Here is a 70,870-nt window from a genome sequence, read left to right as displayed (position 1 = left end):
CTCTTTATCACATTCTCCCCAGATAACGCTCTTCCTGCCAAGACAAGATGGGCCCTCAACATCCTTCTCAGCGTAACACTGCAGCCATGGAAATTATCATGAGACGTGAATCCTCTTTGCTTCAACAATTGTCCAGCTCTGACAATTCTATGAAAGTAGCGCAGGCAGTGACTGCCTGCTCACCAATGGTTGTTCCAGCAGCCTCCAGGGAGCAATGGTTTGACTTGAAATCTGGGATCCTGGGCACAAGATTTCACCAGGGACCCTCCCTTGGCCCTTGGCCCTTGATTACACAATCAATAGCCCTCCCAGCCTCCAGCCAGACAGGAGCTGCATGGTTGTGTTTTTACCTGTCAAAGAGATCCAAGCAGCTTGCAGGCAGGCAGGGACTGTGCAAGCTGAGTGACAGACACTGCAACTCCCTTGTAGTGGAGTGTCAGCAGATGTAGAATATCATGGGGCCCGCAGACTTTCTGGTCCTCTTAGTTTAGGGAAAGTAGGGGATTGAGAAGGTTTCTTTGCTAACTGGGTAGAAACTTCCAGAAGTTGCCCTAAGTTTCTGATTCTTTCGGTTCAAAATGACTGTGCTAAAGAGCCGAAAAATGAGTCCTGAATGGTGGGAGTCCTGAAAGCCGTAAGAGGTGCAGGGAGGTGTGGTTGTGTCCACCACACCAAACCACGTGGAACAAAGGAGCTTTGCTCAGGTAAAGGAGCTCTCCCTGAGAGCCCAGGACTCCCTTATTTCCCAGGAAGCCAGGCCCTTACAAGCTGTGAGCTGAGGAACTTCATTCCTTCACAATTGCCTAGTTGTGCCCTGCTTATTAATTATTAGTCAAATCCCAGAACAATGTACCTAGCACACCAGGCATTTCACTGAATCACAGAAGGCAGCTTGGTGACCAGGGGACCGCAGACAGATGGGGAGGACCACATGAGGGTCAGTTACATTCACCCAGTGCCCTGTGATGACACAGACATTCTTGGTTCTGTACTAAGTAGATGAGAAAGTCTCTGGCTAGTGACAATTTCTCCCTACCTGTTCTTCCTGCTCGAAATGATATTGACTGTTTGATGTGATTGAGTAAAAGATGAAAGATAAGTACAAATGATTGCTAATTAAATGTGGAACGCAGGAAGGATATCTCAGCAGAGCTAGCTAATGCCCACCTTACACAGCAAGTATAACTGTGCCAGTCTCCGGGGTACTGGCCTCTTTTCCCCCCTCTCAAAAGGCTCTTTCTTCTGCCTGCTTTTGTCTCCCTTGTACTTCATATGGCATCACAGGTGTACAGCTTTGGCCTCAAAGGAGCCATTGTGACCTTATCCAGGCTGGGATCTGTTGATTGAGGACAGTGGCATCCCCTCAAGTTGCATGGCGCCATTACACTTACAGAGGGAGGACGCGAACGGTATGGGGGAAGCAATTTGAGATCTAGCCAGGCTGGGTTGGGTGCCTCATTTGTACTCCAAAACATAGCCACTGTTTCCTTTAGTGAGTTTTTTTTTTAAGAACGGGGAAGAAATTGCTGTCATTACACTAGAGGTTTAACTCTTGGAATTCAGACTTGGTCCCTGTTTTCCCTCCTGTCTCAGCAGAATGGTATCCTTGACGACGTGGTTAGCACTGTCTGCGGGAACAGCAGTGCGTGTGGTATTGATGGCATTCCCTGGGGCAGGCCAAGGCTGGCCTCCCTGGTGAGACGCATCTGGACCCCTTGACCCCCAGGCTTGCAGCAAGCGTGGGGCCAGCCCCCGCCACCATCCACCTGTGTTTGTAGCTTCAACTTAACTTCCCATCTCCTAGACCCTCACCCCTGCTTGGCCCTCTTCACTCTCCTTCCTCCCACTTCGGTGACTCTCAAATGACAGAGCTGCTGGGCTTCCCAGAAGACAAAGAAGAGAACCAGGGGCCCAGATCATGGTTTCTCAAACTGCTGTTTGGGGCAGGCTGCGCTGTGAAAATATTGTAGTGTTCCCAGCCCGCGTTAAATCTGGAAAACTCTGGATGACACAGGCCACATGGGTTTCTTTATTCGGGGACTTCTCAGAGCCTTTATGACTAACGTGTAGTCAGAATCTTAGAAAAGGGGCTTAGTAGGCAGCATTTCCCAAACCAATTGGATCCCAGGAAATACCTAACAGCCAGGCGTGGTGGCTCACGCCTGTAATCCCGGCACTTTGGGAGGCCAAGGCAGGTGGATCACGAGGTCAGGAGTTTGAGACCAGCCTGACCAACATGGTGAAACCCTGTCTCTACTAAAAATAAAAAATAAAAATAAAATTAGCTGAGCATGGTGGCATGCACCTGTAATCCCAGCTACTCAGGAGGCTGAGGCAGGAGAATTCCTTGAACCTGGGAGGCAGAGCTTGCAGTGAGCCCAGATTGCACCACACCACTCCAGTCCGGGTGACAAAGCGAGACTCTGTCTCAAAAAAAAAAAAGAAAAGGCCGGGTGCCATGGCTCACGCCTGTAATCCCAGCACTTTGGGAGGCCAAGGCAGGCAGATCACAAGGTCAGGAGATCGAGACCATCCTGGCTAACACAGTGAAACCCCGTCTCTACTAAAAATACAAAAAATTTAGCCAGGCGTGGCGGTTTGCGCCTGTAATCCCAGCTGCTGGGGAGGCTGAGGCAGGAGAATGGCATGAACCTGAGAGGCGGAGCTTGCAGTGAGCTGAGATCGCGCCACTACACTCCAGCCTGGGTGACAGAGCAAGACTCTGTCTCAAAAAAAAAAAAAAAAGAAAAAGAAATACCTAACAGCATCTCCAAGGAAAATTCAGCACACACGGTGTAGTAAATGCTGGCGTAGTGTTCAACAGCCTGCATTTTGGAGTCTAGCTTAAGATCAAGACTCTTGAGCAAATTATTTCTCTGAGCCTCAGTTTCCTCTGCTTTAAATTTGGGTGATACCACCCTCCACATAGGCATTTTGAGGACTGAACGGCATCATGTACATAAAATGTTAAGCATACTTGGAGCTCAGTAAGCCATCGACATAAGTTGTCATTTCATTGTTGAGTGAAATTACCCAGAATAGGTTTTTCGACTCTCCTAGACTCCACCCACCCAGCCAACTCACAGTTCTATATGTCTAGCCCTGAGCACTCTCTGCTCTGTATCTATACTGCGGGTCACCTGTGTCCCCTCTCCAAATCTACTCTTCCTTCCTCCCTAGCTCAGCATTCAGTTGTCCAAGCCAAAGGCCTAGGAGCCATCAAAGACTTCCCTTCCCTCCCGCCACATGGAACTGGTCACCAAGTGACATTAGTGTGCTTATTTAAAAGATTTTACGTTACTGAATCCTTCTCTCCATTCTCATGGCTCTTATGCATATTACACCTGTTGCCTGGTCTACTCCTGGGTCAGATTCTTTGTCATTCCCTCCGGCAGGAAAACCTTTTGTCTTTTCTCCATCCACCCTGTAAATGCCTATTTATCCTTCAAATTATGGTATCCTTTCTTCCAAAAACCCTTTTCGAATCTTCTGTTTTCTTCCTCCCACCAGGCTGGACACTGTCAGCCAACTTTAGCACCACAAGCCTCCTTCTGTTACAGCGCTTCTCCCAGTGTTTCCATGGATGCGTTCCCAGTCCATCAAGGCCCTGAGAAGGGGATTTGTTTTATTTATTTATTTTTTCCTGAGACAGGGTCTCCTGTTGCCAAGGCTAGAGTGCAGTGGTCATTCACAGGTGTGATGATGGTACATACTAGCCTTGAACTCCTGAGCACAAGCAACTCTCCTTCCTCAGCCTCCCAAGCAGCTGGGACTACAGATGCTTGCTACCATGCCCACCTTTATTCATCATGAAGCCCCTTGGCACAGTATCTGGCACTTTCACTGTCAGTAAATATTTGTTGAATTACATTTACTTGAATTTTCCAAAAAGTTGCTGTCTTCCTTTCAGTGACTCAGTGATTCTTTTCAGAGGTATAACCAGGGAATTGTTTCAAAGGTTTGCTTGGATATTCCCACAACTGATAACAGCTGCCATTTCTTCAGCATCTACTGTGTAGGTACTACCATAAATGCTTTACATACATTAACTCATGTAATCCTGTGAACTGAGTTCTCGTGTTATCCCATTTTACAAGGGAATATTCTGAGGTTTATCTAGCTGATAAATGACCAAGGTAGGATTCAAACCCAGGGCTGCCTGCTTCACTCCAGATCCGTGCTCTACCCATCATCTGTGAACTGAGATCTACCTGTATTCTCATCTTGACCACAGGCATCTAGATTTTTAAGAAGTGTAGTCTCGCTGCACATGTAATGTATATGCCTAGACTGAATGCCCTTAAGGATAATCTCCATCTTTATTTGAGCCCATCTTTCAGGAGTATTTTCATAAACAGCCTAGAAGGAGGAAGAGCAAGTACAAACAGCTAAGACCCTTTGGTTTGGGCCCTGCCCCTGATTTCCTTAATGACTGGCACTTTTTCTTCTTTTGAAACGGAGTCTCACTTTGTCGCTCAGGTTGGAGTACAGTGGCGTGATCTCCACTTGTTTCAACCTCTGCCTCCCGGGTTCAAGCAGTTCTCCTGCCTCAGCCTCCCAAGTAGCTGGAACTATAGGAACACACCACCACGCCCGGCTAATTTTTGTATTTTTTTTTTTTTAGTAGAGACGGGGTTTCGCCATATTGGCCCCACTGCCCACTGGTCTCCAACTCCTGACCTCAATTAATCCACCCACCTCGGCCTCCCAAAATGCTGAGATTACAGGCGTGAGCCACCACGCCTGGCCATGACTGGCACTTATGCCACATTTTCTCACTAGTGAGAAATTTATTCAACAGTGTGTTGAGACTAAAAGTTCTCTGCCCTCTGGGAGCTCACAGTCTAACAAGGAGACAGCACATACACACACATTCTGGCTAACAAAACTAGGTGATAAGTAAAAAGACCTGAATCCAAGTCTGCATTTGCATCTGCGGTTCCAAAATCCTGAAAGCTCTGGAAACTGACAGTTTTTTTCTATAACTTATTTGAAGGAAACCTGATCTAACATGAGGTTTTTATGTGGTCTTTATTCATCTCACTTAGCATGAGTATTCCTACATTTTGCTGCAGAAACATTCATGTGTCTGATCACAGGGTGCTGCAGCAGCCCCCAGTGGGTATGTAGATAACACATGGCCCCAAGAGTTTCAGAAAAGGGATTGTGAACCTATGTCTTCTCCTGATCAATTGACAAAAATGTATGAAATGGCTTCACAAACTAAACATTAGTAAACTCATATGAGATAGTCATAAATAGCATGATGTATAATTCTGTACAATGGGAGCATCGAGCAAGTGATTTTTTTTTTTTTTTTCTGGACTAGGAGGAGGGTTGAAAGATGTCTTAAGGGAAGTAAACTTTGAACTGGGCCTTGAAGGGTGAGTTGAATTCCTCACTTCATAGAGAAGCTGTGGAAGAAACATTCTGGGCTGTAGGAAGAACGTATAGAAAATGTGTAGAAAAAAATATCTTTAAACAGCTTGAGCACATGAACTTTGTCAGCTTACAGAAAACCTCTGATGATCTGTGAAAATGGAGGAGAGAAGCGCTGTGGATAATATAAAGGGGCAGCTAGTCCAAAATCCATTTGCTCTGGGCAGGATTTTTCTTTTGAATGCAGACTTAATACACACATTGAGAGTGAAACATCACTATCTGGGCTGATGCCTCCTTGCTTCGCGCCCACCTGTTAGCGCTCCCTCCCTCTCCCCATAAGGCAACTACAGCCGGTCCAGCCTGTGCTCATTTCACTGCCCTCTGCTTGGTGTGGGGTCAGCACCTTACCTGCTGGCTTCTCTAGATCACACTGCCAGGTTCAAATCAGGTCAGCCACTTGCTACTTTGTAGTGGCCGTGAGCAAGTTATTTACCTCTTAGAGCCTTTGTTCCTCAGCTGTAAAAGCAGAACAATAGTATGAGAGCTGTTGTAATAGGAGAGCTGGCAGGTAAAGCACTTAGCAGTGTGCCTGACTGGTAAGCACTGAATAAACAGTAGTTATTACTATTGCAAGGACTCCCCATCCTCCAGCTATGTGTAAATACATACATTCCTTAATTGAGTAGCTGGGACTACAGGCACACACCACTACACCTGGCTAATTTTTGTATTTTTAGTAGAGATGGGGTTTCACTAGGTTGACCAGGCTGGTCTCGACCTCCTGACCTCGTGATGCATCCACCTCAGCCTCCCAAAGTGCTGGGATTACAGGCGTGAGCCCCCGCGCCCAGCTATTATTAAACATTTCTAGAAAATCACACTTTTACCACAAGATCAAACCTGCGGTGTAATTAAAAGGTCAGATTTCTGCAGGAAGTAGGTGGAATTACATCAGCTTAGTTTGGTGATACTGTTGCCTAATGCTAAGAACCTCTTGTTGGCAGTTTTATGTGTCTTGGGTAAGTAAAAATGAATTATTACTTAATAAATGCATTTGGGCAGAGAGAAACATTGCAAACATGAAATCTTAGGGGTGTGGAGAAAGAAAGAAAGCAGTCACTGGTGATTAAAAAGTCACAGGCCCCTTGGGTCTAGTACACTGACCAGTACTATCTGGTTGGCAGATCTCCTTTTTAAAAAAACTTTTTTGAAATAACAAAAGTAACACATGTACATTGCAACTTGGCCTCCCTCAAAAGCTTTCTTGCAGGTTTTGCCCATTAAGCAAAGTTTCAGTGGGATAAAGATGTTGCCACCGTGGTGTCCAAGACCCACCACAAGCAGAGGGACTTACCACTGACTTAACATGGAAAAGGCTCCCAGAGGGGATCAGGTTCAAACCACTACTGCAACTCTGTTTTACAAATGGAGAAACAGAGGCCTAGAGCAGAGAAGAAACTTGCCCATGGTGACCCAGGCATCCTGTGGTTGAGCTTTACGCCCAGGACCCTCAGCCCTCCACCCAGGGTCCTTTCTGCCAGACAAGAATCCTCCTCCAGAAGGGACATCACTCAGAGTGAATCACGGCCACCCATAGAGGTCTTTGTGAACTACATAAGCCATCTCCCCATTACCCCCACACTCCGCAACTAACAGAAATATCTCCTCTCCCCTGTATATGTTACGACCAAGAATAAAATCAAACAGGTGGAGGACATGTCAGCTAGCCTGGGATTTCCCAGGTATGCCTGTTGGTAAGAACTACTTGGGGTGCCCTCATCTGGAGATTCTGGCTCAGTAATTGAGAGGTAGGCCTGATGATTTATATCCATGAACATACCAGGTAATTCTTATAACCAAGCGAGTTTTGGGAAACACAGGGCTCATCTAGGCCAGCAGAGGTTTCCTGTCCCAGAGAGGGCAGTGGGGTTGAAAGGCCAGGTGCAGTGGCTCACACCTGTAATCCCAACACTTTAGGAGGCCGAGGAAGGCGGATCACAAGGTCAGGAGTTCACGACCAGCCTGGCCAACATAGTGAAACCCCATCTACTAAAAATTTAAAAAAAAAAATTAGCTGGGCATGGTGGCAAGCACCTACAGTCCCAGCTTCTTGGGAGGCTGAGGCAGGAGAATCACTTGAACCCGGGAGGCAGAGGTTGCAGTGAGCCGAGATTGCGCCATTGTACTCCAGCCTGGGCGACACAGTGAGACTCTGTCTTTAACAAAAAAAAAAAAGAAAAACACTGTAGATTTTCCACTTGTGGTTAATGAGAGTCAACCTGTATCCTATGTTGATTTCTTTTTTTTTTTTTTTTTTGAGACAAAGTTTTGCTTTGTTACCCAGGATGGATGGCACAATCTCACCTCACTACAATCTCTGCCTCCTACATTCAAGCAATTATTCTGCCTCAACCGCCCGAGTAGCTGAGATTACAGGCACCCACCACCATGCCCGGCTAATTTTTTTATTTTAGTAGAGACAGGTTTTCGCCATGTTGGCCAGGCTGGTCTTGAACTCCTGACCTCAGGTGATCCGCCTGTCTCAGCCTTCCAAAGTGCTGGGATTACAGGCATAAGCCACCACGCCCAGCCTTCTGTACTGATTTCTTATGGTACCTCTCTTTTATAACAGAACTATAATTCCTGGGCACACATGGCAGCTCAGAAATGTTGCCTGACCTACTTTGGGGAGATGAGTTGAGCGAAACACCCAATCTAGCCTGGATGACATGAACATCTCCGTTTGGCTTTGTGCTTAGACTCAAGAACCTGGAGCTAGCTGCTGTGGGAGGATCAGATGTCCATGTGAAGATGCTGGCGGCCCCTATCAATCCATCTGACATAAATATGATCCAAGGTAACCTTGGTTTCTGTGGCTTATGTTAATTGGCTTTTTTGTTCAGCTGCCACCTCGTTTTCATTCCTCCTCAGGTGTGGGTGTGAAATGCCTGTGATTAGCAGCAGCTGTTCTCCAGATGAGCCGTCTACAGGCTGTGTCAGCCCTGTCTGGCCTCCCTTTTCTGGCATGTGAGGATTTTTGAGAAGATTGCAGTGGGGAGTAAACTAAACCTTGTGAAGTGCCTACGACATTCTGGTTTTATTTCGTATGTTATCTGATCTTCATAATAACCATGAACACTAAAGAATACAGTCCCCCTATACAGACAGGTAAGCTAAGGCTCAGAGGTTGGTTAGGCAGACAGTCCAAAGCAGAGCCCAGATCAGGCCTAGGGTGGCATGTACTCAAGTCCATGCTCTTTCACTGCCCAAACATCACTGGTTGACCCTTTAATGCTCTTCTTCCTCAGGAAACTACGGCCTCCTTCCCGAACTGCCAGCTGTTGGAGGGAACGAAGGTGTTGCACAGGTGGTAGCAGTGGGCAGCAATGTGACCGGGCTGAAGCCAGGAGACTGGGTGATTCCAGCAAATGCTGGTTTGGGTGAGTTTCTCCAGGTGTCAGCTGCCTTTTCGTTCTTCCAGATCCTATTTCACCCACTCTGTAGACGTCCACTGATTGGCTCAGTGTACCTGGGTAATGCAGGGTTTTTTTTGTTGTTGTTGTTTATTTATTTATTGAGACAGAGTTTTGCTCTTATTGCCCAGGCTGGAGTGCAATGGTGCGATCTCGGCTCACCACAGCCTCCGCCTCCCGGGTTCAAGTGATTCTCCTGCCTCAGCCTCCCAAGTAGCTGGGATTACAGGCGCCCACCACCACACCCAGCTAATTTTTGTATTTTTAGTAGAGATGGGGTTTCACCATGTTGGCCAGGCTGGGTCTCAAACTCCTGACCTCAGGGATCCGCCCGCCTCGGCCTCCCAAAATGCTGGGATTATAGGCATGAGCCACCACACTTGGCCTTGTTTTATTTTATTTTTTTTGAGACAGAGTCTCACTTTGTCACCCACGCTGGCATGCAGTGGCACGATCTCGGCTCACTGCAACCTCCGCCTCCCAGGTTCAAGCAATTCTCCTGCCTTGGACGCCTGAGTAGCTGGGATTACAGGTGCCCACCACCACGCCCGACAAATTTTTGTATTTTTGGTAGGGAGGGGTTTTTATCATGTTGACCAGGCTGGTCTCGAACTCCTGACCTCAGGTGACCCACCACCTCAGCCTCCCAAAGTGCTGGGATTACAGGCATGAGCCACTGTGCCCAGCCTGAATTTTGTTTATACATGGAGATGAGCCAAAAGGCATTTCATGTAGAGGACGTAAAATGAGCAGAGACACAAAGGTGAGTTTGGGAAATGGTGGAAAATCCACTGTAGCCTTAGCAGAGGGTTTGCACATAGTAGAGGATTGCACAAGTGAGAAAGAAGGCCAGAAAGGCAGGTTCAATCACTTGAGCCCAGGAGTTCCAGGCTACGGTGGGCTATGATTGCACCATTGCACTCCAGCATGGGCAACAGAGTGAGACCCTGTCTCTATTTTTTTAAAAAGGTAGCTTGGGTCCACATGGGGTAAGGCCCTTCCCAAGCCAAGGTAATGAGCAGGATTTTCTTTGATATATTATAAGGAGTCATAGGTGAGTTTTATTTTTTAGCACTTAACAGTTTTCAAGGCACATCTGTTATACACATCGATCCTCACAGCAGCTACAAGAGGGAAGCAGGACATGTATTATCCACCCATCAGACACAAACTGAAGCTTGAGAAGTAAAGCCCTGGCCCAAACTCAAACAGCAAAATGACAGTGCTCACTGGATTCTTTCTCCTGGGTTCCCACTACACACCAGTGTTATGATCTTCTGGGTTGTAACTTACAGCGACCCAGCTCAAACTTGCTGTAAAAAAAGAAGTTGGGGCTGGGCATGGTGGCTCATGCCTGTAATCCCAGCACTTTGGGAGGCCAAGGTGGGTGGATCACCTGAGGTCAGGAGTTCGAGACTAGCCTGGCCAACATGGTGAAACCCCATCTCTAATAAAAATACAAAAAATTAGCCAGGTGTGGTGGCACGCATCTGTAGTCCTGGCTACTCGGGAGACTGAGGCAGGAGAATCTCTTAAACTCAGTAGGCGGAGGCTGCTGTGAGCCGAGATCACGCTACTGCACTCCAGCCTGGGCAACAGAGCGAGACTCCATCTCCAAAAAAAAAAAAAATAAGTTAAGGGCAGGTGCAGTAGCTCATGCCTGTAATCCCAGCACTTTGGGAGACTGGGGCGGGCAGATCACCTGAGGTCAGGAGTTCAAGACCAGCCTGGCCAACATGGTAAAACCCCATCTCTACTAAAAATACAAAAATTAACCAGGCATGGTGGCATGCCTGTAGTCCCAGCTACTCGGGAAGCTGAGACAGGGGAATCACTTGATCCCAGGAAGCAGAGGTTACAGTGAGCCGAGATCGTGCCACTGCACTCCAACCTGGGCGACAGAGTGAGATTCCATCTCAAAAAAAAAAAAAAAAAAAAGTTAATTGATCTGGGGAACTGGGAAGTGTAACAGGTTGAAAGCTTTGGGTTCAGCTGGATCTAAGAGCCCCAGTAGTATCAGAGTTGTGTCTCTCACTTGTTCTCAGATGGGCTGTCCCCACATATTGATATAATCAAACCAACAAATACTTATTGGCCACTCTCTTTGTGCCAGGCACTACTCTAAGCACTTCATGTATATTAACTCAATTGTTCCCACAACATGAGGTGGTTATTTCCTTCCCATTTTGCAGGCAATACAACAGTAAATGCAATGGAAAACTGTAAACTATTGAGCAGTTTGTCCAAGGTCACCCAGCCAAAAGTGATGGAGTTAGAATTCAGATCCACTCTGATACACCCCTCTCGTAGATGGCCACCAGCAGCCTGAGGTTCATATCACCCTAAAAACAAACAAATGAGCACATCCTCCACAATCATGTCCAGCACATCCTCCAGAAGGGCCCTGAATGGGCCTTGCCCATCCCGGAACCAGTCCCCTGGGGTGGGGTAGGGCCACTCCGGTTGCTCTGATTGAGTCTCTCACCTTCCTCCATGGTACAGAAGGTGGGGCCTTGTGGTTGACAGCCCCAGAGATTAGGAAGGAGCACTTGTAGAAAGAAAAAAAAATACTAGGGGGAAAAAAAAACAGTAATAAGAGTCTACTACAAGCTCTTTGCTTCTCTAAGATCATGGAGGCTGCCAAGAATGGCTGCACCATCTCCTACACCCACCTGGCGGTGAAGGAACTCAGCCATTTGAGCAAATTGAGAGCTGCGAGGATTCACTGGATCCTGATGCCAGTGCTTCGGGCCAGCCCCTGTGCTGAGTGAAGGTCCTATCAAGGTGAGCAGACAGTTCCTGCCCTCAGAGTGCTCTTGGCTGGCAGTAGGAGGCCCAGGAATGGAAACACAACACTTAATACAATACAGTATTACAAGCACTATAATCACAGGATTGACACAAAGACAAGAGTCCTCTATCTTGGAAAGCCTTAAAAAAGGCTTCCCGGAGAAGTGATGCTTGAACTCAGTCTGGAAGAGCTGCTGGAAGTGCAGCCAGTGGGCTAGGTGAGGAGGGGCTTCCCAGGCAGGGAGTGCAGCGTGTGTGAACGTAAGTGATAAGAGAAGGCACAGCACTGGTGGGGAGCCGCAGGTAGCTCAGGATGGCTGGCTCATGGGTGGGAGTGGAAGAGAAGTGAGGTGGAGCTGGAAAGGTGGGCTGGAGCTGGGTCCTGGTGGGCCGGCATCCACAGTGCAAGGGGTACCAACGGAGAGTTAAGTAGAGGAATGATTTGTTAGGATTTGTGCAATGCAGAGAATGGTCTGCAAACCATTGGTCTGGAAAGGCAGAGGGTGGAGGCAGAAAGCCTGTGAGGAGGTGGGCAAACAAGTCAGGCTTCAGATGATGAAGGGTGAGGGTCTGAATAAGACAGGGCCGTAGGGCTGGAGAAGAGGGTGTGGAGTCAAGAGCTAAAGTAACAAGATTTGGCAATACTTTCAGTTTGGAAATGAGAATAAAGGACGTCTGCCAGGTGTCTGGGTAATTGTACGTGTGGTGGTGGGGGTACCCAGAACAGGGATTCTTCCCTGGAGAAAAGGTGATTCTTTTTTTGTCTTGTTTTTCTTTTGAGACAGAGTCTCTCTCTGTTGCCCAGGCTGGCGCAGTCTCAGCTTACTGCAACCTACACCTCCTGGGTTCAAGCAATTCTCCTGCCTCAGCCTCCCGAGTACCTGGGACTACAGGCGCCCACCACCACGCCCAGCTAATTTTTGTACTTTTAGTAGAGATGGGGTTTTGTCTTGTTTGTCTTGTTGGTCAGGCTGGTCTTGAACTCCTGACCTCAGGTGATCTGCCCCCCTCAGCCTCCCAAAGTGTTGGGATTACAGGCACTGAGCCACCGCGCCCGGCCAAAAGGTGAGTCTTTTAAGCAAGGTGCCAGCCAGAGAGGATGAGGATTTTATAATTGTGAGTACTGCAATTAACTCAGTGTATTCAGTAAACATTTTGTAAGCATCTGCAGCGTGCTGGACTCGAGGACACAGCAGTGAACGGACATGGTCTTTCTTCTCATGAAGACTGCCATTTAGTAAGAGTGGCAACTATTAAACATATAAGTTCTCAGCTGGCCACAGCTTGGTCATTTTCCATGGTTCTGAGCTGCCCAGCTGTTGCTGAGCCCATAGCCGGCCTTTTCCCACGTGCAGCCAATCCCAGGGGAGACTAGACCAGATGGTGTACATAGATCTTTGCCAACTGACTTTCTCCTTGGGAAATACGCAAAACCTTCCTGAGGAAGCACAGAGCCATAGAAAGAGCACTGGCTCTGGAATCAGGGGCAAGTTCTCTTTCCAGCTCCACTGTATGACCTGATTTAAGTCACAGCTACTTTGTGCCTCAGTTTTTTCATCTCGAAAATGGGACTAATAGTCACTGCCTACTATGTCTCAGTAGACTCTTAATAAAACTCAACTGAGCGAATATATGCAATGATCTTTGCAAATGCCAAATTTCTCTATGAATTAGATCAGGAGTTGGCAAACTTTTATCTTAAAGGGCCAAATAATAAATATTTTAGACTTTGTAGGCTATACCATCTTTGTGACTACCCAATTCTACTATCGTAAACATACAGACAATATATAAACAATTGAGTGAGCATGGCTGTGTTCCAGTAAAACTTTATTTGCAGGACCGGGCGTGGTGGCTCATGCCTGTAATCCCAGCATGGGAGGCTGAGGCGGGCAGATCGCTTGAGTCCAAGAGTTCAAGGATGGCCTGGACAACTTGGGGAAAGTCCATTTCTACAAAAAATTAGCCAAGTGTGGCAGCGTACACCTGTAGTCCCAGCCACTGGGGAGGCTGACATAGAAGGATAGCTCAAGGCCCGGAAGCAGAGGTTGCGGTAAGCCACACTCCAACCTGGGCAACAGAGCAAGACCCTTGTCTCAAAACAAAAAAACACTTTATTTACAAAAACAAGTGGTGAGCCAGATTTGGCCCACAGGTCACAATTTGCTGACCCCCAAGTTAGATAATGGAGATGGTTAAGGGTCAGTTGCATATGAGTGAGGAATTGGGAATCCTCAGAGCTAAGGTCTGGGAATTAGCATCATTAAAGGAAAACAATGTGTGTTATACACCCACTGTATGCTAGGCATAGTGATAGTCTCTGTACAAATGTCTTTAGTTTAATCTTCCCACTATGACATAAGTGTTATTTTCTGCATTTCACAGATTAGGGAAATGGAAACTCAAAAAAGGTAAAGTGATCATTCAAAGTCACACACTAGTGAGTGGCAGAGCCAGGGTTTTTAAGCAGGTCTCTCCAACTTCAAGCCTAAGAGTTCTACTTGAAATCCTGAAAGCCCTTGTCTCTGACCATGGATGCTGCCTCCCTCCCACCCAGCGTCTCTTGAGAAGAGGATTAGGGACTGCTAAGCCCCAGAAATTCATATCAAGGGCTGGATTTCCATTGTCGTGCCATAAGAGGAATTAGAAAATGCCCTGGATTTCATACATAGAAAGCCCTGCACTAAGCATTTGGCACAGGGTAGAGTGCATTAAGTGTTAGCTGAGATGAGTGGGAACAATGATTTGAAGGCCAGTCTGGGGAAAGCCCACAGGATGCTGGGGCACTTCCTGGATTCCAGAGGAATCCTTGCCTTTTCAGTCTCTTATTTTCTCAGCCATAGACCTACTCTAGGATTGACACAGCCTTCAATAAAAAGTGTTCCCAGGCCGGGCTTGGTGGCTCACGCCTGTAATCCCAGCACTTTGGGAGGCCGAGACAGGCGGATCACGAGGTCAGGAGATGGAGACCATCCTGGCTAACATGGTGAAACCCTGTCTCTAACAAAAAATACAAAAAATTAGCCAGGCGTGGTGGCAGGCATCTGTGGTCCCAGCTACTCGGGAGGGTGAGGCAGGAGAATGGCGTGAACCTGGGAGGCGGAGCTTGCAGTGAGCCAAGATCGTGCCACTGCACTCCAGCCTGGGTGACAAAGCAAGACTCCGTATCCAAAAAAAAAAAAAAAAGTGTTCCTGCCTCCCATCCCCAGTTCCTGGTCCCTAAAGCCCACATTGACATCCCCATTTCCTACAGCACGGTTAGTGATTACCCAGGCTGCCCCCTGCTTCCCACAGCTGACCCACATAGGACCAGGATACCATTAGAATCCCAGCAACTAAATAGTGAGCAGGCATGCCCAAGAGCTTTGGAAGCACAGGCCAAGGGCCCCGAGCTGCCACAGTGACCAGATGCTGAGCCAACAAGGCTCCAAGCAATTTCCCTAAGGTGACACAGTGAAGACACAGTGGAATCAAGGCTGGAGTCTCTCTGACTCCAAAGCCTACACTCTTCACCCCTTCTTCATACAAGATCCTGCCCATGTGATGCAGACCCCTTACCCAGTCCTCACCAAATCCTATTGATTCTATCTTTAAAACAGAACTCGAATCCATCTTCTCTTCCTCATCCCCACTGCCAAAGTCCCAGTCTAGGCAGCCATCATCTCATACCTCAACCCCCGCAAAGACCTCTCGCTTCCACACTGCCCCTCCCTGCTCCACAGTCTTCACCCAGCAATAAAGTGATCTTAAAGCACATATCAGATCATCTCAGTCTCCTCTCAAAGCTTGTTAGAGGCTTCCCACTCACTCATTCACTAAAACAAGATCAGCTCTCCATACCATGGTGCTGAGGTCATGCTTTCATACCGCAGATTGTGACCCGTTTGGGAAGTCAATCTAGTGAGTTGCAAATAGCACTTTTTAAAATTAAAGTTGAGCAGAAAAGAATAAAAAATAGAGTATCTCTTACATAGTAAGGGTAAGTATTCTGTGAAACACAGGCTTGTGTTACATGTATATTCATGTATGTATATGTACGAATTCACAGTGGAATTCATGGTTACTGTGGGTCAGAATTCTGAAAGTGTCACATCACCTGCCCAGCCCCCGCTGTATCAGCCAGGCCAGCTGCGTCTCAAACCACTCTTCCCATCAGTCTCCACCCTGCAGTGCAGCATCATCCCATCCCAGTCCTGTGTCTGTCCTGCTGCAGCATCTCTGCATCTGCTGCATCCCCTGCCGAAGATGTTCTTTGTGTGCTCTGAGTCACTCTTAGCCTGTCACCTCCTCAGAGAAGTATCCTTGACTCGCATCTAAAGTAATTCCCTTGCTGTTACTGTCTCTTTATAATTTATCATTATCATATCTGCTTTTTTTCACCTGTTCAACTCCACTAGAATGAAAGCAGGGAATGTGTCTGTGTTGTTCAAGTGCCTGGGTACAAGATAAATATCTGTAGATGGAAGGAAGGCAGCCCAGATACCCAGGTTCCAGCTCCAACTCTGCCTAGATAAGCCAGGGGGCTTTGGGCAAGTGACTTCCTCATTTCCTCCCCTGTTGCATGAGGGGTTCAAAGTCGATGCTCGATAAGGGCCTTCTCAGTACTGACATTCTGGAATTCTTTTGTCTGGAACTGGAATGTGGGCTGGGAGTTGATGCTCATTTCTTTCCAGCTTATAGAATTTTTCATTTCCTTATCTCATTTGATTTCTACAGTAGCTCCTGGAGGAGGCGAGTCAGGCTGTTCTTGCCTGTGCCATTTACACATTAGAGTAACTGAAACTCAGTGACAGGAATTTTCTCAAACCAGCAGAACAGCAAAACCAGGTTTGGCATCTGTGCTCTTGACTTCTACTTTTATGCTTTGTTCCCTAAAACCACCTGAGTCAGGCCGGGTGCAATAGGTCACGCCTGTAATCCCAGCACTCTGGGAGGCTGAGGTGGGTGGATCAGCTGTGGTCAGGAGTTTGAGACCAGCCTGGGCAACATGGTGAAACCCCACCTCTACTAAAAATACAAAAATTAGCCGGGTATGGTGGCAGGTGCCTGTAGTCCCAGCGACTCGGGAGGCTAAGGCAGGAGAATCACTTGAACCCAGGGGGCAGAGGTTGCAGTGAGCTGAGATTGCACCATTGCACTCCAGCCTGGGGAACAAGAGCGAGACTTCGTCTCAAAAAAAAAAACCCCCACCTGAGTCAGCTTGCTCTGGATGAGAAGAATGAGGACTGTGTAGGAAAAAGGGGGCTTTCTCCGCTTCTCCTGCCCTAGTGGTAATATTACTACTGTCTTACCCTTAGATTGCAGCAGTTTGAGGTCATTAACTCCCTGCATGGTGACATTAGCTAAATCTGATGGTAAGTCAGAAAAGCAACCTCTCTGAGTTGCCCTTACAACAGTATTTGGCATTTTTTGTTTTGGTTTGTTTTTTGGTTTTTGGGTTTTTTTGAGACAGGGTCTTGCTGTGTCACCCAGGCTGGAGTGCAGTCACACAATCATAGCTCACTGTGTCCTTAAATTACTGGGCCCAAGCAATCCTCCCACCTCAGCCTCATGAGAAGCCAGGACTGCAGGGCATTATACCCAGCTAATTTTTTTTTTTTTTTTTTTGGTAGAGACAAGGTCTCACTATGTTGCCCCAGCTGGTCTTGAGCTCCTGGCCTCAAGCAGTCCTCCCACCTTGCCTCCCAAAGTGCTGAGATTATAGGCATGAGCCACCACACCCCATTTTTACTACATGTTTAAGATCAGAATAACTATCTAATTTGGGCCGGGCACAGTGGCTCATGTGTATAATCCCAGCACTTAGGGAAGCTGATGCAGGCGAATCACCTGAGACCAGGAGTTCAAGACTAGCCTGAGCAACAAGGCAAAACCTTGTCTCTACTACAAATAAATAAATTAGCCATGTATGGTAGTGCACGCCTGTAATCCCAGTGACTCAGGGGGCTGCAGTGTGAGAATCACTTGAACTCAGGAGGCGGAAGTTACAGTGAGCCGAGATCTCGCCACTGTACTCCAGCCTGGGCTACAGACAGAGACTCTGTCTCTAAAAGAAAAAAAAAAAAAAATTTAAAAAAATAACAATCTATTTTGCATAATTATCATGAGGATTCAGACATTCAGAGGAACATCCAGATTTTCTTCTTTTTCTAAACATCCTGGATGCTATCCTGGATGCTTCCAGTGGATACTATCCATTATCCTGGCTGCTCATTGGCCAAGGAGAGTGAGCTGGGGTTGAATGTGCTCAGGGCTCCTTCCTTATGATCCTGGTCTCATCCTCTGACTCAGGAACCTGGCGGACCGAGGCTGTGTTCAGCGAGGAAGCACTGATCCAAGTTCCGAGTGACATCCCTCTTCAGAGCGCTGCCACCCTGGGCGTCAATCCCTGCACAGCCTACAGGATGTTGATGGACTTCGAGCAGCTGCAGCCAGGTAGGAACCCGGAGTTAGGGGAGCAGGTCAGGGTCTCCCAACTAGGGTGCCACTCACATCCTGACCCCAAGGCCAGGAGAACTTGCAAGGTGGAGGTTTTGACGGGGTGATGGACCTCTCACCCGGGTGAATGTTGTTGCTTTCACGTAGAAAGATGTTAGCTTGGTTCCTAGGAAACATGCCGAAACCTCACGAGGAGTACACTCTCGAAAACTGCTGCAGGGTCACATTCCCTAGAGCTTGGGATTGAATTCTGTCATTCAGCAAAAATGTGTTGAGCTGTGTTAAGCTCTGGGATACAAAGCCAGACAAGATAGACACAGTCCCTGTGTTTTCAGTAAAACGCTGAACTTAGTGTTAATAATTCCACTCAGCGTTTACATAGCACTTTCCAGTTCACAGAAGTGCCTTGACAGGCATTATCCCCATTGAGTGCATTAAATCTTCAAAGCGTTGCAGTGAGGTTGGTACCATCATTGGTTAAGAGCTCAAGCTTTGGGCAGATAACCTGGATCTGACCCCAGGCTTCACCTTTCCCTGACTGTGAATTTGCCTCTCAAATCATCAGATTTTTCTTCTGTAAAATGGAGAATAAAGAACATGGAGGGTGAAACACTACAGCATAACACTTCACACAGTGCTGGGCATGCAGTGCAGAGACTGTCCACTGCTTTTATTCGTCTTCCCTTTCATAAATGGGAAAACTGAGGTCCAGAGAGGTAAACTATTTGCATGAGATCAGCCAGCAGGTAAATGACAAAGCCAAGTGTTTCATTTGGGTTTCCCTGAAAGTGGAGCCTAAGACCAGGACTGGGTGCAGACAGTTTGTTTCGGAAGCAGAAATGAGGGGGAGTGGGGAGAGTGAGACAGAGATGGAGGCAAAGCCCATGAAGCCCGGTTACTGCTATGGGCAACTACTGCTCAGGCTGTTTTTTTTGAGACGGAGTCTCACTCTGTCGCCCAGGCTGGAGTGCAGTGGCATGGGCTCACTGCAACCTCCGCCTCCTGGTCTCAAGGGACTATAGCTTGGGATTGCCACCACATCCAGCTAATTTTTGAATTTTTAGTAGAAACAGGGTTTCACCATATTGGCCAGGCTCGTCTTAAGCTCCTGACCTTGTGATCCGCCCACCTCAGTCTCTCAAAGTGCTGGGGTTACAGACATGAGCCACCCCCGCACTGGCCTGCTCAGTCTTGCTGGGGGCCCTCTGAAGACTCTCATAGAACCCACCACAGAATTAACCCTTAAGGCTGGGCATGGTGGCGGCACCTGTGATTCCAGCTACTCAGGAGGCTGAGGCAGGAGAATCGCTTGAACCCGGGAGGCAGAGGTTGCAGTGAGCCGAGATTGTGCCACTGCACTCCAGCCTGGGCGACAGAACAAGACCCATCTCAAAAAAGAAAAACTAACCCTTGAATGATGAGTTTTCCACTAATTCTCACACCCCATTGTTTAAGGGTCACCCTAAGGGCATTAACTTTCTGGGCTGCCTCTGCACACCGTGCACATCCGTGAGGCGCAGTGGCTGTAGAACTCACCCAAGCCACCTCTCATGCCAGTGAGGAAACTGAGGCCCAGAGCTGTTGGAGTGTGATGAAACATGGTGCCCAGCCACTGTCCAAGGCCTGGCTGAAAGCCGATGCCAGTTCCCACAAAGAGAAATATAGGTTTCTCACAACTATGACAGAGGAGTCCTGGGAGCATTTGGTAGAGAAAGACAGTGGCTGTGACCAGGGACCTTTGCTGGAGTCCTAGTGCAGCAGATGCTTTGTTTGCCTGCGTCCCATGCCCTAAAGCCACCTCCCATTTGGGCTGCAGCTGTGGTAACAGATCTAGGCATTTCAACGCTGCCCACCCTAAGTACCCACTGTGCACCTCTCCACTTTCCTGCCTCAAGGCTGATGTGGCCAGAACTGTTGAGTCAACTTAGGATCTTGACAAATGGTGAGAATTACATTTTACATTGTGATCAGTTTATACAAATAGGGACATATATATATATATATAAAATGGAAACCAAAGTTTCGTGAAATACCCTTACTATGTGTGACATACTCTGTTATTTTTTATTCTCCTCTCAATTTTAACTTTTAAAAAATGCTGCTTGCAGCCAACTACATTGATTCATAATCCACTAGTGGGTGACAACCTGTACGTTGACCCCTGGTGAAGGAGAGTGGGCATTCTTCTTCCAGGAAGTCCTCGATCTCTAGTTTCAGCCCATTGTGTGACAGATCCCTGCTGTCTCTCAAAAACCAGAAAGCATTTCAAAGTCAACAAAGCACTTTCCCGGACATGATGCATTTGACTCTAATCAGGGGCACCTTTTTTTTTTTTTTCATAGAGAGAGTCTTGCTCTGTCACCCAGGCTGGAGTACAGTGGCGTGATCTCGGCTCACGGCAACCTCCACCTCCCGGGTTCAAGCGATTCTCCTGCCTCAGCCTCCCTAGTAGCTGGGATTACATTTTAAGGGAAGGAAACTGAAGTTCACAGAGGTCATAACTTGCCCTGTCTGTTTAGTTACAATCATTGGTGAAACTGAGACTTATGCCCAGGTCCATCTCATTCCAGAGCCCAGGTTTTTCCCAGCATGTCACCCTGCCTTCCCCAATGGCCAGGTCCAAAGCTAAACCTGGGCTTTGCCACAAAACTGTAGGACCCTGTTTCAGGGGCTGCCAATTTCTCCAGCACAGCTCTAATCCCATTTCAAGGCAGTGCGCCTTATTAAACACCGCGGAGGGGAATAGGGCACGGTCCTTCCCTCTCAAGAAGCTACAAGCTCTTCATAGAAATGGACCTATATACAACAAAGTATAAGACTAAGACGGGGCAGACCATGGTATGTGCATTAATACAGAGGCCCACGGAGCACTTTGGGAGCACATAGAGGGGAATATCCAGGAAGGCTTCATGAAGGCTACACTTGAGCTGCACTTCAAAGGATCTACAGGATTTCAATAGGAAGGAAGAGAGGAGGGAAACATTGCAAACCAAGGAAATAACCTAAGCAAAGACCTGAGGACATAAAAGTTGGGAGGGTTATGAAGGCTATAAAATCTTTTCCATAGCAGGGCAGGGTCCAGTGTAGATGCTGAGTTAAATTATGTCCAGTGTAGATGCTGAGTTACCAAGTCCTGGGAGGCATCGTGAGTGTTGTGGAAGTTTAAGAGGCATTAGGGGAACAGTGAGAAACAATGTAAGCTCTGAGAAGACTCAGCAGCCAGGTCCTGGGTCCCTGTTGAGCCTGAGGACTCCCTTGCCTACAGTAGGATCCCTGGCTGGAAGCCTTTGATCTATTGCAGATCTATACAGGGCTTGATTTGGTTCTCTTCCTGGCTCCACAGGGGATTCTGTCATCCAGAATGCATCCAACAGCGGAGTGGGGCAAGCAGTCATCCAGATCGCCGCAGCCCTGGGCCTGAGAACCATCAATGTGGTCCGAGACAGGTGTGTGGGGAGCAGGCTTCATCCCAGACCACGACTTCGGCCTTTCCCACCTCCCATCACTGCGGTGCCCACTTGTACACCAGAGGGCGCCCTTGCATAAGCATAAACTGGCCTTAGGTGTCACTAACAGAGTTGGTGGCTGAAACAGATGAGTCAGCCCTAAGAAATGAAGTCCAGCTGGCTTTTGGTGATAGGATGAGTGAATCTGAAATGTAAAGAGAGGGCAGGAAGGAGGTGGAGACTGCTCTTACTGAACAGCTAAGACTTTCTGAGACTCTTGGCTTGTGATAACCTCATGTTTTCAAAACCCCAGTTCATATTTGGGAATGTTTTGAGCTGTATTATTCTTTCTGTGAACCGTCTAACCCAAGGCCCCTTTACCCTTGCTTTTGTGTGGTACTTGGAAGTGCACTAAATACATACAGGAAGGAGACAGAGGCAGGTTTATCATCTGTCTTTTACAGATGAGGAAACTGAAGTTTCAGAGAGCAGCTTGCCCTGGAAGACACAGCAAGTCAGTAACAGACTCGGTTTCCTCACTCTCCATCGTATCATCCAGTTTCTCTAAGCCTCACTGTTCATGAATGTGGCTGTGGCTGTCATGGAAGCCCAGTCTTAGTATAATTGACACCAGCTTCAGTTCCTCACTTGTACTAACAAAAATCATTCTGTTTGCCTTAACCAAAGAGACCCAGGACCACTCCCGGGCTAGAGTGTGTGTGCACAACACTCTGAAGAGCCCTTGAAAAGAGGGGGAAGTGGAGTTTGTCTTTTCAGAGGAAGAAATCAGGAAGTTAAGTGACTTCTCCCTGGGCACAGATGGCTTCTAGCACTATTGAGCTGTCAGGGCCTGTGGAAGCCACCCAGTCTCACTCTGTTTCCAGTGAGGAGACAGCCAAGAGCTATTGAAGCCGAATGAAATTAGGTGGCTGGTCCCTGCTCAAGCCTGGCTTAAACCTAACCCCAGCTTCCTGCAAAAAGAAGCATGGGTTCTCCCAGCTGTGGTAGAGGGGTCCTGGGAGACTTTGGTGGAAAAAGCCGGCAGATGTGACCAGGGAACTATATTTGGTTTCCAGACCTGATATCCAGAAGCTGAGTGACAGACTGAAGAGTCTGGGAGCTGAGCATGTCATCACAGAAGAGGAGCTAAGAAGGCCCGAAATGAAAAACTTCTTTAAGGTACCTAGTAAGAGGGACATTGCCCCTCCAGTCCATGCACATCTCCCTGAAGAAAGTTGACATGCATTAGAGAAGCTGGGGACTGGCACCATTGTTCCTCTCTGGAAACCTCCCTTTGCCTCTTCTTGGTTGGTTAAAGCCCGTTCCCCCAGCCAGGCGGCAAGCAGCATGCATTAAGTGCCCAGATGCTGGGAGGGAGGCACGAGAAACAAACAGAGTTTAGGAAACCCAGTGTGACTTGCAGTTTTAAACATTTGTGGTGGGCCATGTCAGCCCACATGTGTGACTCTAAGAACTGGCAGGAGAGGACCTGAGGAAACAGAGACACAGAAAGAGAAAGGAAAGAAGTAACCTTTCCCAACTACCTGCCTTAATTTTATCTGATAATTTCCACAAAAGCTATTCAAAGGAATTGCTATCTGTTTTACTTAGAAAAGAGGAAGTGCTTAACCAAAATCATATAGTTTATAAGGGGGAGAGTCAGAGCTGGCCTCAGTCTCTCTGAACTGAAAGCCTCTTAACCTTCAAGAACCTCCACCCTACAACATGCCTAGTAAGGGACCAGACCCTCAGCCCCTTTTTACTGAACCATCAGGAGGAACCAAAGACACACACTCAAGAGCGTGCACTTCTTGCAAACATTTCTGAAGCAGTAGATCAGCATATATAATATTAGCCAAGTCACAAGGACTGAAAAGGGGAGCACACAGGGAACCGAAGCCACCAAACTGCATGCAGATGCCCTTTGCCTATTCTTTCCCAGAGAAGATGAGTTCTGCCAGATCCTAAAATGGACAACAGGATTAAGTTGCTACAGAAAAGGCCCTTCTTGGCCAGATGAGGTGGCTCATGCCTGTAATCCCAACACTTTGGGAGGCCAAGGCAGGCGGATTACTTGAGTCTGAGAGTTTGAGGCTAGCCTGAGCAACATAGTGAGACCTCTGTCTCTACAAAAAAATTTTTAACTATCTGGGCATCATGATACACATCTGCAGTCCCAGCTACTCGGGAGGCTGAGGTGGGAGGATTGCTTGAGCCTGGGAGGGTGAGGTAGCAGTGAGCCATGATTGCACCACTGCACTCCAGCCTGGGTAACAGAGTGAGACCCTGTCTTAGGAAGAAAAAGAAAAAAGAAAGAAAAGACCCTTCCTAAGCAGAGAAAAAGGTGAGTTCAAAGGCATAAACACATACACGCGTGCATGCACGCAAACAAAGGCATAAACATCTCATTTTATTTACTCCCTCCTTCTAACACAGCACTTGGGCAAGCTTCAGACCCCACATGTAGAGGGGGGTCGCTCCCTCACTGCACTTTTGTTGCTTTCCAGGACATGCCCCAGCCACGGCTTGCTCTCAACTGTGTCGGTGGGAAAAGCTCCACAGAGCTGCTGCGGCAGTTAGCGTAAGTCCCTTGGGCCTGCAGGTCCAGCTCGCCGGAACTCTCCAGGTCTTTAGCTGGGATGACCATCAAGTGACCGAGTCCCAGTGGCCAGTTCAAGCCAAGACCAGGTCAGCACAATGTTAAGTGGAAACTAGGACCAAAGTCATCCAGCTATCTGGGCACTGCTTTCTCAGCCTCCTCCTTTGTAGATGACCAAAAGGCCTATCCAGCTTTATTTTTCCAAGGGACCCCAGAAGTAGACTGCTAAGCTGTCTGCCATAGAGGAATAGTCAAGGATTTATAACCTAGGGATGTCTGAAAAAGTCACTTAGTCCTAGCTTATTTAACCTTCCAAATTTGTACTAGCTTTTAAAATAGATTCTAATTTTAAAGGGAACATTATGCTTATTACAAAACATTTTGAAAACATGGGAAATTGCAAAGGAAAACTTAAGCATAAAAGTTTCCTGTTGGCTGGGACTGTGGCTCATGCCTATTATCCCAGTACTTTGGGAGGCCAAGGAGAAAGCATCACTTGAGGCCAGGAGTTCGACACCAGCCTGGGTAACACAGTGAGACCCGATCACTACAAAAAAAATTTTGATTTTTTTTTTTTAAGTTACCTGGCTAGGCATGGTGGTTCATGCTTATAAAATCCCAACAAGACGAGCAGATCACTTGAGGTCAGGAGTTTAAGACCAGCCTGGCCAACATGGCGAAACTCCATCTCTACTAAAAATACAAAAAAACTAGCTGGGTGTGGTGGCAGGCATCTGTAATCCCAGCTACTCGGGAGGCTGAGGCACAAGAATCATTTGAATCCAGGAGGTGGAGGTTGCAGTGAGCTGAGATCACACCATTCTACTTCAGCCTGGGTGATAGAGGGAGATTCCATCTCAAAAAAGAAATAAAAGTTACCTATCACCCCACCACCAAGGGGGATAAGCCTTGTTGACAATATTAATGCATGTCCTTCATTCTTCTTTCCTTTAATATAAGCTTCTAGGCCAGGCATGATGGCTCACGCCTATAATCCCAGCACTTTGGGAGGCTGAGGCGGGCGGATCATGAGGTCAGGAGATTGAGACCATCCTGGCTAACACAGAGAAACCCCGTCTCTGCTAAAAATACAAAAAATTAGCTGGGTGTGGTGGCGGGCGCCGTAGTCCCAGCTGCTGGGGACACTGAGGCAGGAGAATGGCATGAACCCAGGAGGTGGAGCTTGCAGTGGGCTGAGATCGCACCACTGCACTCCAGCCTGGGCGACAGAGGGAGACTCCGTCTCAAAAATAAATAAATAAATAAATAAAATAACCTTCTTGAGCTAGAGTGTGCGTAAAAAGACACTTCCTAACTAAGGCAGGAACCCCCTCAGTAGCACGGATTCAGCTAGCACATACTTGCTGAGCACTTACTAGCTACCAGGCACAGAGAGGGCCGTGGCACTGATGCGCCCTCTGAGATCTCACAGGCTAGATGAGCAGGCGAGTCACGTGGCCAGAGCGCTGTGGTGAATATTCATCATGCACCAGACTGTGCAGTGCTTGACTTACCCCTCCCACAACCACCTAGACAGGGGGTGCAGTTCTAATCTCTGTTTTATACTTTTCAAAAATGAGGCCCAGGCCGGGTGCAGTGGCTCATGCATGTAAACCTAGCACTTTGGAAGGCCGAGGCAAGTGGATCACCTGAGGTCAAGAATTCGAAACCAGCCTGGCCAACATGGTGAAACCTCGTCTCTACTAAAAATACAAAAATTAGCCAGGCATGGTGGTAGACACCTGTAATCCCAGCTACTTGGGAGGCTAAGGCAGGAGAATCGCTTGAACCCAGGAGGTGAAGGTTGCAGTGAGCCAAGATCGTGCCATTGCATTCCAGCCTGGGCTTCAGAGACAGACTGTGTCTCAAAAAAAAAAAAAAAAAAAAAAACGAGGCTCAAAGAGGTCAGGTACCTGGCCCAAAGTCTAGTCAGCAGGAGAGCCAGGCTTGACCCCACATTTGAGCACACCGCTTCAGCCCTATACCTGACAGCCCCGGTGGCAGACCTCAATCCCAATGTCATTGCAGGAGGAAGCGTTGTGCAGTAGTTATGAGTGTAGGCACTGGAGTCAGAATGACTGGGTTCAAGCCCCAGCTCTGTCTGTGACTTACTAGCTGTGGGCCTATGGAAAGTTAGGCAATACGTGAAAAGCAATCCAGGCCTCCGTCTCTTCATCTTTAAAATGGGGGTTTTATAAACCCTCTGCCTCTGAAGGGTAATCTAACACAGGGGCCCCCACGCCTCAGACCAGTGCCAGTTCGTGGCCTGTTAGGAACCAGGTCACGCAGCAGGAGGTGAGCGGTGGGTGAGCGAGCATGGCTCCCTGAGCTCTGCCTCCTGACAGATCAGCAGCAACATTCGATTCTCATAGGCCTGTGAACCCTGTTGTGAACCACGCATGCAAGGGATCCAGGTCCCGTGCTCCTTATGAGAATCTAATGCTTGAGGATCTGAGGTGGAACAGTTTCATCCCAAAACCATCTTCCTTCCTCCAGTCCACGGAAAAATCGTCTTCCATGAAACCGGTCCTGGTGCCAACAAGGTTAGGGACCACTGGTCTAAAGGACACTGGGTGATATACAAATTGCTGTACAAATGATGGATGGGCTTCAGCTTTCTCATCTCTAAAACAAGGTTGTTACGAGGATTCCCTGAGGCAGTACATGCAAAATGCTTAGAACTGTGCCTGGCACCTAGTAGCAGCCTGGTAAGTGTTAGCTACTAGTCTGATTAGACCAAGTGCAGCAGGGATACAGAGGAGAGAGGGCTTGGCTCCCAGGAGCTACTTTCTACAGCAGGTGGCAGTCGAGGGGCACTTAAGACCAAACTACCCAGCAGCCTCAGGGACAGAAGTACCTGCCCTAGGACAGCAGCTCCTTCCATTCGGTAGTTTTCAAAGTCTACCTTGTATTGTCCCCAAATGTGCTTGAAGTCATCCTTGATCAACAGACTCCTAGAAGAGCCAGGGAGTGGGGAGGGGAACACAGGTTAAGTCAAGCATGTGAACTCCAGGCTTATTCACTTAGAAATTATATTAGCTTCACTCCCGTATGTCAGCTGACGTCGGGGTGTGGGTGTCAGACAGCAGGTACTGAGAAGGCACCTCCTGCAGTGAGAGGACGCTTGTCATTGTTCCCTCCACCATCCACATCACTCCTTATCTGTAGATATCTGTAGAGCTGTTTCCTCACATTGATTCTTAGAATGAGCATTGACAGATGAAGAGATGAGGTCTGGGCCATTTTCACTGCATCACCCAAGGTCGGACACCTGTAGTGAAAGCAGAGCCAAGGCTGAACTCAGGCCTCGAGCTCATCTGGGGAGAGCAAGTTTCTTTTCAGCACTTAATCAAAGCCTGACTGGTTGGGTTAGATTAGTGGATTCCCAACCCTGGCTAAACATCCAAGTCATCCAGATGGGGGGTGTGTGTGTGTTTAATATACATTCTTGTATCCTGATTCATTGGGTCTGGGATTGGACCTAGGAATCTGGTTTGTTGTTTTGTTTTATACTGAGACAGTCTCACTGTGTTGCCTAGGTTGGAGTGCAGCAGTGCAATCTCGGCTCACTGCAGCCTCAACCTCCCAGTCTCAAGTGATCCTCCCACCTCAGCCTCCTGAGTGGGACCACAGGCATGTACCACCATGCGCAGCTAATTTTTTTTATTATTATTTGTAGACACAGGGTCTCACTGCGTTGCCCAGGCTGTTCTCAAACTCCTGGGCTCAGGCAATCCTCCCACCTTGGCCTCCCAAAGCACTGGTATTACAGGTGTGAGCTGCCATCCCCAGCATTTATTTATTTATTTATTTTCTGAGATGGGGTCTCACTCTGTTGCCCAGGCTAGGGTGCAGTAGTGTGATCAGGGCTCACTGCAGCCTCACTTTCATGCCCTCAAGTGATTCTCCCACCTCAGCCTCCCAAGAAGCTGAGACTACAGGCATGCCACCTTGCCCGGCTAATTTTTTGTACTTTTTTAATAGAGATGGGGTCTCCTTTTGTTGCCTAAGCTGGTCTTGAACTCCTGGGCTCAAGTGATCCACCTGCCTCAGCCTCCCAAAGTGCTGGAATTATAGGCATGAGCCACTGCACCCAGCCGGAATCTGTATTTTTCAACCTTCCCCAGAGATTCTGAGAGCAGGGTTTAGGAACCAGGGTTGAAGCAGAAGCACCATGGCAGGTTCAGGAAGGGCTCTGTCTCTACTTTGCACCCAGTCTTTGTTCTCTTTGGACTCTTTAGGCGTGGAGGAACCATGGTAACCTATGGGGGGATGGCCAAGCAGCCCGTCATAGCCTCTGTGGTAAGCTGGGTCGGAGGGAGGCATGCCTGGAGCCGGGCCGGACACCTCAGCCAGGCCACATCCCCTGGCACGACAGCGGTCTAAACTTAGGCAATGCCCCGTCCCTGGAGGGGAGTCTGTACCCTTAAGCGATGCCTGAAGTTCTTGCCCTCAGAGCCCAGCATGTCCTTCCTGTGTCCACAGAGCCTGCTCATTTTTAAGGATCTCAAACTTCGGGGCTTTTGGTTGTCCCAGTGGAAGAAGGACCACAGTCCAGGTGAGTGCACGGCCCAGTGCAAGGAGTCACAGATGAGGGCAGTGCCTAAAAATGGCAGCAGAAATGACCAGCTACTGAGCCCTGGAGGGGTGATTGGGTCCCCAGTCCCACAGAAGGATCAAAGAGAATAGCCTTAGGCCAGCTACAGTCAGCAAATAGTTATTGGACTAAACTAGGTTAGTCTTAGGGGCACAGGACAAAACAGACACTGCCCCCATCCTGAAGAGCTGACAGTGGGGAAAGATGGATAGCAAAGTAGAGAGAATAGACTCTGGAGCCAGCCTGCCTGGGTTCAAATCTGCTTCCACACTACTGGGTAGAGGTTCTGCCTAGACAGTGGTGGGACCCTGGGCAAGTTACTTAATCTCTGCCTCAGTTTAAATTCATAAGTTTAAACTCTTGTTAGCCGTGTTTGACAGAGGAGGAAATCGAGGTTCAGAGTGGTTAAGTAGTATGCCCAAAGTCACCTCCCCACGGGGAGGGATGCAGCCAGGATGTGAACAGATCATCTCCTGTTCATCTCCTGGAGGACTGGCTCCCTAGAGTGGGATCTCCAAACTCAGGATGAAGAATAACATGGGATTATCCAAGTGAAGGGGAGGAAGGTGGTAGCGTGAATACAGTGTTTCAGGCAGAAAAAATCAAAAATCGTATGTGCACTGAAGTGCTTCCGAGCGACCTGGAGTGCTAGATCTGAGCTGGGGCTGAGAAATTGGGTGAGTGGGTTGTGACCAGGTTACAAAAGGCCTTATAAACCTGATTAAGGCATTCAGACTCACTGGGGTTTTTGTGCTGTTTTGGGGGGTTATTTGTTTTGAGACAAGGTATCGCTCTGTTGCCCTGGCTGGAGTGCAGTGGTGTGTTCACAGCTCACTACAGCCTCAACCTCCTCGGCTCAGGTGATCCTCCCCTCAGCCTCCCAAGTAGCTAGGACCACAGGCACATGCCACCATGTCCAGCTAGTTTTTGTATTTTTAGTAGAGATGGGGTTTCATCATGTTGCCCAGACTGGTCTCAAACTCCTGGGCTCAAGGGATCCACCCGCCTCAGCCTCCCAGAGTGCTGGGATTATAGGCATGATTTACCGTGCCCAGCCAAGACTCACTCTTAAAGGCAACTGAGGAGCCACTGAAGTGTTTTAACCAGTAGATATGACTAGATTTGAAGGTTGAATGAATTTATGTCTATGGAAAAACACTTCTCAGCTAAGGCCTTCACTTCTCAACTTCCTGTACCATATAGGGTCCTTCAGAGGAGGCAGGCCCAGGGAGGGGATGTTGGTGGCCTCAGGTCGTGGGGTTCTAAGGGAGTCCTGGGCTCTCAGGGAGAGCTCCTTTTCCTGAGCAGAGCTCGACTGTTCCACATCACTTGGCATGCCAGGCACACCCACTCCCTCCCCGTGCCTCCTCTGGCCTCCCGGCCTCCGCCATCCTTCTCCTCCCACCATTCAGTGCTCCTGGCTCCACTGCAGCTAGGTTCTGTGAGTCTGTGCCATCTTAATCACCACTCTGAAGAGTGGTCTTTGCCTGCCTGCCCCTCAGACCGTAGAGCCACTCCTGTGTTCCTCTCTCCCCACCTGGACCTCACTGTCCTAAAGACAGGCAGGGACCAGGCTGCCTCCACAGCCACCCCATCCTTGGCACAGCCAGGACTCAAGGCTTTATTGGAGCTCGGTGCCAGCTCCTGTCCATAGGGCAGCCCCGTGCCACATCTCACCAATCTCCAGCTGCTGTTCCCCTGTCTGATTTCCTCCAACCTCCCGCAGACCAGTTCAAGGAGCTGATCCTCACACTGTGCGATCTCATCCGCCGAGGCCAACTCACAGCCCCTGCCTGCTCCCAGGTCCCGCTGCAGGACTACCAGTCTGCTTTGGAAGCCTCCATGAAGCCCTTCGTGTCTTCAAAGCAGATTCTCACCATGTGATCATCCCAAAAGAGCCGGAGTGACGTGAGAGGGGAAGCAGATCTGAGGGGCTGGGTGCAGGCCCCTCAGTCGGGGTTCCCACCTTCCCCAGACTACTGCTCTCCTCACTGCCTCTTCCTATTAGGAGGATGGTGAAGCCAGCTGTGGTTTTCCCCAGGGCCAGCCTTAAGGTATCTAATAAAGTCTGAACTCTTCCTTCCAAAAAGTAGAAGTCATCCCTGTCAAGGACCGTCACTCTGCACTGGTCAGCTCACAGCACCAAGAGGCCCCCTTCCTGCTTTTCTGTCACGTGTTCCCCCAGTAATCATTTTCTGACCACCCTGAAAGCAAAGCCTGGGTGGACACTGCCAGGGCAAAGACCAGTAGGCCACCATCCCTGGCTTCAAGCTGCACAAGCCCACAGAGGAGGGTCCTGTAGAACGAGCACTTTGCTGTGCTTCTCAGGAGTGTGCGGCCCGGTCCAGGGCTTCGGGAGGATCAGCTGCACGGAAGAGTCAATGCCAGGCTGAGGTCATCAGAGCCCTGAGGAACGAGGACGTGGGGTCTCCACTCTCATGGAACTGCCGTTCTAACTGAAGACAAAGACAGTATACCAGTGGTTCTCAACCAGGGGCAATTTTACCCCCAGGAGACATTTGACAATGTCTGGGAATATTTCTGGCAGTCACAGCTTGGGGAGGAGGTTGCTACTGGCATCTAGCAGGCAGAGTGAGTACTGCTGTTAAACCCCCCACAGGACACGCAACAGCCTCCTACAACAAAGAATTACCCAAGGCCTGGCACGGTGGCTCACACCTGTAATACCAGTACTTTGGGTAGCCAAGGCGAGCGGATCACTTGAGCCCAGGAGTTCAAGGTCAGCCTAGGCAACATGGTGAAACGCCATCTCTACAAAAAATACAAACATCAGCCACCCGTGGTGCTGTGCACCTGTAGTCTCAGCTACTCGGGAGGCTGAGGTGAGAGGATTACCTGAGCCTGGGAGGTCTAGACTGCAGTGAGCCATGATCATGCCACTGCACTCCAGCCTAGGCGACAGAGCAAGACCCTATCTCAAAAAAAAAAAAAATTCAGCTCCCAAATGTTCAATGTTCATGAGGTCATTGATAAACCCTGCATTAAACAGTCTCACAGTAATTACCATAGTGACTAATGCTGTAAAGAAGATCTCTGGGGTGCTGTAAGAGCAGAATGAAGATCTTGCCCTAGGCCCCAGGGTCAGGGGTATGCTTCTGTGAAGTTTGAAGGTGGGCCCTGACAAATGAGTGAGCTTTATTCAGGCCGAGAGAAGAGCTTGACATGTGACATATTGGTATTTGCTTCACGATTCATTTGCTCAAAGCAAAGAACAGAGGCTTCAGGGTGTCTCCCTTATCACCTGGCCCTCTGTACCCAGCACTCAGGAGCCTCATTTAGGACTCATTTATTGAGTGCCTAGTGTGTGCCCAAAGCTAAGGATACCAATGAAAGAAGTGCTGCTGGCCCTCAGGTTGCTTAGCCTAGTGTAAGATTGACCAGTACAGTGTAATGATGAGGTCACTGACATGGAGGTGTTCAGAGGGCCTTGGGAGGACACACAGGGGCCCCAGTTCTGCCTGAGGGTATCAAGGAAGGATTCCTAGAGGAGGTATCTTCTACAGCCAGTCTTGAATACCGAGCAGGAAACTGCATATCAAGCAAAGCCAACAGCACATATGAGAGTTCAGAGGCCTGAGAGCCTGGCACTCAGGGAACTGCAGTCAAGTGTAGCTGCTGTCTTAGACATGGAGGAAATGTGGGAACTGAGGTGGGAGACATGGGCGAGGGTCAGATCACAAAGGACCATGATGTCAGGACTTACCCTGAAGCCCTAGGGAGGCACCAAGGGATTTTAGGAGTGGAGCAATATGGAAAAAACTGGCTCAGAAGGTTTTATTTATTTATGTATTTATTTTATTTATTTATTTATTTATTTTTGAGACAAAGTCTCACCCTGTCGCCTGGGCTGGTGTGCAGTGGGGTGATCTCGGCTCTCTGCAGCCTCCGCCTCCCAGATTCAAGTGATTCTCCTACCTCAGCCTTCCGAGTGGCTGGGACTACAGGCGCATGCCACCACACCCGGCTAATTTTTGTATTTTTAGTAGAGACGGGGTTTCACCATGTTGGCCAGGCTGGTCTTGAACTCCTGACCTCGTGATCCACCCACCTCGGCCTCCCAAAGTGCTGGGATTACAGGCGTGAGCCCCCGCGCCCGGCCGGAAGTTTTAATTGCGTGCCAATTTGCACACAGACTCCCAGCATAATCATCTTTTCTTTGGGAGCATCTTGTGTGTCTGCTGGAAAAAAGGACTCAGCTTCAGCCTGGGGCTGGGAAAGGTCTGCATTGCCCTCTGGGGAAAATTTGCCACCTTCTGGGCTCAAGATCAGCCCCAACTCTTTCCTGTTCCCTGTCCTCTAAGTTAATGGGACAAGTGATTATACAGATGATCAATGCAGGCAAGTGAAAAAAGCCTAAGAAGGAGGGAAGGCTGCCAGAGGCCACAGGAGTAAAATTAAGATTAGGTTCTTTTAGGCCAGGTGAGGTGCCTCACACCTATAATTAGCAGGGCGTGGTGGTGTGTGCCTGTAGTTCCAGCTACTCAGGAGGCTGAGGCAGGAGAATCACTTGAACCAGGGAGGCAGAGGTTGCAGTGAGCTGAGATCGTGCCACTGCACTTCAGCCTGGGCAAGAGAGAGAGACTCTGTCTCAAAAAAAAAAAAGGATTATTCCAGGGGAATCCGTAAGGTTGGGGTTTAGGGAGAGTGGTGAGCCTGAGTCCTGGTGAAGGAGCAGGCCCCTGGTGCCCACTCTAAGAGTAGGCATACAGGAATGTAAGTAATACCATGCTTCAAGATCTGGAGGAACATGCAGAATGTCCTGAGAACAGTGAAGGCAATGATTCCTTGTACCTTTAGGGGTCTGGAGGTGACATTTGGACTGATCTTTAAAGGATGATTATAATTTACTCAGGGAAGGGTGACAAGCATTACAGACTAAGAGACCAGATTAGGCAGTTGTAGAAACAGGGCATTTATGTTAGAACTGTTTCATTTTCCCCATTCTCTTCCTGAGAATTAAAACCTACCACTTTTAGGTGGGTATATAGTAGGCCGGAATAAACACCGTTTCTCTGCATCCCTTGCAGCTAACAAGATCTGCCCCAAGTGATGTAAGCAGAGGTGTTAGGTGTCAGTTTCTTAAGAACCTCTTTTTTTTTTTTTTTTTTTTTTTTTTTATGGAGAAATGGGGTCTTGCTCTGTCACCTAGGTTGGAGTGCAGTGGCACAATCTCGGCTCACTGCAACTTCCACCTCCCAGGTCCAAGCAATTCTCCTGCTTCAGCCTCCCAAGTCGCTGGGATTACAGGTGCCCGCCACCACGCCCAGCTAGTTTTTGTATTTTTAGTAGAAACAGCGTTTCCCCTTGTTGGAAAGGCTGGTCTTGAACTCCTGACCTTAGGTGATGATCCGCTGGCCTCTGCCTCCCAAAGTGCTGGGATTACAGGTGTAAACCACTGTGCCCAGCCCAGGAACCTCTTTAAAATATAGCTGGCCTGCATCCTGCAACCTTTTCTTCCCCTTCCCCTTCCACCTTCCTTATAGCTGGATATGCAGACGTGATTCCTGGAGTTTACCCAGCCATCTTTGACTATGTTAAGAATGGGACAGCAGGTCAGGCGCGGTGGCTTATGCCTGTAATCCCAACACTTTGGGAGACCAAGGCAGGTGGATCACGAGGTCGAGAGATCAAGAATATGCTGGCCAAGATGGTGAAACCCATCTCTATAAAAATACAAAAATTAGCCGGGCATGGTGGCGGGCACCTGTAATTTCAGCTACTCAGGAGGCTGAGGCAGGAGAATCACTTGAACCTGGGAGGTGGAGGTTGCAGGGAGCCAAGATCCCACCACTGCACTCCAGCCTGGTGACAGAGCAAGACTTCCTCTCAAAAAAAAAAAAAAAAAGCTGGGCGCGGTGGCCACGCCTGTAATCCCAGCACTTTGGGAAGCCTAGGCGGGCAGATCACTTGAGCCCAAGAGTTCGAGACCAGCATGGGCAACATGAGGAGACCCCATCTCTACAAAAATACAAAAATTGCCTGGGCATGGTGGCTCACACCTGTAACCCCAGCCCTTTGGGAAACTGAGGCAGGCAGATCACCTGAGGTCAGTTTGAGACCACCCTGGCCAACGTGGTGAAATCCCATCTATACTAAAAATATAAAAATTAGCCAGATGCAGTGGCTCACACCTATAATCCCAGCACTTTGGGAGGCCGAGGCAGGCAGATCACCTGAGGTCACTTCGAGACCACCCTGGCCAACATGGTGAAACCCCGTCTCTACTAAAAATACAAAACTTAGCTGGGAGTGGTGGTGCACACCTATCATCCCAGTTTTTCAGGAGGCTGAGGCAGGAGAATCGCTTGAACTCAGCAGGTGGAGGTTGCAGTGAGTCGAGATCGCGCCATTGCACTCCAACCTGGGCAACAAGAGTGACTCTCCTTCTCATACAAAAAACTTAAAATAAAATAAAAATTAGCCAGGCATGGTGGTGGGTGCCTGTAATCCCAGCTACTAAGGAGGCTGAGGCACAAGAATCGCTTGAACCTGGGAGGCGGAAGTTGCAGTGAGCTGAGATCTCACCACTGCACTCCAGCCTGGGTGACACAGCAAGACTCCATCTCAAAAAAAAAAAAAAAAAATTACCCAGATTTAGTGGCGTGTGCCTGTAATCTCAGCTATTTGGAGGCTGGGGTGGCAGGATCACTTGAGCCCAGGACGTCAAGGTCTCGGTGAGCTGAGATCAAGATCGAGCCACTACACTCCAGCCTGGGCATCAAAGCAAGACTCTGTCTCAAAAAAAATTCAGACTGAATAATCTCTGTGGAGCTGGGACAGCTCTCCTGGCCCACTAAGTAAATACATTCCCTTTTTTTTTTTTTTTTTGAGATGGTGTCTCGCTCTGTCACCCAGGCTGGAGTGCAGTGGCATGATCTTGGCTCACTGCAACCTCCACCTCCTGAGTTCAAGGGATTCTCCTGCCTCAATCTCCCAAGTAACTGGGACTATAGGCGCATGCCACCCTGCCTGGCTAATTTTTCATATATATGTGTGTGTGTATGTATGTGTGTGTGTGTGTGTGTGTGTAGAGACAGGGTTTCACCGTGTTAACCAAGATGGTCTCGATCTGACCTCATGATCCGCCTGCCTCAGCCTCCCAAAGTGCTGGGATTACAGGCATGAGCCACCGTGCTGGGCCAATATATTTCTTTTAAATGGCTAAAGGAGGAATTCCTGGCTCCAGGAGATTAAAAGAAGACAAAAAGGCCGGGCACAGTGGCTCACACCTGTAATCCCAGCACTTTGGAAGGCCGCGGCTGGCAGATCACCTGAGGTTGTGAGTTCGATACCAGTCTGACCAACATGGAGAAACCCTGTCTCTACTAAAAATACAAAATTAGGCCAGGCGCGGTGGCTCACACCTGTAATCCCAGCACTTTGGGAGACCGAGGCGGGCGGATCATGAGGTCAGGAGATCGAGACCATCCTGGCTAACACAGTGAAACCCCGTCTCTACTAAAAAAATAGAAAAAATTAGCCTGATGTGGTGGCGGGTGCCTGTAGTCCCAGCTACTTGGGAGGCTGAGGCAGAATGGCGTGAACCTGGGAGGCGGAGCTTGCAGTGAGCCGAGATTGTGCCACTGCACTCCAGCCTGGGCGACAGAGCGAGACTCCATCTCAAAAAACAAACAAACAAACAAACAAAAAACAAAATTAGCCGGGCATGGTGACTCATGCCTGTAATCCCAGCCACTTGGGAGGCTGAGGCAGGAGAATCACTTGAACCTGGGAGGCGGAGGTCACAGTGAGCCGAGATGGCACCATTGCACTCCAGCCTGGGTAACAAGAATGAAACTGTGTCTCAAAAAAAAAAAAAAAAAAAAAAAAAGACAAATAGGCATTACCTGCTAAAACAAAGCTTGAGCATTATCTGAAGCCCTGTGGCTTCATGACTTCTGGGACCATCCACCCAGTGACTACCTATAGTTGCTGCCATAATATTGGTAAATGGAAGCCAGGCGCAGTGGTTCATGCCTTTAATCCTAACACTTTAGGAGGCCAAGGCGGGCAGATAGCCTCAGGTCAGGAGTTCGAGACCAGCCCGAGCAACATGGAGAAATACTGTCTCTACTAAAAATACAAAATTAGCTGGGTGTGGTGGCGCATGCCTGTAATCCCAGGTACTCGGGAGGCTGAGGCAGGAGAATCACTTGAACCTGGGAGGTGGAGGTTGCGGTGAGCCAAGATCACACCATTGCACTCCAGCAATGAACAAAACTTCGTCTCAAAAAAAAAAAAAAAGAAAAAATGTATATATTGGTAAATGGAGGCCCGGTGTAGTGGTTCACGCCTGTAATCCCAACATTTTGGGAGGCCAAGGCAGGCGGATCATTTGAAGTCAGGAGTTTGAGACCAGCCTGGCTGAAATAGTTAAACTCCGTCTCTACTAAAAATACAAAACTTAGCCGGGCATGGTGGCAGGCACCTGTAATCCCAGCTCCTTGAGATGCTGAGGTAGGAGAATTGCTTGAACCCAGGAGGTGGAGGTTTCAGTGAGCCAAAATTGCACCACTGCATTCCAGCCTGGGCAACAGAGTGAGACTCGGTTTAAAAAAAAAAAAAAAAAGTAAACTCCAAATCCTTCCCATGATCCTTGAGCCCCCTCAAGATCTGGTCTCTCCAGGAGTTCAAGGCTAACGTGGCCAACATGGCGAAACCCCATCTCAACTAAAAATACAAAACTCAGCCAGGCGTGGTGGTGTGCGTCTTTAGTCCCAGCTACTTGGGAGGCTGAAGCAGGAGAATTGCTTGAACCCAAGAGGCAGAAGTTGCAGTGAGCCGAGATCGCACCATTGCACTCCAGCCTGGGCGACTCTGTCTCAAAAAAAAAAAAAAAAAAAAAAAAAAAATTGATAAGTGTGTTCTGTCTTGGGAGATGAGATAATTCCGCCCATTTTCCTTAGGGGAAGACTGAGGCCCAGAAGAATAAAGTTATTTGGGAGAACTTTATTCCTCCCAAATAAACTTTGGGAGGCCGAGGTGCACAGATAAACTGAGGTCAGGAGTTTGAGACCAGCCTGGCCAACATAGTGAAACCCAGTCTCTACTAAAAATACAACAAAAAATTAGCCAGGCGTGGTAGCTCATGCCTGTAGTCCCAGCTACTCAGGAGGCTGAGGCACAAGAATCGCTTGAACCCGGAGGCAGAGGTTGCAGTAAGCCAGGATCTTACCACTGTACTCTAGCCTGGGCAACAGAGTGAGACTCGGTCTCAAAAAAGAAAAGAAAAAAGCTCTTGCGTTAACCTGTGTGTGCCAGGCTGTAGTTGTGCATCAGAACACCCACCAGCCCCACACTTATTGTCAGGCCCCATGCCCTGAGTAGAGCACTAGGCCAAGCCAGAGCAGCTGGAAATGGTGGAGAAGAGAAGGTCCAGTCCTGGTACAACATCTGCTTGCATCTGAAGGCAGGAACATTCCTGGTAAGACAGCAGGGCTAGCTGAAAGGTAAGTGGAAAGGAGACATTGGCACCTTCTGAAAGAGAAAAAAGAGATTCTTACAACTTTCCTATGTCATTGAGATATTAATGTCACCACTTTATGGAAGCAGCAGCCTCGAGAGACGTGAAGTGAGTTGTTCCAGATCACACAGCAGGCAGCAGAGCTGGCACTAGAAGCCAGGTCCGCTGACCATATCTGGTCACTACAGCAGACAGTTCCAATTCTTTTGGCTCCACAGGTGGCCTTGGAGGTCACACTCTTCTCAAGACTCCTTGATTTTGTTCTTGACATGTCAACTGGAAGAGAGTTCAAATTTCCCTGAGTCTGTGTCTCATGGGGAGGCATGAGAAAAAGGCAGAATCAGGAGGCCACTGAAGTAGTCCAGGTAAGAGATTATTTATGTATTCATTCAATAAGTATTTTAAACACTCTTTATGTGAAAGGCACTGTTGTTAGGTGCTAGGGAGAGAGCAGAAAACAAAAAACAGGGCCCCTGAGACCAACGAGCTTACATTCCAGTGGTGGAGAAAGACCATGCACCAGTAAATAAATAAACAAGGTAATTACAGACTGTGTAGTAAGTGTTGTGAAATATGACAGATAGCATTTGAGATAAGGTGGACAAGGAAGGCCTGAGGCCTGAATTACGTAGCCAGCCATATTCCAGGCAGAGGGAGTAGCACATATAAAAGCCCTGACTGTGAACAGTCTTATGAGGCCTGAACTAGTTTAAGAAGTGGGAATGGAAAGAAGGGATGAATTTGTGAATATTTAGAAGGAATAATCAGAAGGACAGACTGAATGCGGTGGTTGAAGGTTGAACTTTGGCACCTTGCTGATGGTGGTGCCACTTGCATTGGGAAAGGAGGAGCAGGTTTTAGGGACAAGCATTTCCCCTCTGGAGGGCTCTCTTTCCCATCTGTACAATAGGTTAACATAACAACCAAGCTTAGTGCTAGGATTTTTGTTTTGGTGGTTTTTGTTGTTTGTGTGTGTGTGTGCATTTGATAGGGTCTCACTCTGACACCCAGGCTTGAGGACAGTGGCATGATCATAGATCACTGCAGCCTCAACCTGCCTGGGCTCAGGAGATCCCCCCACCTCAGCCTCCCAAGTAGCTGGGACTACAGGCATGCACCATCATGCCTGGCTAATTTTTTTGTTGTTTTTTCTGTAGAGACGGGTTTTCGCCATGTTGCCCAGGCCAGATTGCTAGTTGTTAAGAATGTTATGTTCCTCACACCTTACTGAATTCCAAATGAATTAAAGATTATGGCCGCACGTGGTAGCTCACTCACACCTGTAATTCCAGCACTTTGGGAGGCCCAGGCGGGTGACTCACCCGGGGGGTTGGAAGTTCAAGACCAGCCTGACCAACATGGAGAAACCCCGTCTCTACTAAAAATACAAAATTAGCTGGGCGTGGTGGCACATGCCTGTAATCCCAGCTACTCGGGAGGCTGAGGCAGGAGAATCACTTGAACCCAGGAGGTGAAGGTTGCAGTGAGCAGGGATCGTGCCATTGCACTCCAGTCTGGGCAACAAGAGTTAAACTCTGTCTCAAAAATATACATATAAAAATTAGCTTGGCGTGGTGGCACAGGTCTGTAGTCCCAGCTACTCAGGAGGCTGAGGCAGGAGAACCACGTGAACCCAGGAGGCATAGGTTGCAGTGAGCCAAGATCATGCCACTGCATTCCAGCCTGGGTGACAGAGCAAAACTCTGTCTCAAAAAATAAAATTAAATTAAATTTAAAAAATAATATATAGGAGGTCGGGTGCAGTGGCTCACACCTGTAATCTCAACACTGGGAGGTCGAGAAGGGAGGATTGCTTGAGCCCAGTTGCTTGTTTGTTTCTTTTTTGAGACAAAGTTTCACTCTTGTTGCCCAGGCTGGAGTGCAATGGCATGATCTTGGCTCACTACAGCCTCCGCCTCCTGGGTTCAAGCTATTCTCCTGCCTCAGCCTCCCAAGTAGCTGGGATTACAGGCGCCTGCCACCATGTCCGGCTAATTTTTTGTATTTTTAATAGAGACGGGGTTTCACTCTGTTGACCAGGCTGGTCTCGAACTCCTGACCTCAGGTGATCCACCCACCTCGGCCTCCCAAAGTGCTGGGATTATAGGTGTGAGCCACTGTGCCCGGCCTGAGCCCAGCAGTTTAAGACCAGGCAGGAAAACAACGAGATTCCATCTCTAAAAAAGTAGAATAGGCCGGGCGCTGTGGCCTGTTTTTGAGATGGAGTTTTGCTCTTGTCACCCAGGCTAGAGTGTGATGGCATGATCTCAGCTGACTGCAACCTCTGCCGCCTGGGTTCAAGCAATTCTCTGGCCTCAGCCTCTTGAGTAGCTGAACTACAGGCCCACACAATCACACCTGGCTAATTTTTTGTATTTTTAGTAGAGATGGGATTTCCCCATGTTGACCAGGCTGGTCTTGAACTCGTGACCTCAGGTGATCCTCCTGCCTCGACCTCCCAAAGTGCTGGGATTACAGGCGTGAGCCACCGCACCCAGCCACTAATTATTACTTTCAAAATAGATTTCTTGCCGGGAGTGATGGCTCACGCCACCTCACCTGAGGTCAGGAGTTTGAAACCAGCCTGGCCAATATGGTGAAACCCAGTCTCTACTAAAGATACAAAAAAAATTAGCCAGGCGTGGTGGCACATACCTGTAATCCCAGCTACTTGGGAGGCTGATGCAGGAGAATTGCTTGAACCCAGAGGCAGAGACTACAGTGAGCCAAGATTGCACCACTACACACCAGACTGGGCAACAGAGCGAGACTCCATCTCAAAAAAAAAAAAAGCCAGGTGCAGTGGCTCACACCTGCAGTCCCAGCACTCTGGGAGGCCGAGGCAGGCAGATCACGAGGTCAGGAGATCAAGACCAGCCTGGCCAACATAGTCAAACCCCTTCTCTACTAAAAATACAAAAAAATTAGCCGGGCGTGGTAGCAGGTGACTGTAATCCCAGCTACTCTGGAGGCTGAGGAAGGAGAATGCTTGAACCCAGAAGGCAGAGGTTGCAGTGAGCCGAGATCGCGCCACTGCACTGCAGCCTGGGTGACAGTGCGAGACTCAGTCTCGGGAAAAAAAAAAGTAGAATAAATAAAAATTTAAAAATAAAATCCAGAATCAAAGAAAAACAAAGGATGGATAAATTGATCCCATAAATATCTAATGTTTTTGCATGGCTAAAAAACACTCTTGGCAAAGTCAAAAGTCAACAAATGGAAAACATATTTGCAACTCATTTGACAAAGAGCTGATTTTCCTAATATATAGTGAGCACCTATGAGTAAGAAAAATGAGGAAAGGATATACACAGACACAAATAGGAAAATATATCTCAAACATATGAAGAGAGATTCATATCTCTGCAAAATATGGTATTTGCAAATTAAACCACTTGGAGATAACATTTTTCACCTCTCAGATTGGCAAAGATCAAAAAGTTTGATAACATGGTGTTGATGAGGATATGAGGAAACAGCCACTTAAGGGGAATTGAGCAATAACTATTAAAACTCTGACCCAAATATCCTACTTCTAGGAATAGATGCTATATATATATATATATAGAGAGAGAGAGAGAGAGAGAGAGAGAGAGAAATGCAAAGTTACTGCAGCAGTGTAATAACAAAAGGTTGGAACTTATTCCAATGTCCTTCACTGGGGCACTGGCTAAATAAATTACTGTGTATGAAATGGTATGAGCCATAAAACTAGTCCTTTTTTTTTTTTTTCATACGGAGTCTCGCTCTGTCGCCCAGGCTGGAGTGCAGTGGCCGGATCTCAGCTCACTGCAAGCTCCGCCTCCCGGGTTCACGCCATTCTCCTGCCTCAGCCTCCCGAGTAGCTGGGACTACAGGCGCCCGCCACCTCGCCCGGCTAGTTTTTTCTATTTTTTTAGTAGAGACGGGGTTTCACCGTGTCAGCCAGGATGGTCTCGATCTCCTGACCTCGTGATCCGCCCGTCTCGGCCTCCCAAAGTGCTGGGATTACAGGCTTGAGCCACCGCGCCCGGCCAAAACTAGTCCTTTTATACTCTTATGGAATAATTTTCAAAATATGCTTTGTGCAGAACCATATGTATAGTATCCTACTATTTGGTTTATAAGGGTAAATTAACCTCCTAAAGGACATTTCAGAAACTGTTTGCCTCTGGGAAGAGAAACTAAGTGGCTGGTGGACAGCAAACACTTTTCACTGTATATCATTTGAATCTTGAGTTATCCTTTCAAAATATTCAAAAAGCAAAAACAAGCAAAGAAACAAAACCCTTTGTGGTTCTAGATACATGGAGTTAGTGAGAAGGGAACCAATATTTATTGAGCTCTTACCATGTTTCAGACACTGTTCCAAGTACTTTCACATACACTACCCCATTTAATGACCTATGTAATCCTTGAGATGGGTATAAATTATCCTAATTTTACAGGTTAGAAAATTGGATAGGCCAGGCGCAGTGGCTCACACCTGTAATCCCAGCACTTTGGGAGGCCAAAGCGGGCGGATCACCTGAGGTCAGGAGTTCGAGACCAGCCTGGCCAATATGGTGAAACATCGTCTCTACTAAAAATACAAAAATTAGCTGGGCATGGTGGCGGGCGCCTGTAGTCCCAGCTACTCGGGAGGCTGAGGCAAGAGAATCGCTTGAACCTGGGAGGCAGAGGTTGCAGTGAGCTGAGATCGCGCCACTGCACTTCGGCCTGGGCAACAGAGTGAAACTCCTCTTGGGGAAAAAAAAAAATAGGTTGGATTGTGGTCAAGTAATTTGCTCGGTGTCATGCCTAGTCTAGCTCCAAAGCTCCAGCCTTCTCCGCTTCTCACACTGCTTCTATTTAAGCAGTGCCCTCTCTTAAAAATAATACTGGTCTCATTTATTGGGCATTTGACATGACAAAACTACTAAGTGCTTTATATACGTATTCTCTCATAATTCTCAAAACATCTCTGGAAGTAGGAACTACTCCCCCCCTTTTACAGAAAAGATAAAGGAGAGTCCGAGACATCGCGCGTAACGAGCCCAAGGTCACGGGTACACAACCGTTTGGAAGCCAGGTTTGATTCCAAAGCTCCGGCTCCAAAATCCAAACCACACCCGGTTCAAAGGACAAAAGCAGGAACGCTCGCTCGCTGGGCTCTGGGAGGTGCGGGCACTTCCGGGGGAGGGGCAAAGCCAGCTGGCTGCGGAAGGCGGTGCAGGAACCCCTTTGGCGAGCTCGCAGGAGGACGTGCCGCAGCGCCGCCTGTCGATCACCTTGCCCCGCCTCACGTCGGCGCGCCCCCGGGCAAGCTCCTCCCCCAATCCTGGCCGGGCGGGAAGCGAAAGCGCGCTCTCTCCGGTTACCCTCCGCCTAGGGGAAGGGCGGGGGAAGTGGAAGCGCGCGCTCGTGAGCTGCGTGCTCGCGTACGTCGCCGGGGTTCGGCTGCGTCCGTCCCGCCGCCCGTCCGTTGCCGTTGCCGCCGCCGCCGCCGCTGCCGCCGCGCTCTCGCTTTGCCCGCCGCCGCCTGAGGGGGGCTGGGGCCGGGGCCAGCCACCACTGCCGTTGCCGGGATGCCGCGGGTGTACATCGGCCGCCTGAGCTACCAGGCCCGGGAGCGCGATGTGGAGCGCTTCTTTAAGGGCTACGGGAAGATTCTGGAGGTGGATCTGAAGAACGGGTGAGGAGGGCGAAAGAGGGTCCGGCCGGGCGGGGACAGACCCCAGAGACCCCAGCGGTGGTGAGGAGGCCGTGGGGACGGGAGAGGGACGCCTGGTCCGCGCGGAGCGGCTTCTGGCCTGACCAGGCTCCGCCATAGTGGCGGCGCCTCGGGGGCGCGGGTAGGCCCCGGTTCCCACTGCGCCTGCGCGGGTGGGGGTGGTAGAGGCATAATGGGAGCTGTGGTGAGGCCCTGAGTGGGACAGGGAGAAGGAAAGCCCGAGTGGGGCTGGTGCTCCGGGCAGGAGGGCACAGCTCCAGGGCGCCCGGGAGACCTGGGTTTTCCCTTCCTAGGCCCGGGACTGGGGCCTGGTTCGTCCCTGGGTAGAGACCAACCTTTCCCGCTCTGAGGATTACTGGAAATAAACAGGATTTCCTGCTCCCTTTCACCTCTTCCCCAGTCTGTGGATCAGACGGTCACAGCGCGTCTTTCCCGGGGACTGGAGCGTTGGAGGGAGGCCCTTTTTAGCCATGTGCCACGCTCTTTTGGGCGGGAGACTCCAGTTTGAGTAGTCTAGTGACAGTTTCGAAAGTATCGTCTTGCCGTGCTGAAAGCCTTCACCGTTCCCTCTGCAAGAGTAAATTAAAGTCTTAACTCCTTATCTTTAAGACTCCGTGCAGAGTTTCCACGCTGTGGTTTCCGTTCTCCAACTTACCGAAAAATTGTTTTGCCGTTTTAGAATTTGTTAGGAGAATAATGGCCACCCTGGCTAGTATCTGCGTCTCGTTAACGCAGACGGAGACGAAATTGTTAACTTACTGCCTCCCCCAGAGTATGATCTATTACTTGTATTCCTAATCTACTTTTGCAAAATTAGGGCCAGTATGAGCTACAAGTTTCAGGGAAAACTGTTGAGGAATAAGGTCTGGAGAAAATACTCAACGGGGAAAACTGGGAACCAGGAAATGTTAGATAGGGCTTGGAAGGCATGGATATAAAAAGGACTGGGGTAACATTTTAGGGCACTAAACCTTGGGTGTCAGAGAACTCCCGACTTAAAAAAATACCTCTACTTTGCAACAGGTCTAATATAGCTACCGTTTACTCCCGAGGGTTATATAGCAACTGACACCTGAAACATTTTGAAAGTTGCCTAAGTATGTTTCACGTTTGAGACAAGTTGGTAGCTACCATATTCTCAAATGATTGTCTGGGTTTAGAAAGTCATTTCAAATTAATCGTTAGGAAGAATCGTTTTCTGAGGACGTCTTTAGTAAAGTACTGATTTCTTTTACAAAGGCTTAGAAAATTACTCCTTTTGTACAGTAAAACGTTCAGTTCTTAAGGATGTATTGAAGTGGGGGCTGGATGTTATTGTATACATTTCATATATGTGAAAGTTAAAACTCCAGTTGTTTACAGAGCCCAACTAAATTGACAGAATAACTAACTTTTGTGAGCAAAGTGTGGGCTTTGAAGCCAGCCAGTTCTAAGTCAAATCGTGGTTCCACCACTTATTACGTATGGGCAAGTTACTTCTCTGAACCTGGTTTCTCATTCATGTGGAAAAGGAAGATTAGAGATAATAAATATAAAGCATTTGGCTTAGGCAGTAAGTGGCAGCTATAATCAGAGGGATGAGGAAACATCTTTGCTTGTTGGTGTTTGATAACATAAAGCATGTTTGGTGAGGTCTGTTTTCTAAGGTTACTCAGGTGATAGTGTGCGGGAAATGACAAGACTGTTAATGGGAAACTGATTCATCAACCAAATGTATTGATAACCCATCGACAAAATGTCCACCACTGTGCTAAATGAATTGGGGGAGGAGGCAGAAAACAGTTCTGCTCTTGAATAAATTAAGCATTATGACATGTGCACGTTGAATTAAGAAATGTTTGCTTTCGCTTTAAACTCTAACTAGTAAAACTTGGAACGATTTGCTTGAAAAGATGTGTTGAAATGGGCTTTGAAGAATAGATTAAGTAGAGCTTGAAGTGAAGAATTTAGGTGTCTGGGAATAGCGTATGTCGTAGTTGGGACTCAGACATGGTGACTTGTGCCTGTAATCCCAGCTGAAGTGTGAGGATTACTTCAGGCCAGGAGTTTGAGACCAGCCTGACCCCATCTCTACAAAAAAATTTTTTTTAATTAGCCACGCGTGGTGGCACTCGCCTATAGTCCTAGCTGCTTCAGAGGATGAGGCAGGAGGATCACTTCAGCCTAGGATTTCAAGGCCACAGCAAGCCAAGATTGTGACACTGCACTCCAGTCTGGGTAACAGCAAGACCCCCACCTCTAATAAAAGTACAATGATGACTTTTTTTGCTTTTTGATGAATAGGGAAAAAATATTTTTTAATGTCATAATTGGTGTTGAAGACATGGCCTTCAACAAAGAAGCAATTATGAGAAATAATAAACAATCTAACATGGATTGAGCCTTATGAAGGATCTAGAAATTTAACAACATAAACCAGAAACAACGACTATTAAGATTTTACAGTAAAAATTCAAAATCAGTAAGTAGGAATTCAAAGGCTCTGGAGAAGGAAGAAGTGAGCAACCCAGAAGGAAGATGGAGCGATAAGAGGAAAGAGCCTTTCAGGACCCTAAATACCTGGGTGGTTTTTTAAGGAACTGTTCATTCTTACAGTTATGCTGCCAAACCATGATATGCATGAAATGTCATTGAAAGTCAAGGTTGAAATGAAGTCATTTTAGAGTTTCAAAGAGAAGTATGACGGTCACCAGACAGCACACAATATGACCTCCTGGCATCATTGAGGAATCATTACAGAGGAAAATGACTTCTGGGAAGAAGACCAATGGTAAAGATGTATATCAAGCAAAAATTACCTGTAAGGCAAAAATGCTGGAGAGTCTGAAAGGAAGGAGTGAGTACAAAGGAAAAAGCATAACTTAGCTATATATGTAAACTTATAGTTCCCAAACAGAAGGGCAGTGGATCTCCCTACTGATAAGCATGTTGGAACATATCTAGATTGTGATTAATAATTGCAACTCAGAAACACATTTTGGATGTTTTAGATAGGTCTTTGAAGAATTGCTGGAGTTCAGATTTGTAGAAGTGAGATGTATCAGTAGATACGTTAGGCTGAAGGGTTGTAGGTTAAATTTAGAATTAAGGCATAAAATGCTTGTATAGACCGATCGCAGTGGCTCACACTTGTAATCCCATCACTCTGGGAGGCCAAAGTAGGTGGATCACTTGAAGTCAGGGGTTTGAGACCAGCCTGGCCAGCATGGTGAAACCCCATCTCTACTAAAAATACAAAGATTAGCCGGGCGTGGTGGTGGGCACCTATAATCCCAGCTCCTCTAGAGGCTAAGGCAGGAGAATTGCTTGAACCTGGGAGGTAGAGGTTGCAGTGAGCCGAGATTGCATCAGTGCACTCCAACCTGGGCAACAGAGCAAGACTCTGTCTCAAAAAAAAAAAAAAAAAGAAGAAGCTTATATAATAGGAAGATGACCAAATAAGGAAACAAATGAGTTCTTCAAAGGAGATTTAGTGTCCAAGAAAGGATTCTATGGATCCTGATAGGATTTGGAGAAGAGGTATGTAAGCAACAGTTCATTGCCTGCCATTTTATTATACCAGGCAACCGTAATGTAGATTGCCACTGTTTTAGAGAACTTTTTGAAAGATGGTTTGGGACCACAAATACAACGAAGATCTCCCAGGATCGTATAGACCATTTCAGTTCCCATTAAGGTCTCCTACATTTCTACCCGCCCCATAAACTTCATCGAGTCACTGCAAGGGCCAGGCACGGTGGCTCACGCCTGTAATCACGGCACTTTGGGAGGCTAAGGCAGGCGGATCACCCAAGGTCAGAAGTTCAAGACCAGCCTGACCAACATAGAGAAACCCCTGTCTCTACTAAAAATACAAAATTAACCAGGCGTGGTGGTGTATGCCTGTAATCCCAGCTACTCAGGAGGCTGAGGCAGGAGAATCGCTTGAACCTAGGAGGCACAGGTTGCAGTGAGCCGAGATTGTGCCATTGCACCCCAGCCTGGGCAACAAGAGCGAGACTTTGTCTCCAAAAAAAAAAGAGTCACTGTAGGGAAGGGAGGGGCAAAAAGAATCCTAGACGCATATCAGGGAAGCAACAATATTAGCAGCACCTCTTTATAGCTTTTCAGTTCTGTGGTAACTTTTGCTGGCTTTGATTGTATATAGATTTTATTTTTTATAATAAGCCACTTCATGTAAAGTGTGCAAGAATTTTGAGTACACTAGTTGCCCTTTTGCCACAAAATCTTGTGGTTTTAGTCAGATCTTTATATCTTAGCTTTTCCAAATTTTAGTTAATGAATAAAACTTACCACATGCTAAGATTATTTTGCCTGTCTGGTAGCTGGAAGGATAAACCCCCAGATCATTGAAATTTATAGTTTTATTTTTTAGTTAAAGTCATGAATTAAAACTCTCAAGGGAAACTTGGATTTAGACTTCAGAACCTGTGTTTCATGTAACAGTGAAATCATGAATAGCCTGAATTTTCAGGGGATGTTGTGGTCTGTGTAGTCAAGCTATCTAATTATTACCAGAAAATTTTTGTTTTTATCCTTGTTTAATGCACCGTAATTTTTTTAATGTGGAGTTCAAGACTCTTCGAGTGAGGCAGGTCGTTGTTCTGTGTGTCACTGATCACTGGAGGGCATTATTAAGCCTTAGATACTAAGAGGAATCTCTGCCAACCCCAGCACCTACATGGGGATTTTTCTCTTTTGACTCCTGAATTCTTGAATTCTTGACAGATAGGAAGTATATAGTTAATGTTCCAGGTTGCTGGTTTCTGGTTAGATGAGCTGTTGCAGTATTTTGTTTTTCTTTTTTTTTTTAAGTTTTTAGTTTTTAAGTCTTTCAAGACTTCTCCCAAGGCCCTGTCATTCATCGTTACTGTATTCTTAATCATGAGAGGGATTATCTTCACCCACCACCAAGTGGCAGAGAAGTGCTTTATCATTTTTATGATAATGCTATAACTAATGAGTGACAGAAAATGACAAAAGAAAAAACAAACACTTTCCCTTTAGGAACCCTACCACCTTTTTGTTTTTAAGCCCTTTTGCCAGCCTCGGAAGTAGCATCCCATTTGCACCAGCATGTACAAAGCATTAGAGTCTGTGTTAAGAAAAGGAAGACATTTGGTTCTGGATTAATTTTGGGATTATCTAAGAAGAGATTAAACAAGTTTTGTTTAAAAGCTTGTTTGAACAACTCTGTTTATGTATACTTAAAGACCCACTCTTAATTTTCAAAATAGCACATATTTATTTATGACTGGACTTTTTTTTTTTTTTTTTGAGACGGAGTCCCTCTCTCTCTCTTTCCCCGTCTCTCTGTAGCTCAGGCTGGAGTGCAGTGGTGCAGTTGCACCTCACCTCCCAGGTACAAGCGTTTCTTCTGCCTCAGCCTCGCAAGTAGCTGGGAGTACAGGTGCGTGCCACCACCCCTGGCTAAAGTTTGTATTAGTAGAAACAGGGTTTCACCATGTTGGCCAGGCTGGTTTTGAACTCCTGACCTCAAGTGATCCGCCTCACAAAGTGCTGGGATTACAGGCGTGAGCCACTGCACCTGTCCTATTATAATTTTTTTATATGGAGAAGGACCCAAAAAAAAAGTCCGAAGATGAAACGCTTTGCATGTGGGGTTTTTTAGTTTAGTTTTTTTTTTTTTGTTTTTTTTTTTTCACATACAGGTATGGGCATGTGCACACACACACACTCTGTCTCCTTTTTTTCTTAATTAAAAAACCCACCATCCGGTTGCGGTGGCTCACGCCTGTAATCCCAGCACTTTGGGAGGCTGAGGCGGGCAGATCACGAGGTCAAGAGATCGAGACCATCCTGGTTAACATGGTGAAACCCCCTCTTTAAAAATACAAAAATTAGCTGGGCATGGTGGCACACGCCTGTACTCCCAGCTACTGAGGAGGCTGAGGCAGGAGAATTGCTTGAACCCAGGAGGTTGCAATGAGCCGATTTTGGGCCACTGCACTCCAGCCTGGTGACGGAGCGAGACTCCATCAAAAAAAAAAAAACTACTTCTTGCACAGTCTCTCCCTTTTCTTATGCCTCTCCTCACTCGTTTTTTTATTTTTTATTTTTCAAACTTGGAATCATACTATAAATTATTTTATAATTTGCCTGTTTCACCCTAGCAGCCTGATCCTTTTCCTTTGTCATTAAGTCTTCTCCTACAACCTGGTTTCTAATGGCTACATAGCACTCCTTCATACATAATGGTATTTAATGGACATAATTAGAACCATGTTGCAAGGCATTTAGGTTATCTTTGTGTTTGTACTATTTTATGCATGTATAATACTGTTGAATATCTTTTATATGAATTTTTGTATGCATTTCTTTTTACCTTAGGGCAGATTCCTGCAAGTAGACTTTGGGAGTCAAAGCATATACACGTTTTAATGCTTTTGCTAGCTATTTCATTACTTGGTAAACTATTTGTGTTTCCACCTGCTGTGTTTAAGAGCTCCTATTTTTCTTTTTTCTTTTTTTTTTTTTTGAGATGGAGTCTCAATCTGTCTCCTAAGCTGCAGTGCAGTGCAGTACCACGATCTCAGCTCACTGCAACCTCTGCCTCCCGGGTTCAAGCAATTCTCCTGCGTCAACCTCTCAAGTAGCTGGGATTACAGACGCCTGCCACCACAGCCCGCTAATTTTTGTATTTTCAGTAGAGATGGGGTTTCACCACGTTGGCCAGGGTGTTCTCGAACTCCTGACCTCAGGTGATCCACCCACCTCATCCTCCCAAAGTGCTGGAATTACAGGCATGAGCCACCACACCCGGACAAGAGTTCCTACTCTTCTGAACAGTGCCCTTTGTTATAATTTTTTAAACTATTTTTTTCTAATTAAAATGTTTAGCCTTATATATGAGGAAATCATCTGACCGTCTTTAAGGCTCATCTATTTAGCCTATCAAGCATAACAAATTCAAGAACTTTTTGGACCAGGTGCGGTGGCTCAAACCTGTAATCCCAGCACTTTGGGAAGCTGAGGTGGGCAGATCACTTGAGGTCAGGAGTTTGAGACCAGCCTGGCCGGCATGGTGAAACCCTGTCTATACTGAAAATACAAAAATTAGCTGCGTGTGGTGGCACATGCTGTAATCCCAGCTACTCAGGAGACTGAGGCAGGAGAATTGCTAGAACCTGGGAGCCGAGATTGCACCATTGCACTCCAGCCTGTGCAACAGAATGAGACTCCATCTCCAAAAAAAAAAAAAAGAACTAGAAACGAAAACCTTTTTGGGCTGGGCACAGTGGCTCACACCTGTAATCCCAGCACTTTCGGAGGCCGAGGCAGGCAGATCACGAGGCCAGGAGATCGGGACCATCCTGGCTGACATGGTGAAACCCCGTCTCTACTAAAAAAAAAAAAACAAAAAAATTAGCTGGGCATGGTGGCGGGCGCCTTTAGTCCCAGCTACTCGGGAGGTTGAGTCAGAAGAATGACGTGAACCCAGGAGGCAGAGTTTGCAGTGAGCAGAGATCACGCCGCTGCACTCCAGCCTGGGCGACAGAGCAAGACTCCATCTCAAAAAAAAAACAAAAAAAAAAAACTTTTTGACTCACTAGAGAATAAATGTAGGTTAATTGTAGATCATTTAGATATTATGAAAGCATAAAATGAAAAGTATTAAGAATCTTTTTAAGATAGGTGAGGTCTTATGTGCAATTTTGTGTCACACTTTTTTTACTTAATTTATCTCATGTACTTTTTTCTATTACATTAAAATCTTCCTTATTAATGACTTCATAAAATCCATTATATGGCCATATTATGATTTACCCAACCATTCCTCTTATATTGTCTACCCTTTTTTTTTTTGGTCTCCTAATTCTTGCTGTTATAAGTAACTCTGTGATGGGTATTATGTGCATAAAACTTCGTTTGTATTTTTATTATCCCTTAGTACATACGGGTTCTATGAAATAAAATTCATGTGTCACAGCAGGAGTGAACATACTCAAGTATCTCAGTGCATTTAACCAAATGACTTTCCAGAAAAGCTGCACCAGTTATACTTAACACCAGCAGTGTATGAGCATGCCCATGTGGCGGTCACCTCAACAGCATGGAGCACCCCTGTTGTGCTTGCTGGCGGGTCGTGGTGGCTCACGTCTGTAATCCCAGCACTTTAGGCCAAGGCGGGCAGATCTCCTGAGGTCAGAAGTTCGATACCAGCCTGACCAACATGATGAAACCCTGTCTCTACTAAAAATACAAAAATTAGCTGGGCATGGTGGTAGGCTCCTGCAATCCCAGCTGCTCGGGAGGCTAAGGCAGGAGAATCACTTGAACCTGAGAAGCGGAGGTTGCAGTGTGAGATCACACCATTGCACTCCAGCCTGGGTGACAGTGAGACTCTGTCTCAAAAATAAAAAATAAAAAAATGCTAATTTACCGAGTGAAAAATGATCAGGAAGTTTTTCTTGAATGAATAATAAATAATGAGAACTCAGACTATGAATTAAGTAGCATGCTATCATTGTTTTATTAGTAATATAACTATTACAAATGTGATCAAATTTTTTTTTTATTAAAAGTCACTTTTTGAAGTCAACTTACCCCCAAAAAAGTATATTACTTTTTCCCCCCAAGACATAGGGGATTTAATTTTTTTCTGTCATTTTGAAAAATCAATGCCAAGAGATAATACCCTATTAAGATTTTTGACCAAATGTTACTAGCATAAATTGCCCTGACTTAAGACCTCCACTCCTTGGTTCTTGGTCCCTTCAGTTTGTGGTGTGAATAAACATCATTTGTAATTATTTGACTAAGTCATTTAAAACCCCTGTTCTTCAGTTTAACATACTGTTTTGCTCCTCCCTTTCTCATTGAGGTATTGTATGAATTTAAGGGCCATGTGAAGTATTTGTCCCTTCTTAAAAGATAGGCACAGGATATAGACTGGGTAGTAAAATGTGGTTTGGGTTTCTAGTGTTTTTTATGCTTCCAGGTACCCAGAACCGCAAATTGTACTTTGAGCTCCTCAGAAGAAAGGTGCTCCAGGCATCTAAGAGAATACCGTTGGGGTGATACTTACAAATTTGTAAGCTAACACTGAAATCTTAAAAGTTTAAAAATGTTAATGCATTTGTATCATTTATTTTTCAACTGAGTATGTCAAAGCACTTTATAAACAAGTGTTGTCCATAGTTTGTACTGATGGGGAAACTGAGGCATGGGGTGATAAGGTGACTGGCCCAAGGTTACAAAATGAGTTATTGACAACTCTGGAAATAGAGGATTTTTTTAATTCACATATTAGATATATGTGGGCATTGGCATTCAAAGCTTCCCTCGTGCTATTTCCTTTAGTCCTGTCCTTTGGGGACTTGCCTCCGAGGGTGAGAGGGTAGTTCAGGTTTCCTGGCTTGTTCAGCCTTTTGTCTCTGTAGAGGCTTCCAGCAAGCTGACAAGTTACTGCCAAAAGTGAGACAGATGGTATTTTTTATGATGTTGTCCTTAGTTAGAGACTGTTAGTGATTCTTCTCCTCAGGCTACTCTTTGAAAAGCTGTAAGGTGGTATCAGCTTTATCATGGTTGGCTGAGGAAGGATTTGTACAAGTAAATGTTCTCTGCCCTATTGTCATTCCTAGGGTCATCTGGTCTCGGAGTATCCTGAAGGTGAGGGATTAGATTGTGCTCTGAATTGGTATGCCCATAGTTTGAGGAAATGTTTTACTTTTCTGTGTGTTGAGATGAAAGTCTCCCAGGCTAAAGATTTCTGAACTGCACATAATGCCTGAAGAAACACTTGAAAGGCACTTTATTTCTCCCAGGTCCCCAACCATGGGTTTAGGCTTTTATGCCAGAAAGGGGACCTTCATGAACAAAGACCCCCAAGACCTAGAGAGAAGAGGAAGTCTGAAAGAGGGAGGTTTGAATTCAGCCTTCAGGAAAGAAGAGGGCAGAGCAGGAGGCTCAGGCAAGGGAGTCAGGAACCACAGACCAGAAGCATTGACTTGGAAAGGTTTTCATGTAATTGAAATGAAGCTATTGATTCATCCATTTTAAAAGAATTTGAAAAATTCATTAAAATGTTAGTGGCATCCACTAATTAATAAAAGCATAGGGAGTGGCATCTTTAAAACCAAAAATGAAAATGAAGAAACAGACTCCAGCCCAGGGACCAGGGACGATTATGAGGGACATGGTGCCTCATACAGCCAAGATGATCCAAGAGGCATCATCTTTATGAAGCTTTAACACCTGGCAGCCTGCTCATTGTGTTGTTTAAGAGGTAAGTATGAACTGGTTTTGTTTGTAGCTTTTGTGTGGAATCAGGTAGTGCTGTCTGCAGAGTGTAAACCTTTATTTCATTAAGTAGGAATAACAGACACGGTAATTCTGTATTAAATCCCAAGAGTTTTATTCTAAATTGGTAATGTGACTTTCATCTCTGGAGTTTTTTCAAATTGTTTTTAATTTGTGGTTGAGTCTCCATGAACTTTTAGTGTGTCATCAGGGAATAGTTGATTCCCCTCTTTTGAAACCTTTGGATTTCATTTACCCTTAGTGTTGAAAAGTATCAGAAAATTGAAATGGACGCAGATGATTGTATCTGCCCTCCCTTTCAGGAAAGCCATGTTGACTTTAAAATATCAAAAAAGTAAGTTCAGTTATGATTGCAGGGGATAATGATAGTTTGATCCACAAACTGTTTGCAGTGTAAAAGTGAGATACCTTAGCTGACTTAGTTCATTTTTGAAAGTTTTGGATAGCTAAAACAAAGTTGGCAAATAGGCTCATAGAGCAGTTACAGAGTAAGACTAAATTTTGATACAGATTCCTCTCTACCTCCCATTCTGGGAGGATTTAGTTTTACTGTTTGGTGTTTAGGATAATGATTGTTCTATTTTTCTCAACCCACTATGTGAATATGTTTTCTGTTAGAGATGGGCTGTTATCTGCAATGTGAACTCAATACCATGGGCTTGAGTTTGGTTATTTCATCATTAGAGAATTTTTTTCAGCAGTTGGTTTACTTTATGAGAAAGGATCATGAGTTTAATTTTCCTAGTGATATATTTGTGTTCTCATTGTCAAGATATGTTTCTTAATGATTTGTTACCTTTTTCTATTTTCCTAGACTAGTATTAAAATTTTGATAGCATGTGGGTTTGGTTCCACTTGTAGAGAATAAATGTTCACAACTTACTGATATTAGCACACATCACATGCAGAAATGGTGTTTTCTTGCCACTTACTCTTTCTCATGAGATGCTTATATTCCTGTGGGCATTTGTCTTCCACACTACAGCACATAATTTGATGAAACATTTTCTGTGCAAGAGCTTGTGTTTCTCCAACTCTGGTTTTATGGACCACTTCTTTTCATTGGTGTATAGGAGGCGGTTAGAACGTGGTGGTAGAATGCAGGTTTTAGGTTACCTGGATGTGAAGAATCCCAGGTCTTTGGGGTAGCTTTGGAAGTTATCAACTCTTCTAAGTTGGTTTCTTGATCTGTCAGATGACAGTAAACCTCAGAGTTGTGAAAATTAAATGGATATAATGTGTGTAAAGCACTTAGCGTAATGCTTTATACATCGTAAAATTTTGAAAAATAGGAGTAGTTATTACAAAGAAATTTGAAGAAGAGGCGTAGTGGGCTGCATGTTAATAATAGTTTGTAGTTAATGAAAATTAAATCACATCATCTTAGATGTTTATCATCTGCATAGTACTTTTCTGGTTGCTGCTTTAATCTTTGTATAGTTGAAAGTCTGTAAACTTTCTAGTATTCTTTGATTTCTGGCCCATTTCCCTCCTACCATTCACGCTTATATTTTTTGGTTCGAGTCACCATTCCTTGCAAAACTAATTAAATACATTCCTAAACACATGATATTGCCAATATTCATTCACATCCACCACGTCTAGGTCCAAGTCTTCATCTTCTTTATGCTGGTCTAATTTTTGCTGAGCCTTAGAACCAAAGACAGACTCTGGGGGTTGATATGGGACCTCCAGAATGGGGATTGCACAGAATAATCTTATTTTTCCTCTATTCTTCTAGTCTGTTATGTTCTGAACCCACACATGTTTTCGGAAGGACCAGATGGCTGACACTGGCTAATGGGAACCAAAAGACGAGTGAAAGTAACCTGGTTGTCACATACCCCCAGCTTAGAGGTGCTTCACCCTGCCCCAAGGTCAATTTCTATTTTCTCTAGAGACTTTATCCCATTATATCAAAAACCTTTACTACAGCCTGACTTATCTGAGGTTAGAGTATCATTAAGTCAAGCAGCAGCATTTGTTGAATGAAAAAAGATTGTACACAGGACTGGGAGAGAAGCATCTGCCTTTAAAATACAGTAGAAAGCCGGGCATGGTGGCTGGCTCACGCCTGTAATTCTAGCACTTTGGGAGGCCGAGGCAGGTGGATTGCCTGAGCTCAGGAGTTCAAGACCACCCTGGGCAACATGGTGAAATCCTGTCTCTCCTTAAAAAAAAAAAAAAAAATGCAAAAATTAGCCGGGCGTGGTGGTGCACACCTCTAGTCCCAGCCACTTTGAAGGCTGAGGTACAAGAATTGCTTGATCCCAGAGTCAGAGGTTGCAGTGAGCGGAGATCGCACCACTGTGCTCCAGCCTGGGCGACAAGGTGAGACTATGTTTAAAAAAAGAAAAAAGGAAGTAGAACCTTGTGGTTTAGAGCTGGGGTTTTTAGAGTCATGGGTCTGGGTTCAAATCTAGCTCCTCCACTCATGAGCTCCTTGACAATGAGCAAGTTGCTTAGCCTCTCCAAGCCTCAGTTTCTCATTGTAAAATGGGAAGAATAATAATACATTCTTCACGTTTGATATATGAATGAATGAAATATTATGGATAAATTATTTACTGTTCCAGGCAGTGTGCTAAATAAATAGCCAATAGATACTAGCCTTTGTTGTTCTTAGTGAAGAGCTCATAATCAAAAGAGAAGGTAAGCACAAAGACAAAAACAAGGCTTAAAAAGCTACAGAAACATGACTGGGTGCAGTGGCTCACTCCAGTAATCCCAGCACTTTGGAAGGCTGAGACAGCTGGATCACGAGGTCAGGAGTTCGAGACAAGCCTGACCAACATGGTGAAACCCCGTCTCTACTAAAAATATAAGAATTAGCTGGGTGTGGTGGCATGCGCCTGTAATCCCAGCTATTTAGGAGGCTGACGCAGGAGAACTGCTTGAACCCGGGTGGCGGAGGTTGCAGTGAGCCAAGATCGCACCATTGCACTCCAGCCTGGGCGACAAAGCGAGACTCCTTCTCAAAGAAAACAGAAACAAAAAACATAAAATTGAATAGAAGTGCTAAAGCTAAAGAAAGTCCTAAAATAATTGGAATAGGCAGGTTTTCTGAGGCTTCTTGAAAGAGGTAATTCTCAAGCATATGGAAGAAGATTGGTATAATTCAACTTGTATAGTCAAGGTGTTCCGGGTTTAGAGAGTGACGTAAAGATACTTAGGAGTCATTATAGGCTTCTAAACAAAAAAATGATTTAGCAGCAGACTTTTCCTGATACAATACAAAAGACAAGTTGACTAAGTAAAAATAGCTTTAGCCTAGAATTATATAAATTAATCCAAATGGTAGAGACAGCCCTGAAGGCCCAGCAAATGAGAAAACTGCAGAATTTGGCAGTAGACCCAGTGGGTAACCAACCAATAAGGTATAGTCAGAAGTGATTACAAAGGTGTTGGGAGCAAATTAGATGGTCAAGGGATCTGGAAGAGAGACATCATGAGGTAGGTTTTCTTCTTTGAAGGTGGGGAAAGATCAAGTGCAGACTGAGCTGTGGCCAACGTTTGCAGACCAGGAATCCACACTAGCTCTAATCAGAGAGCCCTTGGTGTGCGGGAACTGCCAGTTTGCCGACGTGAAAAGAGTCCCAGACTGGGTAATGGTGAGCCCTGAAGTCGCACCCCAGCTCTGCCACTCAGTGAGCACGGGTAAGTCATCCACCTCCTCCAGGTGGCCTTGATGGCCCTCCCTCCTCTGAGACTAAAGAAAGAGAGGCCACGATGCCCAGAGCAGCCTCCTTCCCGTCTCAAGAAAGGAAAGGATCTCAGGAACCCATTTCATGTGGTAGCAGCTTTTAGTTGTGGGTTGTAAACAACCCTCTGTTGCCAGGAAAATCAAATTGCAACCATAATCACTGATCCTAAGCGGTAAATGTGACATTGGTTAATTCTTCTGTGAGGGCCTGAACGCTGGTTCCCTGGAATGTTGCAGACCTTTGGAATCGGGGCAGTTACACTGTTCTCATTCACAAGCTTTTCTCTGAGTTGTCCTCTTCTGAGCACTAGAGTTGGTTGCAGAAGTGTCTTTCTACAGTTTGCCAAGCACTTTTTGCAGACAGCAAGAATTGCCATTTTTTAGTACTGTCCTATCAGTGTGTCCTGACTTTTTACCTCATAAGACCAAGTTGGCTGAAGCATAGGACATCACTGAGTGCTTTGAAAGAAAGCTGTTTGATTCCTGTTCACTGAATGCCATTTCTTTCAGGGTAAATTTGAGGGCTTTACCCTTAAAGTACAGTGCTACTGACTCTAGATTGAGGGTTCAAGCCACCCCATGGGTTAACTTCAACAGATGAAAATTTTTCCTTGGCTACAGCAACATCCCTAATCCTGACCAGCCATGGAGAGGTTCGGTTCTTACAAGGAAAATGAGTGAATGTGGGAATGGCTCACCACATTGTGAAAACAAAACTCACATCCTGCTGATGGTTGGCTGAGGACTGTCATGTCCACATACAAAGAAAAGCATGTGGCACAGTTTTAGGACAAAGGTGAGCAGAGATCCACCGTGGAAAGGGGCATATTTTCTTATAGAGAGACCATCCAAGGCATGCCCCTCGGTAAGCAGTGTTGGTGGGTGACCGCGGTCACACGCATGGAGGCTTGCTTTCCCCTGCTCCTCATACCCACTCCCTAGCAGTTTCTGGTATTGAGCACCCCCTTAGTCATGCCTTGCCCAGTTAGCCATTTATCAGCCTATTTCCAGAGCAAGTCATGGGCATCAGATTGCAGATAGGACTTTGTCTCCCTGTTCAGTGAAGATGTTTGGAAGACAGAAGTGACCCTAAGCTGTTCTGAAAAGGGTTGAGATAAATCCTCTTCAGTAGAACATGACAGAGCAAAGGGCAGACTTGATGGTGTTTGGGACCATTGGTATAGGATCAGAGAAAGCATGTTAGCAAGGATACAAACTCAGATGATAATTCTTGCCTGAAGAAGTGTGGTTAACATTTCTAAAGTTGAAGTCTTAGAGTACCTTAGTTTTAAAAATGTGTCATTCCAGTTCTGCCTTTTCAGAATTCTGATTGATAACCTGAGCAGTACATCAGCTGTTGAATGAGGAAGATGAGTGCATTGGCAATGGGATAAGAATGGACTAAAGTTTAGAGCAGCCCATATAATTCAGTGTGGCTTTTGTTTGTGGTATCCAGATACCTGTCCATACTTGGTAAAAATTATGCTGCCTGCCTTTTTTAGAGGGAAAATGACAGTAACTTCCCCTCATTCTTTTGACTAGGTTTGTCAGGATAGAATGTGACCAGAGGAAAATAGTTTTGGTAAAGACAACACAGTGCTTGGGATCAGATGAATTTTGGATTTCAGATTTTTTTTTGGATTTGGGAATGTTTGTATTGTACTTAATGGTTGAGCATTCCTAAACCGAAAATCCAAAATGTTCTGGTGAGCCAATCTGAGCATCTTGCTGCTCAGAAAGTTTCGGATTTTAGAGCATTTCAGATTTTGGATTTTCGGATTCAGAATACTCAACCTATTGCAGAGAAACATTAAAGAAAGGAGTTTCTTCTCTTACTTGAAGGGTGTTGTATATTGAATAGTGACGTCATGCTTTTTATTCTTTCATATGCATAGGGGAGGAAGATTGAAAGTGTATTGCAGGGCTCTTTGTGTTTCTGTCAATCCCTGCTGTGGAGGGGTTTTTACATTTGTCTTAGATTCTTCTGAATTCCTGCATCCTATGAATTATTGAAAGATGTTCTTTGTTTTTAATAGAGCAGAAGAGGAAGGATTTCTGCTGTTAGAATTAGAGAAATTTATCTCTTGGGTTGTTTTGTGAGGCTTACTCACAAGTCACACCAAAGATGTATGTACATATATGTACACACATGCATACATATAATAGTGTGTATACATGCATGTATGTATTTTATATTCCTTTTTACTCTGACAAAGGATTCAAAAGGAGATTGCTTTTTGAGACAGATTTGTTTCACATTACTTGCTGCAAAGCACAAAGGGAGTGTTAAGCTTGGCTTTAAAAGGCTCTAGTGTTAGTTACCAGGAAGAGCTTTACTTTGTCAAAGGCACTAATTAATTCAGGAACAGTTGAAGTGTTTAAGCTAAAATTGGGACCTATAAATAAAAGGTATTTTAGACAATAAAAATTTATCCCTTTCCACCTGTTGGTGTCTGGTGGTACCATCCTAGTCCAGGCATGTCAAATTTTAGAGTTTAAATTTTCCATTTTTGAAGCCCAGCACAGTGGCATGTGCCTGTAATCCCAGCTACTTGGGAGGCTGAAGCCGCAGGATCCCTTGATCCCAGGAGTTCAAGTCCAGCCTGGATAACATATTGAAACCCCATCTCCATTGTTAAACCAAAGGAGCACTAATTTTAACACTTAATCTGTCATGCTTTTGATGTTAGTTATAGCCTTAGAGATATGCAGTAACTCCCTCATTTCATGAATAAACTAAGACCCCAAAGAAATAAAATGATTTAAATTTGCTGTTCAAAGTTTATTGCAGAACCAAGACTAGAACCCAGGCCAGTTCTTGCTGCTTCAGTCTTAATAGTTAGGGAGTTTCAGCCCTGGTGTCAAACCACAGGTTTGAATGCCAGCTCGGCGGGGTTTTTTTAATGCAAGTTATTTAATACTCTGTGCCTCGGTTTTTTTCATGTGTAAAACAGAAATAATAGTACCTAGCTGAAGGGGTGCTATGAATATTAGCTATGATACCATTGCTTAATATAGAGAGATTGTTTAGTCAGAGTTAGGTAACATTTTATTATCTAGTCTTCCTGTCTTAATTTATTTCTATCTTATTCACTCTATTTATTGAATGAAATTAAGTCATTCTTCAAGTAAAGCAGATTTAGTAGAAATCTGCTCTTTGCTTTATTCTCAGAACAAGAGTCCCTATTAGGTATGGTTTGTTGTATGGAAAGATGTTTGTTTTAATCTTCCAAACCCACTCAGCAGACAGAAGTGACAGTCAAGTGCCTGATTTGATCCTTGAACTGAACTTTGATACGTTTCAAATAAATTTTTTTTAACAGAATAGTAGCCAAAATTTTTCTGTAAAATAAATTTAATCTCAAGTCAGCTAATTTAATAAATGTTTTGGATACCCCCAAAACAGGCTTACCAAGTGACCCACTTGTTGGAACTTTTTAGAAGTAAATACTGGGGAAGGCTTGTAGGAATTTTTCTGTAACATTACCAATTGTCCCTGTAACTCGAGGAAGTTGTATTAGCAAGATATGCCTTGCTTCATTCTCAGCTTGCAAAGAAAGATTCATCTGTCTTAACATTAATTTTTATTTTTAAATTATCCTGCCTCCACTGAACAGATTGTCACTGCTTTCTCTGAAAGGTCAGGGTAAGTTCTGCATATGAGCCTTAGAACAGGGTGATCTTTGAGTCTGGGAGAATGTATGACCACACAGGTCTGACAGAAGCATCACTTGCCATCAGTGGCCACTGTGCTTTCTGTTTCAGTTGACCTGCAGAGCTTAAGGATGTTGCATTCTGTGACCGCCCGCTCTGCCCAGTAGTTGTAACCCTTAACTATTTTGAGGAAAACAGTTGGTGATTTTCCTGTGGTTTGTTTAATCCTCAGGATTCTGTGGTGTCCTAAGATCACATTAGATCAGTCCTGGTCATTGAACAGTGCCGAGCCAGAGTGTGACTTGAAGGGAGTGGAGGCCATTCCTTCATGCCCAGGCCGAATGTCCCTCCTCCCTCTGCATGGCGTCAGGCTCTCACATGCTGCCAAAAGCAGTGATGCTGTGGACAGAGCAGACTTGGGACAGAGCACTCTTGACAATTAAATTCAGGAGGGCACTTTTGTTATTGTTACTGTTTTGAATCCATCTAGAGATAAACCAAAGTAGAAAATAGTTGAGTTTTTTTTATTTGCCTTAAAAGAAAAATTTTGTCTGAAAATAATATAGTTTTCCTAATGATCCATTCTATCTAAGAAAGGAAAAAGCAGCTACATTATATTATCTATTACAGATTTTTAGTCACCGTTAAAGCACTTTTGGACATAGTAAGTCAGTGATTTGGAGAGGCTTTACTTGCCTTGTCGAAGATAACAGCATATTCAAAATCCTTCTTATTAAGCTGCTCAGCAATTCTAGCCTATGGAAGCGTGAAACTATGTTTTAAAGACTTCACAGCCCATAAATTGAGCCAGGTGGCTTCTGAATTGTGTTACTGCAAGACACTTCCTGTTAAATAACTGGGTGTGTCTCTATTATATTTTTTTAATGGAGTTGACGTTCAGTGCCAGGCAGACATTTCAACATAAAGAACCCTCCAACGTTGTTACCTACACATTGTAACCTAGCACATTGTCACCTGGAGAGACTTGTATGAAAGAAACTCTATAGTAAAGGAAAAATTTCGCAATTCTGAATTCTCACTTATTTAACATGTTACCGAGTACAGCATTACATTCTAAAGAAACTGGAGGCTGGGCGCAGTGGCTCACGCCTGTAATCCTAGCACTTTGGGAGGCCCAGGTGGGCGAATCACCTGAGGTTTCGAGACCAGCTTGGCCAACATGACAAAACCCTGTCTCTACTAAAAATACAAAAATTAGCCAGGCGTGGTGGCGTGCGCCTGTAATCCCAGCTAGTGGGAGGCTGAGGCAGGAGAATCGCTTGTACCCAGGAGGTGGAGGTTGCAGTGAGCCGAGATCGCGCCACTGCGCTCCAGCCTGGGCAACAGTGAGACTCCGTGTCAAAAAATTAAATAAATAAATCAGTAAAGTGGAATCATTTTTTGTTAGCAGGCTGGGTGATCCTCTGACAAGTCCTATAACTTGTTTGTAGTGTCAGTGTGTTTAAATGCAGAGGAACATTAGTCAGTGTGTGCCCGTGTACATACAGCCTTATTAGAGTTTAAATAAATTGCTTGTAACTTTCCTTTCTGATTAGTTATGATCAATAAAATGGTTTTGGTTTTTAAATATAGGCAGTGGTCACAAAGCTGGACTTTTCACAGCTGTGTCAGACCAAACTAAATATTTCTTGAAAACATAATTTACAGGGCATTTGTATAATCTTGCTTATAAGTATCTTACAAATTTTGCACTTTAGTTATATAAATTGTACTCTTTAATAGGCATTAATAGGATGGGGCATTCTTTTGGATATATGTTAAGCCACCAAACCTCTTGGCTGGAAAAGATACAGCAATACCATTTAAAGACGTTTGCATGAGGTGTATACAGATTTCATAGAATTCCAGCCTATTCTAAAACTTCATGGAAATGAATTTGGAATCTCACAGGGAAGTAAATAGCTCCAGTCTTTTTTTCACTGATAATCACATGTGACAGATGTGTTTTACGTAGAGTAACAGGAACCTTAAAAAAAAGTTTTTTTCTTTCACATGATTTAACAGTTATTACACAGTGCCTGAATGTAGATGTAATTGTTCTCTAAGATACCACTTTTAAAGCTAAAAAAGATGAGTTGTATGTGGTTATATATCTTGTAGCATTATATATTTTGGATTCTTATACCAAGCATCCCTGTCTTTGCAGTTGCCACCAACTACTTGGGAAACATAAGAAGTGTCCTGCGTATGTAGCCAGCCTCCTCCTAGAAAGATAGGAGTCTACTTTGAGAAGTCTCCCTACCTTTTGCAGTGCCTGTTGGCACAAAGCAAAGTGATTTCACCTAAAGAGAAGACAAAGCTGATCCTTAGTTTGCAAAATCCACCTAACCTTTGCTAAGCATGACCCTCATTGCTTTCTCTTTAATGTTAGTGAAGCTGGATGTCAAAATGGTACCAACCAGTATTTTCTTTGCTCTCTTCTAGATACGGTTTTGTGGAGTTTGATGATCTGCGTGATGCAGATGATGCTGTTTATGAACTGAACGGCAAAGACCTTTGTGGTGAGCGAGTAATTGTTGAGCATGCCCGCGGCCCACGGCGAGATGGCAGTTACGGTTCTGGACGCAGTAAGCATTCAAAGGGCATACTTGTATCAGTAACATGCTTTTATTATCAAATGCTAATTATTTAAAGTAATTAATTGATATTGCATTTAAATGTATTGATGTTTAAGCTATTTTATAAATTATGTGTCTTTTAAAAAAAATGTAGAATTACAAATAAGCCTTTGATAATGTTTAATTTTAATTAAATTAATGATAATTTCTTGTTTGTAATACTTTATAAATATGTTTAATGATGTGTGTTTGTGTTGTTTTTTTTTCTCTATAATGCAATTGTTTAACATAGATTTAACAAAGACCTCAATGTTTTAATTAAAAGAATCCTTTGAGGCTAAGATGACTGCCTGTTCCATTTGCTGACCTTGGGTTACCTTTCCATGCGTGGCTCTTTGAACCATTGTGGCCCTTGGCTGACCAAAAACAGGAAGCCATGTGACGACCGCAACCTTTCCCCATTAGACCTGGGTGGTGAGGATCCCAAGGGTTAGACACAGATGAGATTAAACTGAAATAGGTGCCTGAAAATCTTTTTTTTTTTTTCATATAAAATATTCACAAAATTTTTAATCACTGTGAGTAACACCAGTAACTGATTAGTAATTTGGTTACTTATTTCTAAATTGTTAAATTGTTAATCGTTTTTAATTTATGCATGTTAATCTTAAATATAAATATTAATGAATATGTATACTTACAACTTTTTAAATTAAATGTTTATATTTAGCTGATTGCTTCTTTAAAAATCTATTTTAGAATTAAGGATGGGAATAGAGTTAAAACGTGCTATTGTTTGGGGTGGGGGTAAATAATATATTTAAGTGGGGGTGTGTGCTGTGTCATTTTTTTTCCTTTTCCTCCACTGAAATAATCTTATTTATTTGAACCTTCCAAAGGTGGATATGGTTATAGAAGAAGTGGCCGAGATAAATATGGCCCTCCTACTCGCACAGAGTACAGACTTATTGTGGAGAATTTGTCAAGTCGGTGCAGCTGGCAAGACCTAAAGGTTTGGGCCCCATTAACCTTTTGGGGTAAGGTTGGGCAGGAGTTAAAGTTGGGAAACAAGTAAATTTGTGCAGGCCTAGGCATACCCAAAATATAATGTTACATGTATGAAAGCCTGCACAGAGCTGGAAGTAATTAAAGATTCCATATGAGTACAAAATATATCAGAATTATACTTCTACTGAACATTGTGGGACCATCATTCTAAGGAGACATCTGTGAGTTTGTTTGGTTTTGTTTTGTTTTTTGTTTGTTTTGTTCAAGACGGAGTCTCACTGTGTTGCCCAGGCTAGAGTGCAGTGGCGCCTTCTCGGCTCACTGCAACCTCCGTCTCCCGGGTTCAAGCAGTTCTCCATCTCAGCTTCCTGAGTAGCTGGGATTACTGGCACCCGCCACCACGTCCGACTGATTTTTTTGTATTTTTAGTATAGACGAGGTTTCACCATCTTGGCCAGGCTCGTCTTGAACTCCTGACCTTGTGATCCACCCGCCTCAGGCCCCCAAAGTGCTGGGATTACAGATGTGAGCCACTGCACCCGGCCTGATTTTGTTGTGAGACAGAGTCTCACTCTGTTGCCCAGGCTGGAGTGCTGAGGCACGATCATGGCTCAGATATTGGTTGTCACTGTGTTACCTAGACTGGTCTCCAACTCCTGACCTCAAGTAATCCTCCAGCCTCAGCCTCTGCAACTGCTGACATGACAGAAACTTGGCCCAAATGTGTTATATGAAATTTCCCTCTGTAAAGAATGTTTGAAACCCCGTCTCTACTTAAAAAGATACAAAAATTAGCCAGGCGTGGTGGTGGGCTGGGCACCTGTAGTCCCAGCTACTTGGGAGGCTGAGGCAGGAGAATTGCTTGAACCTGGGAGGTAGAGGTTGTAGTGAGCCAAGATCGTGCCACTGCACTGCAGTCTGGGGAATAGAGCAGGACTCTGTCTCAAAAAAAAAAAAAAAAAAGGTTACAGGAAGATGCCAGTATAGCTACTCACCAGTCAGTAAAATGGTTGAAACCACCAGTGTTTCCTGCAGCATTTGCTGTAACATGCAAATTCACATCAGCTTCAATGTGTATCCTTACTGGTGAAATTGACAGTCTGACCCATGTTCTTTCATAAGGTTTTTGATGGAATATTTGTCCTGAAAGAGTTTTGGTGTCAAAAATTAAGATTCATTGCTAATGTTGGCCATCCAGTGTAGTCATTCCAGCTTTTTATTATTTTTTAGACAGAGTCTCACCCTTTCACCTAGGCTGAAGTGCAGTGGCGCCATCTCAGCTCACTGCAGCCTCCGCCTGGGGTTCAAGTAGTTCTCCTACCTCAGCCTCCAGAGTAACTGGGATTACAGGCACATGCCACCATGCCCAGCTAATTTTTGTATTTTAGTAGAGACCAGGTTTCGCCCTGTTGGCCAGGCTGGTCTTGAGCTCCTGACCACAAGTGATCCACCTGCCTTGGCCTCCAAAAGTGCTGGGATTACAGGCGTGAGCTACCACACCTGGTCCCATTTATTGACAACAGTGTTTTTAATCTCAATAGGGAAGAAAAACTTACTGAGCAGTATCATAATCTGAATGGTCTTAGGAGGATGCATGAAACGGGTGTTGTTTTGTCTCCCTTCTTGCTTTTTTTGGCCATATTTAAACATGTCATCTCTAGCAAAATGAGTGAGTGTATTTAGGTTCAGGAAAGAATAGTTAGGAATCCTTTACATTTGTACAGTTTTAATTTAAAGCACTTCTATTTTTTCCCCCCCTTTTTAAAATTTAATCCCAGCAACCTTCAAGTAACAGATGCAGAAGAGCTGGGACCAGGACTGTTAACTCCCAGTTTTTTCAGGTGCATCGTGCTTATTGTCAGCACCGTAGTAGACCTTTACTGAATGTCTGCCAGCACAATTCTGCTTGCTGAAGGAATGACTCCAGTATTCTGAGAGTTAGGGATTGAACATCATGGATAGAAACTGGAAAACTACTCTCTTCATCAGTAGAATGCTAACTCGTCATGTGGTGTCACTAAATGTAGCATTAAATTAAGTTCGTAGAAAACCTCTTAATTTTTTTGTTAAAACAGAGCCTAGTTACTGTTGGGGGAAAGGCTTATGGGGTGCCTGTATAAACTGGCCATAAAAATATGGGACAATAAGTTGTGCACAGCCACAAGAGGCCTCTTGTGGGAGGAGGAAAGCCTTATCGCCATTATGTTCCCGTGCTCTGAGCAAGACTTGCTCTCTTATCCATAAACACTGTTCAAGGAGAAAGACACTCCTTCAAAGCATTGGAATGTGGCCAGACATGCAGCTTCCTAGTTAACCCCGCTCCCACCAGCTACTCTGATAAGTTAAAGATATGCTGTTTCAGCACAAAGGAGATTCATTTAAACCACCACTGCTATAGATTACGCATATGACACACTGCCTCCCTTTTCACCATTTTGCCCTAAACGTCGGCTTCTTAGATCTAAATGATTGTACTCAATAGTGTGGAGACCAGAACTCTGAGCCTTTTGCAGCCTTCATTTTGCAGTTAACCACCTGGCCCCCACTCTTTATGCAGTCTTAACCTCTCTCTTCTCATTCCTTCATCACCACCAGACTTTGGATGTCCTATGAGTGGTATTGAGGCTGGTCCCCCACAGTTACCACCCTTGGTTGGCTCTACACGTCTGTACCTTCAGGGAGTTCCATTCTCAGGAAACGACAGTAACAGATAATTGAGCAGATTTCCTAGCTCTCAAGCTGGCGAGCCTAGATAGAATCCTGGCTCTGCCACTTGACCCTTAGCAAGTTACTTTACGTCTTATGCCTCATATTCCTCAACTATAAAATGGAGTTAATATTAATTTCTACTCAAGGTTATTGAGATAATTTAGTGAATTGTATATATAAAAAGCCTAGAATGGTTTCTGGCACAATGTATGTTAGCTATTTATCAAGGAAATACAAAAAGAAAACAGGGGATATTAGTAGTTTAAAAAATAAATTTTATTTTTTATTTATTTTTTTTTGAGATGAAGTCTTGCTCTGTCGCCTGGGCTAGAGTGCAGTGGCATGATCTCGCTCACTGCAACTTTCACCTCCTGGGTTCAAGCGATTCTCCTGCCTCAGCCTCCCAAGTAGCTGGGATTACAAGCGCCTGCCACCACGCCTGGTTGATTTTTGTATTTTTAGTAGAGACAGGGTTTCACCAAGTTGTCAGGCTGGTCTTGAACTCCTGACCTCAGGGATCTGCCCACCTTGGCCTCCCAAAGTGCTGGGATTACAGGTGTGAGCCACTGCGCCTGTCCTTATTTTTTTGTTTTGAGGCAGTGTCTTGCTCTTTACCCCAGGCTGTAGTGCAGTGTCACGATCACGGCTCACTGCAGCCTCAACCTGCCTGGGTTCAGATGATCCTTCCACCTCAGCCTGCTGGGTAGCTGGGACTACAGGCATGTGCCACCCCACCTGACTAATTTTTTAAATTTTTATAGAGATGGGGTCTTCCGTGTTGCCAGGGCTGGTCTCAAATTCCTGGAATCAAGCAATCCTCCTGCCTCAGCCTGGCAAAGTGCTGGGATTACAGGCATGAGCCACCACACTTAGCCCCAAAACTTTATTTAAAGGAACAATTTAATGTGTATTTATTGTCTCTCCCACCCACCTAATATGGCTGGTGCTTTAAAGAACCTCAGTACATGATTGGTGGGTAGATGAATATATTTAAGAATAAACTTTATTCTGCGGAACACTGGCATTTCTTAAGAAAAGAAAAGTTCACTCAGATCATTGCATTCGATATTTTAGCAAAACATAATATAGTCACGCTTTTTTTTCTTCAGGATTATATGCGTCAGGCAGGAGAAGTGACTTATGCAGATGCTCACAAGGGACGCAAAAATGAAGGGGTGATTGAATTTGTATCTTATTCTGATATGAAAAGAGCTTTGGAGAAGTTGGATGGAACTGAAGTCAATGGCAGAAAAATCAGATTAGTTGAAGACAAGCCAGGTTCCAGACGACGCCGGTCCTACTCCAGAAGCCGGAGTCATTCAAGGTACTGTTGATGTCTTTTGTGTATTGGAGCTCACCATAAATTCATTACTGAGCACATAGATAAGTTATTTACATTTTCCTGTTGAGTTCTTAATAACATGATTCCATCTGGTTCAGTAACTTAGAATTTTGAACTGAACATTTATTTGTAAAATTCTTGAACTCTTAGGTCATGAGTACAAATAGAAGTAAAGTCCCTTCTCTCAGAAATCAGAGGCCTTGGTGGGCGTGGTGGCTCACGCCTGTAATCCCAGCACTTTGGGAGGCCAAGGTGGGTGGATCACCTGATGTCAGGAGTTTGAGACCAGCCTCAACATGGAGAAACCCCGTCTCTACTAAAAAATACAAAAAAATTAGCCAGGCGTGGTGGTGCATGCCTGTATTCCCAGCTACTTGGAAGGCTGAGGCAGAATTGCTTGAACCTGGGAGGCAGAGGTTGCGGTGAGCCGAGATCGCGCCATTGCACTCCAGCCTGGGCAACAAGAGTGAAACTCCATCTCAAAAAACAAAAAGGGAAATCAGAGGCCTCCTTCCACATTTCTTCTTGGGATCCCTAGATCCTACTACCTTGGTTGAGGGCACACATGGAAACTGTGTTATTTAGCACCTGAACAGGCCAGGCACTGGGCTAAGCATTGGAAAGGCATTATAAAGAAGACAAATGGCCAGACGCAGTGGCTCACGCCTGTAATCCCAGCACTTTGGGAGGCCGAGGCGAGTGGATCACCTGAGGTCAGGAGTTCAAGACCAGTCTGGCCAACGTGGTGAAACCCCATCTCTACTAAAAATACAAAAGTAAAAAAATAATTAGGCAGGCGTGGTGGCACACACCTGTGGTCCCAGCTACTAGGGAGGCTGAGGCAGGAGAATCGCTCAAACCCGAATCCGGGAGGCAAGGGTTGCAGTGAACAGAGATCATGCCACTGCACTCCAGCCTGGGCGACAGAGAGAGACTCCGTCTCAAAAAAAAAAGAGAAAAAAAGACAAATATGGTCCTTGCTCCCCTGAAACTCAGTCTAGTGTAGAAGATGAGTATTGAATAAACCATGCCATTGTGACAAGGAAATGCACACAGCACAACTAGTCTGAAGAGCTGGCAACAGCTTCCCTAAGGACATGGAGCCCTGATGGATAAGACAGAGATGGTGAGCAGAAGAAAATGCCTTTTTTTTTTTTTTTTTTTTTGAGACAGTTTCTTTTACTCTGTCTCCCAGGCTGGAGTACAGTGGTACAGTCTTGGCTCACTGCAACTTCCACCTCCCAGGTTCAAGCGATTCTCCTGCGTCAGCCTCCTGAGTAGCTGGGATCACAGGTGCACGCCACCAGGCCTGGCTAATTTTTGTAATTTTAGTAGAGACAGGGTTTCACCATGTTGGGCAGGCTGGTCTCGAACTCCTGACCTCAGGTGATCCACCCACCTCGGCCTCCCAAAGTGTTGGAATTACAGGCTTGAGCCACTGCGCTCGGCGAGAAAATGCCTTTCTATCTAGCAGAGAAAAGGGTGTTTCTGAAAGCCTGGGGGCAGGAGAAAGTTTTCCAGAGTAGAGAAGCTAATATAGAGAGGTAATGGGAAGAGTGGCTTGAGATAAGGCAGAGAAGGACCAGATATACTGACCATTAGGCCAGAGCAAGAATGGAAGAGTAGTGAGAAGTCATTGGAGACTTTTCAGGTTTTGTTGTTTAGTTCTTTTGACTTTTTATTATGGAAA

At 45.8% G+C, this 70,870-nt stretch overlaps 2 protein-coding genes across 9 annotated transcripts in view; both read left to right on the top strand.

Moving 5' to 3' along the window:
- MECR (mitochondrial trans-2-enoyl-CoA reductase) overlaps positions 1-30,814 on the top strand; it is a 37,122-nt gene extending 6,308 nt beyond the window's left edge. For 2 of the 8 annotated variants that reach the window (XM_025354452.1, XM_025354441.1), the window contains exons 2-10: positions 8,142-8,239; positions 8,691-8,822; positions 17,937-18,080; positions 21,427-21,529; positions 22,606-22,708; positions 24,037-24,110; positions 28,370-28,430; positions 28,614-28,686; positions 30,452-30,814. In XM_025354452.1, coding sequence (XP_025210237.1) covers positions 8,142-8,239; positions 8,691-8,822; positions 17,937-18,080; positions 21,427-21,529; positions 22,606-22,708; positions 24,037-24,110; positions 28,370-28,430; positions 28,614-28,686; positions 30,452-30,609 — 946 coding nt within the window. In that variant the 3' untranslated portion in view covers positions 30,610-30,814. Of the gene's footprint in view, positions 1-1,284; positions 1,410-3,910; positions 4,020-8,014; positions 8,240-8,690; positions 8,823-17,936; positions 18,081-21,426; positions 21,530-22,605; positions 22,709-24,036; positions 24,111-28,369; positions 28,431-28,613; positions 28,687-30,451 lie in introns of all 8 variants that reach the window. The other 6 variants (XM_025354469.1, XM_025354478.1, XM_025354433.1 and 3 more) reach the window with 6 other exon arrangements.
- A 12,303-nt stretch (positions 30,815-43,117) lies between these two features.
- Positions 43,118-69,737, top strand: SRSF4 (serine and arginine rich splicing factor 4). The gene is made up of 5 exons (XM_025385934.1): positions 43,118-43,862; positions 63,988-64,130; positions 65,021-65,133; positions 68,948-69,162; positions 69,719-69,737. The coding sequence occupies exons 1-5, from the start codon at positions 43,756-43,758 to the stop codon at positions 69,735-69,737; spliced, it is 597 nt and encodes a 198-aa protein (XP_025241719.1). The 5' UTR covers positions 43,118-43,755.
- Positions 69,738-70,870: the final 1,133 nt, after the last annotated feature.

This window comes from Theropithecus gelada, chromosome 1 (genome assembly GCF_003255815.1).
Source record: "Theropithecus gelada isolate Dixy chromosome 1, Tgel_1.0, whole genome shotgun sequence".
NCBI lineage: Eukaryota > Metazoa > Chordata > Mammalia > Primates > Cercopithecidae > Theropithecus > Theropithecus gelada.
This window is presented reverse-complemented; position numbering and strand designations above follow the sequence as displayed.

What these genes read in the sequence shown, in the direction of transcription:
- SRSF4 (XM_025385934.1), top strand. Translation starts at nt 43,756, where the DNA reads ATGCCGCGGGTGTACATCGGCCGCCTGAGCTACCAGGCCCGGGAGCGC. An exon ending in GAGGTGGATCTGAAGAACGG is followed by an intron (nt 43,863 to 63,987) that starts GTGAGGAGGGCG and finishes GCTCTCTTCTAG; the next exon opens with ATACGGTTTTGTGGAGTTTG. An exon ending in CAGTTACGGTTCTGGACGCA is followed by an intron (nt 64,131 to 65,020) that starts GTAAGCATTCAA and finishes AACCTTCCAAAG; the next exon opens with GTGGATATGGTTATAGAAGA.